This window comes from Tauraco erythrolophus, chromosome 22, assembly GCF_009769465.1.
Source record: "Tauraco erythrolophus isolate bTauEry1 chromosome 22, bTauEry1.pri, whole genome shotgun sequence".
Taxonomy (NCBI): Eukaryota; Metazoa; Chordata; class Aves; order Musophagiformes; family Musophagidae; genus Tauraco; species Tauraco erythrolophus.
The window spans coordinates 830,926-892,441 of NC_141486.1; the positions used below are offsets into that span (position 1 = coordinate 830,926).

A 61,516-nucleotide genomic window follows, 5' to 3' on the forward strand; every position below is an offset into this window, starting at 1 on the left:
CAAGCATACAGTTTCTGGATTACCAAGACATACTATCAAGTTCATTACTATTCAAAGTGCTTAAGCAATTGCTTAAATTTTAAGCAAAATACTGTATAGCATAGTTGAGTTGAAGTGTTCGAATAGTAGGTACCAATATCCATAAAAATAGCATCTTTTCTTAACTTCAGTTTTTAACTCAAAAATGCAACAGTCACTCAAAATGCAGTAACGATATTGTCTTATAAATCCCAAATAACAAGGCTCTTTTCTCTCTGTCTTTCCTTCTGCAGCTTCTCAACAAAGAGTGCAAACGAACAAAGCTGACCTAAGAACAAGACTCGCTAGCTTTTAGAAAATTACCCTTTGTATCGCCCTATGGTAAAACATTTGTGTCTGAGGACCAAAAAAAAAAAAAAAAGTTATTATCTCTTAATAAATAAGAATGGAAGAAAATTGATTTTTCATATCATCTGAATATGGCAGCATAAAAAATAGTCCAAACTATGAAGGAAGGAAACTCATGTTACAGTTTAGAAACTGTTCCTGATGTTTACACATCACTTCAGTTTAAAGAACTGTTTATGATGGGAACATGATGAAAGCTGTTGAGCACGAAGGGAGATATAAACGAAGCCAAAAGGAGCATCTCTGCCAGAACTCTACCAGAAAACAGAATCACAGAGCAAGTTAGTTTGCGAGGGACCTCTGGAGGTTTCAATCCAATCGGCAGCTCAAAGGAATGGCCAACTTCAAAGTTGGAGGAGGTTGCCCAAGGATATTTTAGATGAAAGCACAACATAGTACAATGCCCTGCAAAATCCACGGATAAACAAATCATTGGTGCTAGCTGAATACCCCTTTCATTTACCACTGCTCTGGAAAGATTCAAGTTCTAAGTTGTTTTGAGAAGGAATAATGGCCAGTGGCCATTAAGAACAGCCATGAACTGAAAAGGAAACAAATCTAACCTAAATATCCATTAGTATCAAGGTTTGGGAAACTTAACTTGGTAGAATGCAGACCTGAGGACAGGAGAGTGTCCGAGAGAGCTTGGAAAGTATAATCCTCCCAAGATCCATGTTTTATCTCATGTTGGAAAGGTATGCTGAGTCCTCCTAGGAAAAACCCTAGGCGGTGACAAAAGGCCAGTCTGCAGCAAAACAAACAACACACCCCCTCCCCCAGAAAGTCTGCATTCCACAGCCACGTTCAAAGGGCTGCAGGTTTCTTCTTCTTGTGCAAGAAACGCTCGCAGAGATAAGATCCAGAGAATTTGATAGTATCTGAGTTGCCTTAAACATGGAGGGTCTGGCTCTTTCAGCACGGGCTGCTAACCATCGCCTGGCTCACCCGGCCTCGGACAACGCCAGACCAGTTCAACTTCCACGAAAAGATGCTGCCAGTTCCTACCATCTGCACACTGGCTGCCAGGGATTTGGTGGTTTTTTCAGGAGCTTGGTGGTGCAAGGGTTCCACCTCATACACAAGACCGCTCCTTCCCGGGAGCTACACCACCACTGCCAGGCCTGCTGCCCGCTCCAGGCAGCAAGGATACAACCTTCTTTTTCCCATCGCTGACTGCTAAAGCCTCTCAGGTGGATCTTTTCTTACTCTCTTCTATAACTTGGAGAACTAGAATAGGATCATGCCACATTTTTTAAACGCCAGACAAATTCCTTCTGCTTGAATACACATCATTATTAACTTCTTTTAAAATCACGCCACTGCAAATAATTATATCGGCACTTGAGGTGGGATCTGCTGCGCTGACCTCTGAGAGAGAATTCAGGGAGACTGTGATGACTGCCAGGAGTCTAACACGACCTGGAAGAAACCAAGCTAGAACCAAAGACAGAGATATTGTGCCTGTGCTGCCTCTGGCTGCTTTCAGCCCCCCGAGCCACCAGGTCAGGATGTACTGAAGCAAATCTCCAGAACTAACTCATGACACTACAGGAGTCAGCTGTGTGATAAGGTCCAAGTCAAGGTTATAGTCAAACAATGTAGTGAACTGCTTTATGGATCAGCTCTAAAAGCGCTTCTGAACCCTCACATAGGTATCAAGTAAGCGTTAATACTCAGATAATGTTTTCTCACAAAACCCAGCATAGAAATAATACCAAATTCATGAGCTTCCTGAGAGTAATTCCTCTCCCTTTGGAAAACAGGAGGGGTCCAAGAAAGAAATCCTTCTCTGCAGGGAGGGAGGCAGGAAGGAAGGAAATGTGAATTACATACACCTCTGGGTAAGTGCCCCTTTAAAAAAAAGGAAGGAAATTAGAGTTAACTAAAAAGAGCATGTTTAGCATCACTGCATAAGCTGTGGGGAAAAAAACCTGAGGAAATGCTGGCCAAAGATAAAGCCGCCTCCTCCGGTCCCTGTCGGGCTTTGCACAGTCACTGTGACAAGGAGAGGTGGAAGGTCCATCTTTCACTCTTTCATTTGCAGCATCACTTGGAAATCACCTACAAATCAGAGTCACTATTTGATGGCCACCTCTCCCTATGTCATCCTATGCTTTTTTGTAATAGGGCTGTTAAAAAACATGTGTTTTCACTTTTTTTTTTTTATTAAAAAAGGATAACTCATAACTGAGCAGAGACAAAGGCTCCGTTGATACAACAACATGTGGATTATATCTGAAAGGAGAAAGAAAGCTGTTCTGCTAAACTGACAATCCTGCACAGAAAGCTTGTATCTGAATTGGTGTAATAAATCAGTAGGAAAGATTTCTCTTTGGCTGAAACAACCATTTGTTTAGGCATGGAATAAGAGCATTTTAAAATGGCTCTGGACACTGTACACAAAAGGGTTTCTTCAGTTTTGTTCTTTTTTTACTTTCTTTTGTGCTTTAAGTATATCCCCAAAGTTTTGCATTTGCTTTACTTAAAAATATTTACTTTTTGGCACTTCGACCTATGACAAGTCAGTCAGCCAGCACCACTGGGCTGTTAGCTAAACTGCTTCTACTGAAAAGAAAAAAAGAAAAACAGAAAGAAAAGTTGCTTTCTCCATTTTTATTATTACATTAGACAGAAGACTGACCTAAATTTATGCTTTTCCCCATTATGTTTGTCTCTCATATTTTTATAAACACGTTCTACTTCTTCCCTTAAATTCTATTAGTTGCAGCTTTTTCTCTTCTATTTAAGCAGGAAACACTCTCCAGTTGTTGCTACCTACCCATATCAGACAGCAATTTGTCCCATAATGTCCTCTGAGACCAACACAATAACCTGCCATATCAGAACGTCCACCTGGAGGTAGACTAACAGCAGGGAGTGCTCAAGAAACCACAGTCACCATGTTATCCTCGAAACACTGCCCAGAAACAGGCATTTGCTCTCCAGATCCCAAAAAGACAAGCCACTGCTGATGCACAGAGAAAAATAGAGAGGACTTGGCAGAACATTTTAAATATGACACTGATTGTAACTATGGATGGGACCAAGAACTGTAACTGTCTCTTAATAAAAATCAGATGGTACCTGGAACGGATTTCAGAGCTAAAGCAAAGATGACACCAGCATCTACTAATTACATTTACTCCATCATGCCATGAAGATGGCATTGGCTCACCCATGCAGACATGTCACCACACAACTCCACTTAGTCTTCGAAGAATGACACAGATGAAAATAAAAATGATCATAAAAGTAAACTTTCAGTTCCACAGAAATGTTCCGCGAGAAAATACTTGTAGGAGATGCTGCTCAACATTGGAAGAAAGTATGTCATGCAAGCACGCTGGAGCTCCTCTTCAGCACGTTCTGTAGATGTCACTGGCTGCTAGATTGGTATTTTTTAGAACACCCAAACTGTATGTATGGCAAAACACAGGAGAAGGCATCTGCATATGGGATGGAGAAGAACACTGAGGGGGCAAAGATTTTGGCTGAAGGCTCTGTCATTCAAAATGTCACTCCTGATAACATCTACAGAAGTCACTAGAGCTAAGCACTTCCAAACGATTAAAAAAAACAATTCCCAACCCCACAGATGAAAATGCTTTAAGCTCAGTAACTGTGTTTTTTTTCTACCAGAGGAGTCCTTATTTATGTCTTTCCACCTGAAGTTTCATTTGCCAGTCAGGCAAATAAAAGCTTCCTCAGAAACTACAGCTACTGCAGTCACTCGGATGTCATCCCCAATATCCCAACTGTCCAGCTTGCCTTGCCTGCTGCCCTATTCCCAACTCCCCAAAACAATCCGGGGCCACACAGCAGCCTGAGGGCCAGGTCTGGGCTGCTCACTGCCCCTGACCCACTGCCTTTGCCCCAGAGAACCTGCTGTTGCCACCCCACCATGAGAGGTGGTGGGAAATGGGAAGCCGCTCCTCATAAGTTTTATTTTCCAGCCCCTTGACCAGTTTAGTCGCCCTTCTTTGGACTCGCTCCAGGAGCTCAATATCTCTCTCAAAGCGAGGGGCCCAAAACTGGGCACAATATTCCAGGTGCGGCCTCACCAGTGCCGAGTACAGGGGCAGGATCACTTCCCTGCTCCTGCTGGTCACACTGTTCTTGATACACGCCAGTATCCCATTGGCCTTCTTGGCCACCTGGGCACACTGCTGGCTCATATCAAGCCGGTAGTCAACCAACACCCCCAGGTCCTTCTCCGCCAGGCAGCTCTCCAGCCACTCTTCCCCGAGCCTATAGCGATGCTTGGGGTTTTTACACCCCAAGTGAAGGACTCTGCACTTGGCCTTATTAAAGCTCATGCCATTGGCCTCAGCCCAACGATCCAGTCTGTTCAAATCCCTCTGAAGGGCCTCCCTACCCTCGAGCAGATCGACACAGCCTCCCAGCTTGGTGTCGTCCGCAAATTTACTGAGGGTGTAAAGGAATACTTCCCAGTAAAGAGATGGTCAGTCAGACAGACAGCTGGTTTCTGTTCATAGCCATCACTGCCCTGTTTGTGACCTTATTCAAATCACAACCCCACGCAACGCCTCTGCTCTCACCTGAGGCCCACGAGCACGATGGTGAGTGGCCGCACAGAACCCAGCTACTGGTGTAACACTAACCCAGAAGTGGGAATTTACGGGCTAAGTAGAGCAAAACATGAAAGCTGAGGTTTACACCGTGTAGGCATGGCCCCAGCACACGGAACGTGCACTTCAGTCTTGCCAAGCCTACCCAGTGTGGGTATGATTCAGTGCTAATTGCTCAGAAAAATGTTTCAAGTTACACCGGTTTGGTATGTTTTTTTAAAAGCAAAACAAAGTATGTTTTGGACAAAGTTAAGATTATGTTTATGTTTACAGACAATCTGACTCCTGCATATAAAGAACACTTCTCCTTGGACAAAAAAACTAAAAACATCAAGAAAAGTCAAAAGTAATGCAAATGATCCGGCTCTGCAATCTTGTCAGAACAGAAAAAGCACCAAAGCAGTTCAGCAATAATCATGGTCTTAAACTTGAATTCCCTGACTCCTGCTTTGTTCAATACTTTAATTAAATTTCTAGAAAATTCTAAACCACTTCAGATTTCAAAGCACATTTATATACATTGATTATTTCTCCCAAGGTAAAAATTGTTATCCTCTTTATTACAGGAAGAAAGTGAAAGAAGACACGATAAGCACTTTGTCAAAGCCACAGAAGGAACTGATGTAAGGGCTGGAATTAAAACCCAGGAGTATCTGAAGCATCTTATTGTTTCTAAAGTTGTTTGGGTTTTTTTGAAGAAGATAGCAACTATACAAAAAAAAGCTCTAAATGGATATACATTTAGGATCAAGGCAGTTTACAAAGTAAAGGCTATAAGAAAAGCAAAATTGATGAAACCACAGTGGGAAAATGACAGTGAATTATCCAAGATCATCGCTATGCTCCATACACAGCACGAGCATTAACTCAGCCCGCAATGTTGTCAGTCTTGCCTTGCATCATGAGACAGCAAAGCATGCAGGGTAACCCGTCTCGGGCTTCATACCTTCTGCTCTGGGGTGGCAAATCCCGTTTGCACCGGGACTGTTTCCCTGAAGAGTCGCTGGTGAACGCTGTCTGACAGCTCTCTCCGTGCGTTATCCAGGAGTGCCCTCTAACGAAGCTCCAGCACATTTCGGAACACAGACACAGGAGACTTGAAAACCCAAAATGAGGCTTGCTAGAAATTTCCCATTAAACACCAAGCTTTGTTTCCATTTGAAAGAAAGGGGAAAACAGATTATATACACTAAATGCTCCTGCACAGACGTTGTCTATTTCCTTGCATCATGCCAACCCTGGTTGGCAAACATCTCAGCAGGACTAAAGAGAGAGATGGGAAAATTCACAGCTCTCCCATTCTGAGAGAAGAAAGGATATTGATTCAGATGACGTCCCAGGGCAGTTAATGCAGCACAACTTTTTAAGATAAACTGAGTTCTACACAACCTACTTCATCTGTAAGGAACTGTTGAGTAACTTTTCAACATAGGATGTAGTTAAATCGATCTTTACAAAAATACGGGAATATCGCGAATTAAGTTCACACATCAAAGTGAAATCCTCATAAATCCATTCCCTAATACACTGCTGTACCATAAAATACTGATTATTTAAAAGGATGTCTTCATCTAAGAGTGGTCACACGAACTACAGTAATGAAATAGTATTCGCTACAAGTTTGTACGACTGGTACGTGGTTTATTGTCAAGCTCCCTTTCACCTACCCACACAAACTAATAAAACATCCTTCAAACAAAAGATGTTTGTATTACAGAAACAAGCTTGTTCAGAAACAAGCTCCACACAGAAAAGCCGTGTTTCCTCAGAACAGAAATTAATTTTAATAATCTCTATGTCAAATCGTCAGAATACGATCGTTCCACTTAAAGATCCACCTATAAATACGCAAGGAGGGCACAGCTTCTCGGTGTGGGATCCCAACAGTCACAGCTGCCCTCTCCCTCTCACCTCATCCTGCACCAAGGCACCCCACTCAGCTGTCCCCCAAACACCCAAGCCATGCACATCAGGCGTCAGAGGTTGACAAACTAATCAAAGTTGAAAATGATCCTTTTCTAAGCTCAGACATAGACGAGAAAGGGGCAGGAATTCCTTAAGCAGCACTGCCCCCATCCTGCCAAATGTGGATTTTGTCCCCGTATTGTCAAATGTCTTTGGACACTGGAGTCCAGAGACACAGCCCACTCACCCCGGAGGAGGACGGTGAAGGTGTTATCCGCTGAGCGATGTCTGGGGAATTCGGCTGCCACCACGGAGCTGCAAGGAAGCACAGAGGTCTGTGAACACGCCGAGCGTTTTGTACACTTACCAACACACCCCCGGAGCTCTGCTGAAGCAACCCAAACTCAAGCACTTCGTTAAGTGATGCCTTGGAAAGACGGAGACTCGCAGGCATCAAAGGTGCCTTGGACTGAAGCCTTACATACCTGCCGACGTTTTTACTTCTTGCTCAGCATCTTTACTGTAACATTAAGACCATGTGGCTAAGAGTCACAAACGACCAACAGGAACATCGCATCGACGTCACAAAACGTTCAGAGAACCATTGTCCTCATCCACCCAGGTTATCCACTTTAACAAGCACATCATCGTCAGGAAACCTCCACTCCCATCCATCCGCATGACCCAGTGGCAACCACTGCTTACAAAACAGAAACCAAACAATAATGCTTTCAGCTCCACGGCCAATAAAAACCTGCTCTGCACTGTCCAAAACAGCAGCTATTTATCCTGTAAAGCAAAACTGCACTCCCCTTCCCAAAAAGCCAAACCCATTTCCCTTTAGTTTGTAACAGCGGGAGATTTTAGTCCCTACGGAGTATTTTCCAAAAATCTACAGGCAATTGTACAACCTAAGAAAACCCATGTAGAGCAGTTTTATGCAGCAAGCATTTCCCAAGCAGTGCAAAGCTCCTCCTGCGCTCTCTCTCACATTTGCAAACATTTCTTACAGCACTGCTGTGTTCCAGCCAACCTTTTCCCTGACGTAACAGCTTACTCCTTGAGAAGGTTCAGGCAGAGCTTGACATTAAAAAGACCAGCAGCGGATAGACAGTGTCCTGGATGTTTTGAAAAAAAAGACTTTCAAGAACACGCAACCCAAACAAGGCTCAATGCATTTGTGTGAAAATCAAAAATGACCATAAAGTGCCTTTTGAATCGTAGAGCAGAAAGTTTCAGCACAGAACAAAAAATGCGGAAAAAAGTAAGAGCAAAAAAACCTCTGAAATTAGTAACTGAACCACACAGTTACATACATAGCTGTAGGGGTAATCCCTTGTATTGTAAACTGTTCTGCTTTTTGAAGGCAAGATGAGCAACAGTCAAGAATAAATCACACTGTATGGGTATAACTAGCCATAAAATAGGAAAATACAGCATTATTTTAATCAGAAAAGGCCAGTCTAAACTCACGGTAGTTACACATTTACACTTAACACGTGTGACCATATCCCCAGCAGAGCTGGAAATGTAATAAAAAAGAATTTATTTAAAAGCATTTAAACACATGAAATAAATCATAGAATCACAGAGTGGTTTGGGTTGGAAGGGACCACAAAGATCATCCAGTTCCAACCGCCCTGCCATGGGCAGGGACACCCTCCACTACACCAGGTTGCCCAAAGCCTCATCCAACCTGGCCTTGAATACTTCCAGGGATGGGGCAGCCACAACTTGTCTGGGCAACCTGTGCCAGTGCCTCACCACCCTCAGAGGGAAGAATTTCTTCCTCAGATCTCATGGAAATCTCCCCTCTTTCAGTTTAAAGCCATTGCCCCATGTCCTATCACTACATGCCCTTGTCCAAAGTCCCTCTCCAGCTTTCCTGTAGCCCCTTTAGGTACTGGAAGGCTGCTAGAAGGTCTCCCCGGAGCCTTCTCTTCTCCAGGCTGAACAGCCCCAACTCTCTCAGCCTGTCTCCATAGCAGAGGTGCTCCAGCCCTCGGATCATCTTCATGGCCTCCTCTAGAGGCTCTCCTGCTCTACCTTGATAACGAGCCCAGCAACGCAACTCAGAAAAAAGTCGGATCTCACCTACACTGACACAAATCTGCAGCTATGTACGTGCAGCTTTATACAACATAAATTAGAACTTTCTTTCCTCCACTTAATTGTTCCATTATTTGTATCTACCTTTTCTTCATTAGCGATTTCCTTCTCCTGTCAGATCCACAGTGTTGCCACTTTAAGTCCAGGGAACACACAACTTTGTCCCAGTGGGAAATACTGGTCAGAGAAGAAACAGGACCCTCATGTTTTACAGGTGATGGAACAGAAGTTGAAGGATTTTTAGCTGCTTCTGGTATGATCAGATTCCGAACCACTTAACCTTTCTCTAGCTTCATCTGCCTACCTGTTTCCTGCAGGAGAAACTACAAAGAGGATTCGGTTTTTTTCTTATATAGAAATGCCTTTGACAATAGCAACTGTCTCAAACCTCAAACGGGTCTATTTCTTCTTAGAGCCAACACCAGGGACTATGTCCAAAGCGTCATTCCAAGTGAGTGGCAAAGTTGAGACACAAGAAGTTATTAATTATGTAAGCAGGGTTTTCTTGCTTGATTTTTATCTGCAGACTATAAAGCATTATTTGCCTCAAATCACCCAGCAGGTAGTTAGCACAGCTGGGAAAGTCCTACTCCTGATCTCAAGCAGCTGGACAAGACTCTCACCTTCCAGGGCCAAGTTAATGTCATTTGGTCACGTTGCAACACCAGATCTTCAGGAGAATTCACAAAAGAAACAAGACACTTATTATCTGGGAAAATGGCTTTCCAGGTTTCCCTTCTGATAGAAATCTGACTGGAGTTTCTCTTCAGCCTTCCCTTATCCCACGCATACGCAGTCCCTTCTTTCATTTTTCCTGCAAGAACTTGTCAGACTTTTATCACAGACATCTACCATAGTTTTTCCTACGCTATATTAGTTTATTACATATTAATTCAATTAAAAGATTAAAACATGAAACAGCAAGATGTCCAACACTTAGTGTATCTCCTATTTCTGTTAGTGCAATTCTATTCCTCTGTGGCCATCCCTTCCTCCAACGCATGTGATTACAAAGGGGAGCTGCTTGAGGAGGCTGTCATGGCATCAAGCACCCTCAGAGAACTACAAAAAAAAAAAAAGAATTTTCATTTTAAAGGTACTGGTATGTTATACAAACTTGGTAATTAGCTTTGAAATCAAATTATTAAAACTTGGTTCAGGAGAACACTCTCAATTCCAACAGAACATCTCTATCTAACTGTTTCCTAGCATGGAGGTGCCTGTGCCCCCTGAAGCAACACCACTTCGGACATCAGGGAGTTATTTAATGCAAGTTTGGGTAAAATTATTTATTCACAGGCTCAACTGCTTTGGTTGTTAAAGAGCATAAACGCACAGGCCTGCTCCTCTTGCTGTTCTCACCAGCTGTGAACAGACATGTCCACCTCTGCCTTCAGATCCAAGCGGTAACGTAACAGCTTCCTTGCAGAGCTGAACAGGGAACTCACCGCAGTGAGTGTGTTTACAGAGACCACCACCCACTCCTGCCTCCCCCCGCTCCCCAGGCTGCCTCTGGAGCACAACAGAAATCCCACTTGTTTCAACAAGAACAACTTGGACCAGGTCGCCCAGAGAAGCTGTGGCTGCCCCATCCCTGGAAGTGTTCCAGGCCAGGTTGGATGAGGCTTTGAGCAACCTGGTGTAGTGGAAGGTGTCCCTGCCCACGGCAGGGGGGTTGGAACTGGATGATCTTTGAGGTCCCTTCCAACCCAAACCATTCCATGGTTCTGTGATTCAGCTTTGCCGACTCCTGGTTGCCATGACTTACATTAAAGACCAACACTACTCTGTGTCACAGGAAAATGAACCATTTGAAGTGCCACATTTCAGTCCTTCCGAACGCTGCACGTTTGCCTGGTGCAGTTCCACACACGCCACACGTTCAACTTCCCCAACAGAGAGCCAGGAAAAGTTGGCTGCAACTGCTGAACTGTGAGCACCAACAAAATGTCGTGCAGATGAGCATTAGCGTTTCTTCTCATAGACAGCATTATTGCCTTCCAAACTCCAAACAGAGGGTTGTGTGTTAACATTTAACATGCCAGAACATGCATGTGGCTGGTTCTACTCCACATGCTAAAATTTGATTATTCCTGCTCCACTGGTTGCACATACAGTGAGAAAAAACATGGAACCAGAAGTCATGGCTATTAGTGACACTTGTGCCAAAAAGCCATCACACAGCCACGGGCAGGTGTTGGAAACATCCAACAAGTTTTATATGGAAACATCCTGTTTCCATATAAAACCAGGGAGGCAGCAAGCCCTCAGAGCACACCGAAACACACAGTGCGACACAAGAGGCAGAGATTCACTATTGACAGAAGTACAGGGAGATTGATTTACTCATTTTAATTAAAAAGTCATCACTTCAGAGTGAGTCAACAGATCCTCTCATTGACCCTACCATCCAATACCTTTTTATGAAACCTACTACCTTGAAAGCACTCTAATTCCATCAAAACGATAGATTTAGACAAACAGGTCCCAAAATCCCTTTACAAGAGCGTTATAAGATAAAACCAGTGCCAGTGGAGAGTCCCAGCATGAAAATTATGCTGTTGCTGAGAGTGAAAAACTTGTATGATGCCTTAACACATCAGACTTTGCTGGAATTCCCTTCCTGACCTCAAATCTGGATCAGACTGCAAATATATGGAGAAGATAGAGTAAATGAGGGAGGGGATTCTCTGAACTAATAGAGCACATCTGTCTGCCCAACTCAGCGTCTGCTCCCTGTGGCCAAAATCTGATGATTTAAAGAATGGTGAAGGAAGAAACACACTACCTTAACCTAACTTTCCTCTGTAAGAGCAGCATGTGGAACTCCCCTTTGCGGCAGAGGTTCATCCAAAAGCATAAGATTGCTTAAACCTATCTCAATTTAAAACTACAGACCTTTAAGCAACATAAAAAAAAAAAAAAATAATGCTGCTATTTCTGCAGCCACATACCCTAAGCAGCACAGAGTCCCAGAAGGTGATTCCCTGACCAAGTCACCCATTTCCCCCAAACCACATGGGCGTCCTTGCACCAGCAAGTTGCTTGGCTAAGTCAGGTTTAAGCAACATCTTCAAAATTGTTACCATCCCAGCTTAAGAGCTCCAAACAATGGCAAGCCTTGAACCTCTCCCGTAAACTACTCCTATAATTAACCTCCATCACTGCTAGGAAATTGTGTCATATTTAAAAGAATTTGTGTAGCTTTGACTTTCAGTTACCGTATCTCATTATGTCTTTGTTGGAAAGACTGAAAACACTCAGCTATCCGATAACTTTCCCATAGGCATGGATTTCCACAGATGGCTGAGTCACTTCTTAACCCTCTTCTCTTGGACATGCCTGAATAAACTGAGTTCACTAAGTCCATTACATGTCTTGTTTTCCAGAACCAGAGCATTTTTGTGGCCTCCTCTGAACTCTCCAGTATTTTTGTATCTTACTTGAGAGCCACTGTAACTGGAGATTGTGTTCTAGTAGCTCGTTGTAACACCACCACGTGCACAGACACGATCACTCCAATTTGGTTCTCTTTAAAAAAAGAAAAAAAAAACCACAACAATCAAATCAACTCTTTGCACAACAGTGAAGTTCAAACGGTGTCACTGATGAAACTAAATCCTGCAAGTCACTCTCTGCCACCTCTGTGTTTGTAGTAGAAAGCTATCATGGTTTCTAGACTACACGGTCCTTTCTCATTACACAAAGATCCTTCTCCCACTTGGAGCCATCTAACCAGGAAGGTCAGACCAGGCTACAGCAGTAATATCTTGTCACTGATCAGCTTGTCTGTCACCAGTCAACTTTATCAGAAAAGGTATAAACCTTCTTTTGTGTAATATAAGTCAATACTAGTGTTTGAACAAAGAGTTGGTTAAGCGGAGCAGCTGACTGGAAATAGCCCACTCATTTATGTCTTCCAATTAATGATCAAGATGCAGGATTTGTTCCTAAGCTCATTCTGAAATTTTGCCTTGCTGCCTCACACCACCTTTGCTTCGTTAAATTGTCAGGTCACACTAGAGACAAATTTCTCAGAGAATTTCAGGTATGCGACACCAACCACATCAACAGTTGACTCAACCAGACCCTGAAATCCCCTCTCAAAAGGAACACCAGGGTGGGGGAAAAGCTCTTTTTCAAGCACAAGTTGTTCAGCCTTTAACCTCTACATTCACTGTATTTGTGGTATCTAATTATTTACAAAGTTTTACCTGCCCATTTTATTTTATTCCTCCTACTGATGCCAGCTTAACAAACTTGCTTTTTTTTTTTTTGTTTTCCTAAAACACATTTGATCTTTCCACATGTGCAGACAATATTTGCGGTAACTTCCAAACCCAGCAAATTTTTTTCCTCACTTTCCAAATTTTTAAAATCAGTGTCAGGGACCTCAAACAACTAGTTTAAGACTCAGCTGCTTGAAAACACACCACGTCTGCTGTTGCCTGCAACAGGCCTGCCGTGGATTCCTCTGGCTTCCACTGATAACCTTTAATTACTCCGTAATTACATCCGTGAGCCATGTAATTACGTACGGCAGCGATGCAAAGATCGCAGAGTACGAGATTATTTGTAATCCCGAGCTCGCGATGCGCACTCGCTGTCCTGCCCCATCCCCGCCCTCCGCGGGCCCCCGGCAGCTCCCGCTGCTCCGCGGCGCTGACTCCCGAGGATCGGGAAGCCCGTCGGCTCCGGGCCGGAGCCACCCACCCCGGGCCGGTGCCACCCACCCCGGGCCGGAGCCACCCACCCCGGGCCGGAGCCACCCACCCCGGGCCGGTGCCACCCACCCCGGGCCGGTGCCACCCACCCCGGGCCGGTGCCACCCACCCCGGGCCGGAGCCACCCACCCCGGGCCGGAGCCACTCTCCGCGGGCCGGAGCCACCCACCCCGGGCGGCCCCTCAGGCGCGGGCCCCGCGGCGGCGGGCGGGAAGCGGGCCGGGAGCGGCCCGGGAGCCGCGGCAGGAAGAGGGCGAACGTACCCCCGGCCGAAGCCCAACGCCGGGGCCCGGGGACGCTGCTTCGAACACCGCCATGAGGGTCCGGCCCGCAGCGACCCCTCCCCACAGCCGCCTCCCGCCGCAGCGCGGGGACTACCGTAAATACCGGCGGGTGCGCACCCCGCCGCTACCGTACTGGCGCCACCCAGGGAGGCCGAGAGACGCTTCATGGCTTTATTTCGGCTGCGAAGTGCGTACACCCGGAGCGGCCCCGCCGCCGCCCCCCCGCCCGCCACGCTCGCCGCTTCTCTCAGACTGCCGAGGGTCAAAGTCCGCCGCGCCGCGCCGGGCTCGTCCGCACGGGACCGGGCCGCGCTTCCTCCCACCCCGCTGCGGGGGGAACCGGGGCCTCGGCGGAGCCGCAGCCCGGCCCGGGGCTGCCCCGGTGCGGCCGCCACCTCCTGCCACTCACCTGGCACCAACCCGGAAGCGGCGGCGGGAACTCCGCGGTCCGCCGCTCGGTGCCTTCCCCGCCCCGCGAGGCAAACCCGCCGGAACGCCTGGCGCGCGGCCCCGCGCCCCCACCGGCGCGCTTTTCCGGGGGCGCCGCCGGGCCGCGCCTGCAGGGGGCGCTGTGGTCCGCGGCGAGCCGCGAGGGGCGGGGCCGGAGCAGGAGAGGGGTACCGTATTTACCAGAACGCGGCGGCGCCCCTGCGCTTACCGTATTTACTGTAGTTAACGCGCGCTATCATATGGCTGGGAGCATCTTTTAAAAAAAATAATAATTTTTTTAATTAAAAACCCCACAGAAATCAGCATTATGGGCTGTGCCAGCCCTGGCCACTCACTGCACCGCCACGGGCTTTCTGCAGGTGGCTTTGCAGTTGCCCTTCGCTGCCAGAGGCGCAGCTGCCCCACGTGCCCCCGGTTCCCCGGTCGGTTCATGGCCTCCGACCTCGCCCCTCTCCCCCAGACACGCCGGGCCCGCGGGGTGCCCGCCCGCCTTCCCCAGGGGTCCGTACCCCGGTGGGGCGCGGGGGGCTTCCCCGCCCGGCAGGCCCGGGGGCGGCCGAGGCAGGAGGGGGGCGGCCGGAGGCGGCCGGACTTCCTCGTCCGCCCGCTCCGCTCCCCGCCCAGCGCCGCGCCCGCCGCCGCCCGCCCGGCAGGTGAGGCCCCGCGGGGAGCCGGCCGGGGAGCCGCGGGCCATGGCGTACCGGGAGCTGGTGAGGCGCTGGCACCAGGGCGTGCTGGCGGCCGACGGCGGCGACTGGGACACCGCCCTGGGCATCTTCGGCGGCATCGCGGAGCCGCCGTCCAGGATCTGCTTCAACGTGGGCTGCGTGCAGCTGCTGGCGGGGCGGCCCGAGGAGGCCCTGCGGGTGAGCGGGGCGGGGGGCGGCGGGGGCGCGCTCGGGCCGCGGGACGGGGCCGAGCTGGCTGCACCGGGCTGGGACAGCCACGGAGAGGGGCCGGGGGACACGCTGGAACGGGCGGCACGACTTTCCCGTTTCGGTTTTTGGGGGAATACTGCTGGAACTCAAACTCATTAAAACCCGGCGTTTGTTATCCTGCACGTCCGGCTGCTGGCACGAATGCGAGTGGTGATGGGCACAAACGGGGTGCCCTGCAGCCACCTGCATCCCCGGACAGTCCTGCACGAGCAGTCGAGGCTGCCAAAAAGAAACTGCCATGCTGGAAACCTGCTGCCCTTTGGAAAGGGAGAGCAGCAGCCTGCTCTGGTGCTGGCATGCCAGCACCCCGAGGAAAAGCCTTTTTATTACAGCACCTAGCTCGTCTGCATGTCTGCACACCCATCCGTCTGTCCAACTGTCAGCTGCTCAGTGCGGAGATACATGATAAGTTGGTTCTTAAATAGCATAAAGAAGAGCTCGGGCTGTGCTGGAGGGGCTGGGGCAGAGCTGTGGAGCCCCGGGCAGAGGAATTGCTGTAAGGGCCAACGGTGAGCAGCACAGCCCGGTGGTGCTGGAGAGACACTTTTTAGCCCTGATGAATGGGCATCGACTGGGAAGGAGCTCAGCTACGCTTCCGCGTAGGTCGGTGCTCGGTTGTTTATTTTTTCCCTTTTACAGCACAGTAAAGCAGACTTCAAGCACGGTGTGCTGTTGGAGTCACGGGAGAAGCCAGCCACCACCTTGCCAAGAGGCACAGTTGCTCCCTGACCTCCTTCCTGTGACATTTTCACCCCTGCAACACTATCCCTGTCCAGGCAGTGCCAGGAAAGTCCCCAGTTTCAGGCTTGATTCATTATCTACCTACCATTTCTCTGCCACGATAAGGGAAGGAGCACACCTCCTGGCTTTCTCAGAAAGACACTAAGATGATTTTCCCAGCACAGTGTTACTTTGAACCATCAGCCACGAGCTGCTACCAGCTTTGCTAATACTTGTCTATTAACTGGGAAACGGGACCGGAAACACTGACTCGCAGGTGCATTGCCTGCACTCCTGCACCTTTCTCCCCTGCCCCCTTCACATACTCATGACCGTAGGCTGCTTCAGACAGCCTTCCCTGCTTGGTCCTGCTGCTCCCACTGTCAGGGCAAACTCTGCTCCAGGCAACGGGATCTTCCCGTTACAAGATGCTGGACGGCAAACGTAGCTCGTTTGTTACATCCAGTCCGTTTTACCAAGGAAGGATAAAAACCTGAAGCTCAGCTCATCCAGAGTCAAGACCTGAAGGATGATTCGGAGCTGTCTCCTGCCCCTCAGCCCGGATCGCAGCCCTGAGCTTGTTGGTTCCAGAGGAGCTGGTCCCGCGCCCCGGAACGGCTTCTGCGCTCAGCGCAAGTGCAGCTTGGACGTGGCTGTCTGGGTGCACATACCCAGGCATGGACAGGAGAGATCCTCACTGATCCTCGAGATGTGTCTGTGGTTTTTTCCTTAGGCGTTTGATAAAACCATTGCAAAGGACAACTCCCTGGCCGTTGGCTTCTTTCAGAGAGGGTTTGTCCACCTGCAGCTGGAAATGTAAGTGAGGTTCTTTGTTTCGTTCTTCGGTTTTCTCCTTTTAGTCATGCTTTGTTCCTAAAATTCACTTCTTCCAGCAATCTTCAACAGTTCGTAAGGTCCAGTTTGGCTTTGTAAACCGTGTCACAGGTCAGCAAGTCTCATCTCTGATAAACCAGAGAAGATAGGAGCTGCACAATTCCAGGACCCCTGGAGTGGTTTATACATGACACTACTGCGCCATACACAGAGAGAAAAAAGCTGCTCCTGGATGTGGGACTGCCAGGAGGTTACGTTGCTGTACAGATTTTCTTGGGGAACGAAAAAAATATAATTGCACCGCTTGGTGTATCTTCACATGGTACACACGAGCCTGGCCTTCCTAAAAATGCAGTCTGCCCACAGTCTCTGACTCTCTGCTGACAGTGAATTTTGTGGGCCTGATCTCAATCTCACTGGTGTAATGTTGGGGATGCTCCACTGGTGTCATGGAATGGATTACTCCTTGTTTCCAGGGTTAAATCGCAGTCGCATCCTGCTCCCAGAGGTGGGTGGAGGATTTTACAGGTCCTTTCTTACCTCCAAAGTTCAGTTATTCTCTTTCCTGTTCTTTTTCCAACCTTTTCCAGACCTTAATTTCCAAAAAATGGCTATCTTTATTTCGGGGGGGGGAGTGAAAGTGAGCAGTTCTGCACTCACAGCTGCCCGTCGAGCAGCTACACGCTCTGTGCCTCTGCCAGCAGAGCTGCGGTCGGGGCGGTGGAGCCCCGTCTGGGCTCTGGAGCTGCTCTGCTCTGCTCCCAGCGCTGTGCCACGGCCAGCAGAAGCGGAGCAAGCCCACCCTGAGCACACACACTGTGCAGCAGGTCAGGGCAGCAGAGCGGGCAGACCCACCTCCCACCCAAGGAGGTGATGGCCACCAGCACCTCACGGCTCCTTCCCTCACCATGTGCTGCTCCCACCCACCTGAGCACCTTCCCTTGGCCGTGCTCGCTGGCTCTTGGCTCTTGGTTGGGTGACCACTGCACTGCCCCTCCTGGACCCTTCATTTCACTGCCTGCGGCCTCAGTAGGAACCTGGTTTGCTTTCAGTTGTGTAGCTGGTGTAAATTCAGACTAATTCCCTCCTTATCCTTAGAGTTTCTCTAAATTTCTGCGCACATTGCTCTGGCAGTGCGTGGACACGCATCGTCAGCTGGGGTTTCCAAGCCCCCGCTTCTGCCCTGAGACATCTGCTGGGACAAAACTGCCAGCAGCAAGCTGGGCCAGGAGCTCACAGCATTTGTTAATCTCTGTTCTTTACATTTTCTCCTCCTTGGAACTGCAACTATTTCAGGTATCAAAACCTACTGTTCATCCCAATCAGTACAACCGTGCGGATAACCCCAGACGCACCATTTTCATTTTGTACTAACTACCAAGAAGGAGAGGACTGGGAATTTCTGTGGTCACAAGGTGAAACACATTTCTGGTGCAGCTCTCCCCATCCAGGCTAGAGAAGAACACATGGTTTTTGCTGGCTTGGTTTTTGAACTTATTTAGAGTCTGTCTCTTCTGTCGTCTCTGCACTGTAGGTACGAAGAAGCTCTCTCTGACTATCATATGGCCTTCAGTCACCTAAGAAAAAATCCCTTCATCGATTACAAGCAGCTGGGGCTGAGGCACATCCTCTATGCATGGGAGGTAAGAGTCCCCCTGTCTCAGCAGTCCTTCCCCTCTGTTGGAGGTGTTCATCAGGTGGTCAGCAGCAGCCCTTAGTAACCCAAGAGCTTCTCAAGATGGTACATTAGAACAGTAAAAAATTTCTGCTTGTGGTTTTTTTTTTTAAAGGGACTTAATCATAAAAGTCCTAAAACAATGTAGTCTCTGAGAGTTTAGCAAATTGTGCAGTTTGAAAAGAAACTGTTCAGAGCAGATGCTCAGGAATTTGTATATTGGGCATCTTTAGCTTATCTGTGCATGTAATATTTATGCTTACATGGGTGTAAGTATGTATGTAAGTTTTGTGGACTCCTCAGCTCTAAAAGCTGAAATAGGTCGAAGTATCGACAGATGGGAACAAAACTGATCCATAATGAAGACTTTAAGAAACTTATGTGCACAAAAGCCTGTCTTTCCAACTGTAGCAACTGATCTTAACATCACCTCTGTGTCTAGGCTCCCGCGCTGGGCTGCGGGCTGTTTTGCTTCTGTAACACACCTCTCTGCAGCTCTTACGCTGTTACATGGAGTCAACCTGCCACATCCTGTTCAAAAAGATCTAAGCCTGGATTGATTGTAAATATTTGTGATATTTAGAATGTAAAAGACTCCTGGAAAGTCTACTGCAAGGGTTCATTTTGTCTTCTGTCCTGAGTCCACACGCATAGGCTGAAAGCAGATACAAGGAAGAGTATTTAATTCTCTACTTCCACAAGAGTGAGGAGTCATTGTGTAACTCAAGTCAAGCGTGCCCAGAAACCGGTCACTGAGTCTTGGCCAATTTCCACGAACCTTACACCTGGCAGGAAGAAGCTATCCTTGGCATCCATGGCATTACCCAAACCTCATTGTTTTTAACGGTTTCAGTGCCACAGTGGTGCCTTCTCTGAGCTCACACTTAGAAACAATAGGTTCCCTTTGAAAGGTGCAGGAGTGCCCTGAGGCCATCAGGAGGAGGTTGGTACCTTTTCTGGTGTGAAGACACAGTCTCTTGCTCCATGTGCTCTAGGCATTGCCAGGACATGTGCTCTCACTGTGCTGGCACTCTGGACTCAGGATCTGTGTCCTAATTCAACTGTATCTCGCTCTTGCATCTACCTGCAGCTCATTTTTCAAAATACACACACATAATCCTCCTGCAGAACTGTGCCATCAGCTTTCCCCACGCACAGCCTCTCACACGCTGCATCGGATCTTCTCTAGCAAGAGATGATGTACCCTGTGGTTTGAAAATCCACCCATGTTTGCCTCTTGCAAGGTTGTAGCACTTCTGAGCTGAGCTGAGTGAGAGGTGCTGCCTCGCCTCTCCAAGAAGGAGTATCTCTGAAGTTCCTGTAGGTGTTCGGGATTGCCATTCCCCACCACCCTCAAACGTGATTAGGGAGTGAAGGAAAAGCATCCTATTAACTGCACCTCTCTCCCAAGCTCCACTTGCATCCAGATACCACAAAGGGATTTACAAGCTGATAACCCTGTCATATAAGATAGCAAGATATCTGACAGTGAGTCTCTTAGGCCACACTTCTGCCTTTTTGGCCGGTGACAAGAAGAGATCTCCCACTCTTAATTCAGCACATAGATCAAGACTTCCCAACACCCAGCCTGTCATACTCCCACGCTTTGCCACTTCACCACTGAACATAGTTACATGCTGCTAGAGGGTATCAAGCTACAGCTGACAACTTGCACATTGACAGCCCACTGCAACGTGAAATAGTTTCAGTTATCTTGCAGTGAAAGGGAGGCAGAGTTATTCTGCACAGCAGAAAATATGACCTAGTTGCGTGCAGAAAGAAACCTATGCCACTTGCCAAGAAACCCTTCAGTGGCCTTTCGGATGCAGGAAGGACAAGATTAAAATTTGCGTGGGACCGGAGCCTTCACCTGGTGTTCCCCATGCCTCTCCTCACCTTGAGCAGAGCTAGCAGCTCCAGCACGCCCAGGAGCTAGCCTACCAGAACGGCTTTTGTCTCTTTCTGCTCTGGTGATGGAGTTTTTTCAGCTGTGCTGCTCTGGGTGCTTTTCCCACGGCCCGTGGGGAGTAGGTGGGTGCTGCTGCTGTATCTGGGGTGGTTCAGTGCCTGCTCCCTGTTTCTTGGCTGCGATCAGTAAGTCGCATTGGGTGTCTGCTCCGTCTCAGCCCTCTGAGCTCCGCTCCCCCCGTGCCCACCCCAGGTGCTGTACAGCACGGCAGCGGCGCAGTGCCGGCTGCAGCGGTGGCAGGAGGCCAGAGTCACCCTGGATGAGGCCGTTGTGTGGAGACCTGAGGGAAGGACAGCAGTCCTGGAGCTGGCCCTTGAGCGAGTGCAGGTAAGACCACCTCTGTGAGTTCCTGGGTATGTGTATTGGGCTCAATTAAGAAATACATGATAGGAATGTGCCAACTGTTGTATGTTCAGGCTTTCCTGTCTACCCACCTGCTTGGTCACCCTGTAACAGAGTCTGAGTCATTTGCATATGATGCTCTACCAAAGCAGTGCTTCAGCTAATCAAGTAACTCCATCACCCCCAGGTGCTTCATAGCAGAAACACCATGGTGGAAAATTATGGAATAACATCTCAGGTTGGGGAGGTTACTTTCTAGTCCCTGCTGTCCAGGAGCTTAGTTCTGTTTGTACTTGCACTGTAAAACAAGTTGCCTTGTGCAGGGTTCAAGTGCAGAACGCCTGCAAGTGCAAATTTGGAAAGTCTCACTTTTCATGACGCTGGCTGAGTTTTTTGAATCCCTTTGGCCTCAATGACAATTGGTGGCAGCTCAGATATTAATGACAATCGCATTTAGAGCTTAAGTAGGGTGTAAAAGTGTTTCCAGGGTTGGTTCTAGATACTAGTTTCCTGTTACATTCTTTTATGATCAGGAACAACTTGCAGATCTCTGATTTACTCCTCCTGGAGGGTTCATTATTTTGCTACCTCCATACTTCCTTGTCTTGTTGTATCCTTTCTAAGAGATGATCACTTTTTTTTAATCTGATCATCTCTTCTAGCATCACCTTTGTGCTTTACATCATGTTTGTGCTTTTTTAAGTATTTATGTTTGCTATTAGCATGCTACTCAGTGGTTGAACAGAAGAGAAAAAAGCAATGTTTGAAGTCAATTAGAAAAAAACCACTTAGAGATTTGTTTAATAAACTTGACTCCACTGCCCTCCCTTCCCGTGCCAACAGAGCCAGTCTTTGACTCAACACTGGGTAGTGGCTGCTGAGCTCTTAGTTTGCATGTGCTTGTTAAACCTGAGTGACCTTTTTCAAGTTCACAGCCATAATTTTTGCCCCAATGTCTTCCTGGAGCTGATCTTGCACACGGAGGGAAGCTATACTTCCTTTTCACTGCTGCTATGGTTCGTTTAACATTAATCGATGGCTTTTCCTTCATCTGCTTTCCCTGCCCTAGAACTGCCTGTTTTTAGAGCCTATGCACGTTCCTCTTGGAGAATTTTTCAGACCACGAAAGAAGGAAGTTGAACAGCTGGATTCAAAGGATTTCCTGGGCAAACCCAAGGTAACAGGCATGTGATCATTGAGATTAACAGCATGTAGATTACAATCCCACCTTCTGACATCTCCAGAGGGCATTACTGTTGGCCACTCCACCGATCCCTGCGCTGGTGGAGACCCAAGAGTAGGATTGTCAGGGCTTCCAGCCAGCCCAGGCATCTGGGACACTGAAGCCGAAATCTGTTAGAACTGCCACCTCTTCTATCAAAACTGCACTTCGGTGCTAGAAAAACCTTCCCAGTCTTGGTCACTTTAAACTCTGAAAAAACTGAGCAAGTACTTAGGGAGCCCTGTGGTTGTTCTTTTGCTGATAATGACGTTTTCAAGAGGAGGACGTTCCTCCAGCACGCTCCTGCTCACCGCTGCGTTCCCAGGGGCCGGGCAGGCACTGGGGAGGCAAAAGCTTTGTCACCTCCTGTAACACGAGTCAGCAGAGAACTTCTCTGATCCTTCTGTGACCAGTGCAGTCAGCAGAAGGGCCACAGGCCAGAGAGCTCTCACGTGAATGAAGGGAAGGGAAAGTAATCCATTCACGTATTTCTAAAGAAACCTTGGAAAGACTGTTGTTTTCAACAGAGACACAAAGAGCTGGAGCTGTTTTGGGAATCCCGCTCTGCTTTTTCCACTATGTGCGTGGCTCTACGCCTGACCTTAGGATGTCAGAAGGAAACGAGTCTGAGTAGATAACCTTGCATGAAGTTTGAGAGTCTCTTCATCCAGCCTGGATTCAGTCATTTCTTTGTCCTCTGACAGGTGATCTCGTCCATCATTCCCAATGATGAGTACATCGGCTTCGAGCCTCTCAGGCCTCAGGTGAGTGGGACATGGCTGTGAAAGGAGGAATGGAGCTGTCATGGAGCTCCAGGTAGGGCCTCAGATCCTACCACCACCAGGGTGAGAACATACCATTGAAAAAAACAGTGTGATACCAGACTAGATCCACCGGACCTTTCAAAGGCAGGTGATGGGCTTCAGCGTCGGCTGGGAGGGACTCAGCCATGTGAGTCTCCAGCCCTTTGAAGATGCATTTTTGTCTCTGTCATGTCTAAACAGCAGTGGAGACTTTGCAGGACTCAACACGTGTTCTCCCAGCACTTTAGTAAATTTGTCAGCGTAAGCATGGCTGGCTTGCACTGCAATATGTGTTTCTGAGAACCAAGGGTAGGGGAAAAGATTTTGTTACTCACCTCCTGATGGGAAAAAGAGGGAGGGGGAGAAATAGAAGGTACATCCTGGTAAGGTGTGGAGCTGCAGACTTCTGTCTGGGTGCTGTGGTGTGACAAATGTGGTCAAAAGTAAAGACAAAATACCACAGCGTGGTATTCAGAGGGACAGTAAATAAGGTGGCACTGTTGGTCTATAAGGTGCTGTAATAAATAGATGGTGTTTTTCCCCCACAGAAACAGGGCTTTTATGAACCCAGTGCTGATGCTCTGCGGTAAGTGCTCAGTTCTACCCTGGTCTAACTCTTCCTTCAGTATTTCTGTTCAGAAATTCATGTTTTGTTCTCTGACGTCTTCATCTGAAGACTCTGGGATCCACACCCACTTCTCACCAAGGGTGGAGTGAATGACAAACGTGCAAAGGCTTGTGTGGCTCCAAAAGACACTGCAGTTCAGTAGCACCTCTCATGCCAGAACCTCAGGGCAGTTTGCAGGAGCTGATTTTGTAGTCTTGGGAGACAGGCATGGATCATGCCATGGCTGGGGAATGGAAGCAGAGAGAGGTTGTAGGACCTGCCCAAGTCCATGGCAGAGGATGCTCAGCTGTCCCATCCTAGTTCCCATGACAAGGCCTCCAAATACTCACTCCCAGCCATGCTATGTTGAGCCAGAATCAGCCCTGGTTCAAAAAACATGAAAGTAGTTTGTTGTGGTGATATTGTACCAACAGTACTTCAGGGCTGAGTTTAATAATTGTTTTGATATGGAGGATGTTGAAAGCTGGAGAGGGACTTTTTACAAGGGCGTGGAGTGATAGGACAAGGGGTAATGGATTGAAACTGAAAGAGGGGAGAGTTAGGTTACATCTAAGGAATAAATTCTTCACTATGATGGTGGTGAAGCACTGGAAGCTCAGAGAAGTTGTGGCTGCCCCATCCCTGGCAGTGTTCAAGGCCAGGTTGGATGAGGCTATGGGCAACCTGGTGTAGTGGAGGGTGTCCCTGCCCATGGCAGAGGGGTTGGAACGGGATGATCTTTGAGGTCCCTTCCATCCCAAACCATTCTGTGATTCCATGATTCTGTTTATTAGTATAATGAAAACGGAGCAGTTGCATTTGGGAAATCAGTGTTTTCCAAGCTCCTCTTGTTCCCAGCTGGACCAAAGAGTAACAATGGAACTCATAATTTCCCAACAGCTGAAACTTTTGGCATGTGCGGATTTGGATCGGTGCAGTGTTCTATATCAAAGCCATCCAGCAGCAGAACTCCAGGGTTAGTAAAGATGCTCTCATTCTTTCTTTCCAGAGACAGTGAGTCAGGCTACTATCGAGTTTTGTCCCATTATTACCCTGAGGACTCGGAGCAGTTGGCAGTGAAAGTGGGCAGTCTGGTCTTTGTGCTGGCGAGAGGAGCGGATGGTTGGGCTACAGCCATACACGATGGACAGGTAAGGAAAACAGGGGGGCTTTCCAGCCCATCCCCACCAGCAGAGACCACAGCCCTGCCTGTGAACAGGACCTTGCTGCAACCCTCTCAGCACGTTCCTTGGGGAACATGCAGAGCAGAGGGTGAGTTCAGGAGCTCGTTTCCACAGGCCACTTGTTAACCATAGATTTCTTTGACACTTGGGTCCCACCAGCTTCTGCCATTCACCTCTGTAGCTCCACAGGGGCGTCTTTTTGGGTGCTTGTGATCTTCACCATACAGGATCCTGTGGTGGAATCATGTAGAATAACAGACCTCACCTAGGACCACCACTTAGAGCAGTACCTGTGAGCTGAGGGCTCTAATGGAGCTGAGGAGTCAGGTTGGTCCTTGCCTGGTGTGTAGTGCCTCTTCTAAATTAACTTTGGGAAGGTTTGGGGAGAGTGTCAGCTGTACATGCAGGGTTTCCAAGGGCTCTAGAGAAGACCTGATGAATTAAAGCCCGGCAAATCTGCAGAGACATCTTTCTGCAGAGTAGGGAACTATAGTGTAAACAGATTGAATAGAAACAGGTAAATATGACAACATGGAAAATCTTTTGTAGACAGAAGCTGTTTCTCACATGTCTACGTAAGTTCTTTGAAAGAGCCAGTGCATACCTGGATTGGGTTGAGCCAGTGAATATATTATCTGCCTGTATTTCCAAAAAAAAGTCAAAAGATTCTTCACAAGACCACTAAAAAAAACAGCGAGCTGTTTGAGCAAGAGGGGCAGTGCTCCGAGGACTGATAACAGGTTAAAATACAGAAATAAAGGGTGGGCACAAATGAACTGGGTTTTATTCTTTTTTTTTTAAAGAAAGGATGTCCCCACAGAGAATGTGCTGTGACCGAAGCATTTAGCGTATTCCTAAAGGATGCAGTAGTGAGGATAGTGATAACAGTGCTTCTTAAGGTGACCACATTCCATGATGGACAGTCAAACCATTCAGCATAGCCTGAGGCATGTGCAGCTGACAGTGAACGATTACAGAAGTACTTCAGTGTGCTGGTTGACTGCTCAGTGAAGTGTCAGATGAAATTCAAAGTCAAAAAAAAAGTAAAATAATAGACACTGGGGGGAAAAAAAAAGCACAATTACACACAAGGATCAGTTGAAATGAATAACTCTATAGTGGTGATTGTCAGAAGACACCGAAATGCTGCTGGACTGGTATCCCTCGACATCCTTGCTGCTCTCTCCCCAGGCATCCGTTGTAGGAGCAGGGTGTTGGGGCTTGGTGGGTGTTTGGTCTGTTACGTCGCAGCCGCTCAGTTAGCACCCCTGCTCTCAGCGGAAAAAGGTGCTTTGGGTTTTGTTCCGCAATTTCTGAGCACAAACCACGTGAGCTGCCACACCTGACCCCATGCCCTCCGTGGCACGGTGGCGTTGCGGTGGGGCGAGCGGGCAGCGGTGGTTCGCGAGGGCAGGGGCAGCGCGGTGGGGCTGGGTGGGCTGGGGCTGCGTCTGTCTCACCCTGCTCTGCTTCGTGTCCTGCAGAAGCTGCGCGTTCCGAGCTCTCTCCTGGAGCCTGCCTCAAAGATGGATAAATGGGTGAGCTGACAACCTGGCGACCAGGGCTGAGGAAGGAACCAAGAAATACATTTGGGACATTTGTTTGTAAGATTAGCACAGGGTAGAACAACTGTGGAAGAGAAACATAGAGTGTTTCAGCTCAGACACCTTGAGCGAAGACCAGGTGCTCTTGATCTGGAACATGAGAAGATTTAAGAGCAGGAAAAATGCTGATTTTTATCCTGTCCATCGAATTTCTTTACAGCAAAATCTGGGGGCTCAGACACATGTCCAAGCCGCAGTGACAGGCGTCACGGGCTGATCTCGGGGGTGTTGCCTCTTACTTGCTGTGGGCTGATGGAACACACAAAGATGAGCAGCTGCCACAGCTCTCCGGACCCGCTGTAATTTGTTGAGCCACTGGACACAGTGATGAGTTTGAGGGCGTGAGGCAAGTGCTTGAGGGTCCATCCTGCTCCTGTGACATTTGCAGCCATTAGTTGTGGCACAGGAACGGGTGAGGAGTGCTCACATGTTCTAGTTCACCAGCAGAGCGAGAGCAGGTTAATCTCCTGCAGTGGGATAGTAATATCTTAAACAGGCATCACTTTTTGCCTTGGGACCGTGTGCCTAAGCCCTAAACCCTCACCTTTGGCTTAGGAAAACTTCCTTCATCTCCCATCTCCACCACAGGCATATCCACACATGATCCAAACAATTTTCTGTCTGAACCCAGTGTGGAAAGGTGCAACTCAGACCCCTGTTACCTGTTGAAGCGCATGATTGTTCTGATGTTGCTGTGATTTTTATTTTTTTTTCCCTCTGAATCCCTGGCCATCGCACACACTTGGCCCTTTGATCCGGGGATGTCTCACTGTGAACGAGGTGAGCTGGCAAATGGTGGGGAGAGCCCTCAGCGCAGCGTGAGCAACCTGCCTCTGCGCCAGCACCGAGCCAGCAAGGGGCAGGAGGCCAAGGAAGTGTCCCACCAACCCTCTCCTCACCCCTGCTATGCCCTGGCGCTGCAGAGGCCACTGAGAGCCTGAGCCTCATCTGGCCAGTTAATAAACTGGTCTCCATGTGGTTACACCCAGAAGTTTGTAGCTGGCTGCAGCCTCTGTCATGCACACCAGCCTTGCCCGGTCTCCGGTGTCTTCTGCTCACTCCTTTCTGGTGTTGTTCTCTTGCAGAAGATCAGCAATGGGATTCCCCTCCCTCCTGCCCAGGTGCCTCCCAGCCGACTCCATGTGAAGCAGAAGCCAGGTAGTCCCCGGGCCAGGGACCTCGGGGGGTGTTAGGTGAAGCTGTGCCCAAACCCCGCTGCTTTAGGGGCGCGTGGGGAGGCGGGTTGCCCGTGGCTGCCTGTGTGCTGACGGGTTGCAGAAGAGCTGCCAGGGGCCTCTGCTGACTGCAGGCACTGCTGCTCTGCTCTTGGTTTGTTCTGCAGGATCTTCTGGGGAAGAAAACGCCTCTGCAAATGATGCTGATGCCCAAATGGACTTCAAGGTAAGGTGTCTCACAAGCTGAAGCTTGCACAGCCTTGAGATTCCTGGCCAGATCCTCCAAAATTCCTGAGCTGCCCAGACATTACTGGGAAAAAGCTCTTCTTCTGCCCGTTTTCGCATTCCAAAGGAGAGGCTCCCGTGTGGTCTTTCCTCCACCACTCCCAAGTTTGTGACCGTACAATTTCGTGAGGCAGCCCAAGGTCGAGGCTTACCAGGGCAGTGCCCTTCTGCACCCTCCAAGGCGCCAGGAGCCCCGGACACAGCAACGCTCTGGCACACACTTTACAGCCCGTTTAGCAAGAGAGAGCTCTCTTTGAACTACCTGCTGTCCTGTGTGCCATTTTCTGCCCCTGCCAGTCTGGGTACCACCATTCATTCATGTTTGTGTTCTGGGATGATGTCCTCTGATGCCCCTCCATGTCATTCCCAACCACTCTGTGTGATGGAGCTGGAATCACTCTTGTGTCCACCTGGGGACAGCACCTCTCTGGCAGTGCCAGCTGCAGCTCAGCTCTGCTCCCTTTGTCTTTGCCACCCCCCTTTGGAGTAATTTTTGGTCAGCTGTACTTCAGACAGGAGGCAGCAGAACCTGGGGACTTGGCTGCACCTCTCCAGCTGGCTTTGGGGTTGGGAGGTACCTGTGCCATTGGACCCAGAAACGGGCTTCCTGCGTCATGGGAGGAACATTTGACCCCAGGCTTTGAATTTGTAGTTCCCCCTGTGAAATTCAGGTCTGCGGTTTGATGCTGCGCTGCTGTTACGTGGTGGCACTGAGCCGCGGGGTTGTGCCCACAGCACCTCTCTTGACACGAGAGTCCCGAATCACCAAACTGTCCGTGGTGCCACGTCTCTCAGCAGATCCCACCGACCCGAGGAGAAGCTTCGGACAGACCCGTTGTGCTGAGAGCACGTTGCGAGTGCACCGTGGTGGTGAGGGCAGGCAAGGTGCCAGCTCTGCCCGAGCTGCGGGCACTGCTGCGGGAGCGCTTTGGCTGGCTGGCAGAGCGAGGGGAGCTGAGGTACGCTGCGGACCACCGGGCCGTCCAGTGCATGGGTGTGGGTGACGGGGCGGCAGCAGCCGTTCCCTGAGGATACAGACCTGAGTCTGGTCTCCTGGGAACGTTTAATTGGAGTCAAAGTGCTCCAGGAGAGATGGAGCGAAGATGTGGGCGCACAGCCTGCCTTGCCGGGCTAACCATACCAGGGGTTTTGGTTTTGAGGACAGTGTGTGCTCCTGGTCTTTCCCAAGAAACTGTAGGATGGTCAAGAAATGGGAGAATGGAAGGAAAAGCTGTGTGCAGATGCAGCTGCTGCATGTGGGGTTTTCTCCCGCTCAGCTCAGCCTTTGAGATACACTAAGATCAATGCGGAGCAACGTGGGAGTTGGTCCTGGCGTGAGGTTCTCCCTGACGGTGGCATCCCCGGGACCACACAGTCAGTGTAGTCAGGAGAGTTCAGGCTCTTCCCCTCAAGTAAGTGTGTGAGGAGGTGATGGTGTGACTCCCTGGCAGTGCCATTCGTGCCCACTGAGTGTGCAGGGTGGCCCCATGTCACTGGACGAGGGGGCAAGCTCAGAGCTGGCTTACAAAGGGGACTTTGAAGACTGAAGGTGTTGGAGGGCTAGGCTGGCCTCGAAGTCTGGCTTGAAGTGAGATGGTTTGAGCCGTGCCAATGAACCCTTGCAGCTGCAGGCATTCGGATGGCAGAGAACTGGGTGCAGTTGCAGGAGAGGAGGATCTAGGGAAGATGTGGCAGCAGCTGACCGATGGCCGGCTGACGCTCTGCTGCCAGGTACGTGGGCTGCGACGAGCTTCTCTGCTGTCCTGGACTCTGATCTAGTCTCTGCTTTGCCTTGCAACCCCTGTGCTGACTTTGTCCTGTAGGACTGGGACTCCCACTCGGGCAGAGCCGTGCTCTACCGGATGCTGGCTCAGCACTCCTACCTGGCGCAGGGACCGGGGGACCTGGAGTTCAGCAAGGGAGACGTGCTGGATATTCTCTCTGAAGGTAGCTCTCCAGTCCTGCCTGCAGGCTTGTACTGGGCCAGGCTTTTGGAATCTGCTGCAGGGAGGGGCTGGGGAATAGACGGCCTCCCCAGTGCTGTCTCAGGCTCATGCTCTCAGGAGGTACAGCCTTGCGCTGGGTTTTGCCCAGAGTTAAATTCCAGCCATGAAAACTCTCCCTAACCCCACTCATATGGGCCAGGGCTCATCCTGCTCCTGTGTGTTTTCCCAGTGAACGAGGACTGGCTCGAAGGACGCTGCAATGGCAAGACTGGCATCTTCCCCAAGTGCTTTGCAACCCAGGCCAGTTGTGGTGCTGCCTTCCTGTAGCGGACAGGAGCTTCTTCCTTCCCCACTGCGCTGACCCAGGGCTGGCAGAACCAGTCCCAGCTCGTTTGGGCCACAGCCAGCACAGTCAGGAGCTCTGCTGAACGTGGACAGGGGATGTCCACCACTCACAGATCCCACGGGGTCAGTTCCAGCAGCCCGACAGCATTTCCTGCAGCCTGTTGCCAGGCTCTGTGCTTACACTGCCAAAGGTTTGCCCGTGCGGGGCAGAGGGAGGAGGGAGGGATCTGGAGTTTGGCTGTGGGAAATGTCCATGTGGCAGCTCAGAGCTCAGGGGCTTGGACTGCTGGGTGGAAAGAGATTCCTCTGGACGAAGGTCTTCACCTCCTCTCCCTTGTTGCTCACGTTGGGGCTGGGAAGGCTGAGCCTTGCCCCAGGGATAGTCTGTGAGCAGGAGGCAGAGCCCAGTGCCCCAGGCACTTGGGCCACGTGTCCTCATCTCCACCAGAGAGAGATGCTGCGCTTTGGTAAGGCCTCTGTGACCAGTTTGCAGTGGGCTATGTGGGATAACACCTTGGGTCAGGACCACCATGTAGCATCTTCCACAGCAAATCCCCCATGGATGTGCCTGAGCTGAAGGGCTCTGAGCGTTCCTCAGCCCAGCTGCCTTTGGTTCTTTTCTTAAGCCCTTAAGTCCTGCCTGGGTGTTACTGCTTCACGCCGTGCGGGCAGGGATCTTGCGGCACAGGCGGGAGGTAACTGGAAACAGCCCTGCTCAGGGCAGTCCTGGGCTTGGGCAGAGCCTTGGAGGGGCTGGGGAGAGGGTGGGTGGGCAGCGCGGCGCTGGACGGACAGACACGACTGTCCGGTTCCTGCAGCCGACCCGTGTTGGGCTCTGCTGATCTAAATAAAACACCAGCCTGGAGCTGGAACCTGCTGTGGGTTTGGTGTCTGACAAAGCTGGGCCGTGTAACTTGAATATAAAATAAACCCTGAGCCAGAGCTGGCAGCTCTTCAATCAACTTCCACTTGTATTTTTCTGCTGAGATATGCCAGTAAATATTTTTAAAGACAGCGGACGGTGTCTTTGGGAAGAGATTCTGTCACATACTACAAAAATCTTGCACGTCTTGCACAGGGTGCAGATCAGGTCACCCCTCAGAGGCTGGGTGGCCACCGCCGCTCTCCGTCACCGATTGCCTCCCAGGGCTGGGGGGAGAGCAGCCCAGCAGGGCTGGAGGTGCCGAGGAAGCTGTGCTAGGCTGGCTAGTGACCTTCGTAGTTGAAAAACAAAAAGGATTTTATTTCTAGTTTGAATGTATCTGGCTTCATCTAGCTACCAATACCTGGCTTTTGTCAGCCAGATGAAAGTTTTTTCTGGAATCAGGAGTTTCTCCTTTTGGAGGTACTCAGACCTCAAGACACCTTTGTCATCTTCAGCATCTTTACAGAGATGACCCAGGTAGACCTTCTGAGCCATGGAGATGGGTATAATAATGCCCTCATTCTTCTCCCCCTTCCACCTTCTTTTGCACCGTATCCCTGCCTGGTTCAGTGGGCAGGATGCCTCTAGTCAGGAGGCTGGAGCTACTTGGTTTTCCAGAAATACTGGAGGAAAATGGCCACCAGACCTGCCACTATGGCCAGCACGATGAAGGAGACAACACCTGCCCACACACTGGGCTGGTGCCCCTTGACGTGTTCCAGAGCCTCCGTGGGGATCATGTTGGTGAAGTTCAGCATGAAGCCCAGCGTCCATCCAATGTCCGTGTTTGCTGCCTGAGGTGAGAGAGCAGAGCAGATCATCCAAAAGTGCCTCTCCCAGGCACCAGTAGCTTCAGCGCAAAGGACTGCTGGACACCTCTCCCATAAGCTGCCTCAGCTGCCATTTCACACATGGACCTGGCTTTGATGAACCCCATCTAAACCAGCACCACTTACGCAGAGCGCTTCCTCTCCCCACTTCCCAAAGGCTAAATGGCAGCAGAACATGGATGATCCAGATGTTCCTCTGTGACCTGCACAGGATTGTGGACCTGAGCTTTCATCCTTCCCCTGTGATCCTTCAAATTTGGTCATATTCTGGTTCAAATGGGTCATGGGGCCACCATCACCTCTCTGATGCTCAAGTCAATTCTGCCCAACATCAGTGACCAAAGTGGCCAAATCCTGCTCTGCGCTTCTCTGACCCTCTTAAAATTAGATTGCATTTACACCAGAGTAAGTGAGAAACAAGCTGGTGTCAGAGGTTTGGGGGCAGGTAGGAGTGAAGCTGCGCTGGGATCACTGGGCAGCAGGCATGAGACAAGGACACGTTTCTGGCGCAGGGGATCCCAGGGATGCTGCTCCTGAATGTGTCCTCGGCCAACGGGGAGGATGCGGCCACAGCTCCCTGCCCCGCAGGGCTTTTACCTGCTGGTTGAAGTGGATGCTGCTCCACGTGTGCTCGTTGAACTTGTAGCCATCGAGCAGCAGCGTCAAGATGTAAATCGCCGCGGAGCAGTACGTGTGTAGGTACCCCTTCTCCTGCGGGAAGGTCTCCTCCAGCTGTGGGGCCATTGAGGCACACGGTGCAATGGGGAATGAGACAGATGCTCAGAAACCCTCCCTGGCCCAGGGAACAGCAGGACATGCGCTTCCCGGGCAGAGATTTGGGACAGCACAAGGCTCTCACCTCTGTCCAGTTCTTCTTGCAGAAAGTCTGGACTGTGGAGTTGACATTGCTTAGAGACTGCTGGCTGGTCAAGTTCAGGAAGTGGAAGGTGTAGTAGAACCCAGCAAAGGCCTGGGGGATAAGGGGAGGTGGTAAAAACTGCATCTCCTTCCTCACCCAGTAAAAGGACCCAGGGACTCCTCTTGCCTAGGGACAGTCCTATGTCATTCCCAGGCTTCTGCATCCAGCACCCACTTGATGGTCTACCAGAAAGTCTTGGAGCTGGTGGACAAACCCTGGGGCTGCTGCTCGCACCCTGAGCTAGCTCAGACTTGCTCCCTGGGACAGGATCTTCCTATTTCCCTCAGGGAGGGCTGGGACATGGCAGGAGGCAGAGGCCCCCTCCTAGCATAGGAGAAGAGGTTTGCAGATGGGACCAGCTCTAGGGTCCCCTCCTTCCCCACCCCTTCCCACAACTACTGGCAAAGGGGACTGCCACCCTCTGTCCTCCCCCACCACAGCCGCGGGGACGGAGGCTCCTTACGAAGAACTGTCCCCGCACGGGCGGCTGATAGACCCCGTTGAACCCGCACGTCCCGTTGGCCCCACAGCTGAAGTTGAAGAGTTTCTGGATGGCGGTGCTGCACGCCGCTGGGTCCCCCGTCCCCGTCACCGTGAGGACCTCTGCAGAGCTGGGTGTGCTCGGGGCATGGACACAGGGACTGTCATAGAGGTCTGCCGTGGTGATGTTCTCCTGGTATCCCTTGGGGTAGCAGGGGTGCGATATCTCCTGGGCAGACGGGCTGCTCTGGAGAGAGTGGGAGCCGTTAGCAGGGCTTGGCCTGGGATGCCAGTGAGACCCTACCCCACAGCTCATCCTGCGCTTAGACTTTCCCAAAAAGCAGGATCTAGACCCTAGAAGGATTTGAGGAGAAGCAGGATCCATCCCTTACAAGACTAACCTGCCCAGGGCTTTTGCCCGTCCTGCTGTCGGCCCCACCACCAAGCCGTGCTGGGGTGGCGATGCCACTGCCCGGCTGTGCCTGCCCGCTGGGATGGCAGCCGGCTCCCGCGGGCAGCACGTGCTCTCTGCCTGCACCCGGAGCTCGTTGCCCTTGCCATTCCCTCTGTTCCCACCGCATCTTGCAGGCTCTGGCCAGAAGAAGGGCAAGTGAATGGGGACAGGGAAGAACCTAAGGATACAGCTGGGCTTGGAAAACGATGGAAAAGTGCCATTACCCGTCAACATCTGGGGAGAAGGGAGCCCTGGCAGGGAACCACCACCACCGTCCACCCAAAAGAGAGAATTTTTTGGTGTGGTAGATAAAATCTCCCAGGTTTTGGATTTGTGAAAACTCCCAATTCCCTTTTTCCACAGGCATGCCCAAAATTTCTGGAAGACATTTCTCATGGCAATGGGAAATGGTTGAGCAGATCCTGGTGACCAGTGGCTGCGGTACCTGGTGGAGATCTGCCAGCAGCATCTTCAAGGCCTGCGTCCGCCCATAGCAGAGGTAGCTGTGGGTGTAGAGCGAGTAGTTGCTGCCGTACAGCCTGAAGAAGACAGAGGTGTTCTTGTCCTCAATGGTGACTCCAGGCTGGAAGGTTATTTGTGTGGAGGCGCCTCCAAGGTCCAGAGCTCCCAGAACCTCAGTGTCCTGTGGATGTTCCCATTTCTCTGCAAAGGAAAACTGGCCCCATAAGATGGCAAGTGTTAGTCTGAACTGGAGGGAGTCACAGTGCCTGTCCCTTCACTCAAGGTTTTGTGGGCTCAGAATCACCTGAGGGACCTTCCATATCTTCTTTAACCCCTTCCTGCCTAGGTCCTCCTTGACCCACACAGACCCCCATGTAGCACTGAGGTCTGGCTCCTTGGCTGCTGCACGTCAGCTGGGACCCAGAGGCTTTGAGGATGGAAAGAGTAACACATTCATCGGGGATCTGATATTGCTGCATCCCTGTGATACCAAAATCGATGGATATGGAAGTGGAGAGCACAGGGCCAGGCTGAGCTGGACACAAAGACCCTCGATTCTGTTAATCACATCGGTGGAGTTGAATCTGCGGTTCACAGCCACAGCCTACAGTTATTTGGGTGACAAATACCCTAAACCTACATTTTTCTCTGCTCTGGGAATGAACCTGGGTGTAGCTCAGACAGGGATGTACACACTGCTTACCCTCCCTCTGCCCCCTCCCACAGCCCACACCTTGATGAGGGTCTCCAGCAGGTAGTTGACGGTGATCCAGCCAAAGGAGCCCTCCTCGTTCCCCGTCAGGATCCAAGCCCCACAGAAGTCCACAGGGTACTCGCCAATGGCCTTGGCCACCTCGGCCAAGACCTGCTCGGCCTTGGTGCTGTTCTGCTCCCTGCCCAAGGAAGGAGACAGAGACCGTGTGGGGCAGGAGGTGATGGCTGGGGAGCTCTCGGAGCTGGGCTGACAGCAAGAGGCTGTGTCTTCTGCCATGGAGCAGGGTTGCTCCGAGACGGGCACATCCCCATCCACCACTGCCCTGCCTGCTGTTGGCTCCTGCGAGGTGCCAAATCCCTCGACTGCTGTGTTGGGTCTCCCTGAAAATGCTGCCAGCAGCTCTGCCTGAGCACGTGGGAAGGTTAATGTGAGACTGGCAAGGAGGTTCCTCCACCTCCGGGGCTGGGGCCGGAATGGGCTGGGGGTTCCCCACGGGCACAGCAAGCAGTTCTCTTGGATGCCCCAGTGGATGGCAGACATGGATGCTCTGCCCATCACAATAGCCTGCCTGGGCAGCAGCCCCCCATGTCCTCAGCCCTCTGTGCCCCCCATGCCCCAGCCCCCCATCCCAGCCCCCTGCACTGGCTCTGATGCAGAAACGTGTGGTGGGGAGGGGGCAGGAGGTGGTCGGCTCCAGGCAGTGCCGGTACCTCAGCAGCCGCATGCCCGCTGTGGCCCCCAGGTAGGTGGGGGTCTCCCGCTGCTGCTTCGTCGGGACGATCTTCATGGCCTCATCCAGGCAGGGCTTCAGGCTGGCTCCAGCCCCAGCCGGGTTGTCTGCATAGCTGGAGATGCCGGATCCTGCAAGAGGGCACCCGTGATGGAGCGAGCTCTGTGCCACCCAGGAGGGACAGGGCAGTGGGACACACATCCGCCAGGAGAGCTCCCGGGGTTTTTCCTGGTGGACCCAGGCCAGCTGTGCCTTTGCCAAGGGTGTCCCTGGCAGGGCAGCGCTCAGAGCCAGCCTGCCTGGAGGCAGCACGTGCTGCGACCATGGCTCCGGCTCTGGATGGAGCGGGAGGGCTGCGCTGTGTGTTTTGTGGTGCTGAGCACGTGCTTAACCCCAGGGAGGTGGCACTGCCCGAGCGTGGCCAGCCAGTCCCGCGGGACTCGCTCGACAAACAGAGCAGTTCCTGATTTCCCCGGGGAAGGGGCAGGCTCCCCTTCGTCCTGCTGGGAGGGCGCACGGAGCCGATCCGCGCACACAGAGGTGCCCTCTGCACAGCTTGTTTGAGTTCCTATTTTTAGAGGGTGGCACCAGATCTGAGCACCCAGCATGGTCCTGTGCCGGGCAGGGACAGGCTCTGGGGAGAAATATCACTATTTACCTTCTCCTGGGCTTTGCACACCGTTATTGCCATTAGCCCACGCACCCTCTCTGTTACTCTTTGCCCTCTGCCAGACCTTTGCAGTTAACCAGTAACTGCCATGGCACCGCCACGGAGCCTGGACGTGAGGTTGAGGCGAGCTCTGACTCCCTCACCCCCTGCCCAGGCACCTCTGCCCTGGCCTAGTGGCCTTTGCCAGTCCCAGCCCAGCTCCGTGTGCCATTTAGCTGACCCGACCTGCCCTCGCTAGCCCAGTCCTTTCCTGCAGAGAGACCAGTCCTTGTGCCAAAGCCCGACAGCACCTTTGCAGTAATAAATAATAAAATAATAGCAATAAATGCCTCTTTGCGTATTTCTAAACATCCAATGAATAAACCCCCTTTGGGACATTTACCATTTACCGTGCATGGCATGACCCAGCCAGCTGGCGCCATGGGACAGCCACCCTGGCAAGCACCGCCACCAGCCAGCCCTGGCATCCCCCAGCTGAGCAGGGGCAGGGGAGGGGGACAGCCACCTTCTGCCACACTTACCAGACACGGTGCAGGCCTCCACCTGGGAGACAATGCCGGTGCCGTTCTCCTTGTCCGCGGGCCACCGGTAGATGTAGAGAGACGTGTGCGTGGAGCCGGCGTCAAACACCAGACCGTACTGGGGAGGCAGAGGGGACACGGGGTGTCAGGGGGTGCAAGCCAGCTTCACCTGCCACAGAGCGACTGGAGCTCCAGGAGAGCTGGCAGAGCTCCTGGTGGGCAGAAGAACCTCAAGTGGCCAAACGAAGAGTGTCACCAGAGCAGAGAAAGCCCTGTGGCGTTGGCACTGATGCCAGCTGTGTCGGGGCCAAGGCTCCATCGCAAACCGTTTGAGCTGGCGATGCTCGGTGATGAAAAGGCTGTGTGTGCTGCAGGGCCAGTCACAGGGACCAAACCAGACCCACCTGGGACACCAGCCTGCGCAGGTGTTTGTCCCCATCTCGGTGACAAACGGCACAGTCTGCCTGAAACCTGGGGAAAACCCAGCACCAAGGGGCAGCCAGCACCCAAGCGAGAGCGGGCAGCTGCGCCCCTCCTGAGGGCCCTACCTTGGTGCTGGGAGGCAGAAGCACGTCCGTCACGTTCACGACGCTCAGAATGAGGGCGATGACGCTGAAGACACAAGTGGCTGCCAGGAGACCTGCAATGGCCTTGGCTTTGTAGTCCATTCCTCCTCTGACCTGCAAGAACAGCCCCAACCCCCAGCTCACAGCTCTGCATTTCAAGGCCAGTTTTGAAGTGCAAATCTCGTGGATGGATATGGGACTTGTCAAGATGGGACTTTCCGCTTCCTTAACAAGGGCTTGAAGCCATTCTCCAGTGCACAGCTGCTCTTATGGGAGATTCTTGGCAGTCTCGGGGCTGGGACACCCTGTCCTTCTGAGCACTCCCTCCCTGGAGGATTTCAGCATGGCTTTTTCAGCCCTGTCTTCTCAACTGCAGCCCTTCAGGACTCTCCTGGCATACAGCCTGGACCCCATCCCTCTGCCCTGCTCAAACTACTGGCTGAGTGGTTGGTCTGGTCAGCATCTCCTCTCCCAGCAACATCCCTGGGGCAAGTCTGGCAGTGGCTAACGAGAGTCCCAGACTGGGTGCAGGACCATGCCCTGGCAGGTTCCCAGTGTGGTCACCCCCTCCAGAGATGGATGCAGAGCTGCATCCCACTGGCACCCACATGCCGTCGTACCCTGCACCCTTGCAACACGTGTCCCACGAGACTTGGGACCATCAGGTACCATCTGTTGCCCAACAGTCCCAGACTGCCCTTGAGAGGGTCCTCTCTGCACCAGGCAAGGGAATAGCATCTCCAGCCACGTGTCTCCTGCCTGGCCCAGCTCTCCTCGGCTCTCAGTGATGCCACAGCACCCACGCAGGGATGGTGTCCTTGCCTGCAGGCGGTCTCCAAGCCTCTCCTGCAGTCCCAAGGGCAGGCAGAAGGGCAGAGGCAGAAACACACAGCCCCGTAGCCAAGCTGGCACGCCAACAGTGATAGCATTGCACAGGCAGGCAAGGCCAGTGGGGAACAGGGGAGGTCCTGCACCTCCCGCTCGTCCGGCCGGAGCTCAGCTCCCAGCAGAATCAGCCCTGAGGCATCCGTAAGAAATTGCAGCAGAGCAGCAAAGCCAAAGGGTCTGGTTCCCTGCAAAGGCTTCAGCACACAGCACCTGACACGCCACCTGCTCAGCACCCCATGGCCAGTCCAGGGGTGGTTTTCTACACCTACAGCTCTCCCTCCTCCTCCTGCACCGCCGCACAGGCAGCATCCCTGCAGGGAGCTGGGCTGACCTCCTCCATGGCGTTGAGCTGCAAGCCAGACTCCAGCTGAGCGGTAGATGTCCTGAGAGCCCTGGACACAGCCTAGAGAAGAGATTTAACCCAGCCAGAGCTTTGGGGTGGCGCCTGAATGCTGTCACTTGGCTGTGCAATTCTCCCGTGAGTTCATAAAAACACAGAGGAATTCCCTCGCCCTTTTGTCAGGCCAGGTCAGCAGCTGGAATAGGAGAGGAAAGACCTTTGGCAAGGTCAAAGGAGATGCTGACTCCAAAACAACACGCCGGTGATGAACAAGGGTGATCGATCTCCTGCGTGACATGAGCTGTATAATGATGCACGACGGCTGTTCTTGACCCACGTCATGGGACACGGGACTACAGGAAACCCTTATCAGACCATACCCTCCAGCCAGGAGCCCTCCCCTGTCTGGTGGCTATGGCCAGAAGAGACCATATGGAAGCAGCTGATGAATCCCTGTATTGTCACATCTCCAGTCCTACCAGCCCTGATAGAGTTTGCCCAGATAAAACCATGCCGTTGGGATGTGATCCCCTGCTCCAGGGAATACAGCAATGGCAAAAGTCACAGCCAACATGCTGGGAAATTCTGTCCCAGGTGCCATGTGATGCAACGATAAGAAATGGTGATAAACTGCATTGTCCTGCATGCAGCGGCGGGTGAGAAACGAACCCCACCTCCTCTGGCAGGGCCTGATTTCCAGTTTGACTGGGCAGGAAGGAAATTCTGAAGGCAGCACAGAGCCAGCACGGCCTGGGAAGGGGAGCAGGGCACGAGGAGGGAGCCCAATGGGTGGAAAACAAGGCAAGAGGCAGGTGAGAAGCTGATCCATCTGCCCAGCCTTTCAGGGGCACCTCAGGGCTGGCCCACACTGATACCCGCTACCCTACGTGGCAGGTTCAGCTGAGCAGCAGGGATGCTGCTGTCGGTGGTGATGCCTCCAGAGCTGAAGACAAGGCACGACGCCACAACGAGCAATGCCCGGCCGTTTCCACGTGTGGAAAGTTCACAGCTGCGCACGGGGCTGGGGCCAGTGCTGCACTCGCTTGTGTACGACCAGGCACGACAAAGTGCTCTGCAAACACCCGCGGACATCCCTCACCTTGCAGGGTCCCTCACCTTGCAGGGTCCCTCTCCTTGGAGCGTCCCACGCCAGGAGGGACAGAAAGCCCCTCAACATTCAGAAGGAGAGGCTCAGAGGCATTGCTGGATTGAAACTGTCTGTTGTTCAGGAAAACAGGAAGCCGCCTTCCCCTCCCTGCACTTTTAGGATTTCAAAGTTGAAAGGGTTCTTAAGATTCTAAGAAAGAGGGTGAACGGGAATGCCGGGAGCATCGTTGCCTGGCAGAGCAGTTCCCTGCCTCCCATCTCTCCCACCACTGGGGCTGGCCAGTGCCCTCCGTGCCCGACCTATGCCCCCTCCGTGCCCCGTGCCCCCCGTGGGGCAGCGGGCGGCCGCCCCAGCTCCCCCCCCCGCCGCCCCTCCAGCCCTCGGAGAGTGTTTACCCGCACCCCGGGCCCCGCTGCTGCCCGGGCGCACCTGGTCAGAGCCCCCCCGGCACCCCTCCGAGCACGGCTCCGGCCGGGGGCACCCCGGCCCCCTCCCCTGCCCGCGGCTCACCCCGGCTGCTCCCGCCTGCTGCTCCGGGCACCGCCGCGCTCGCCCCGGTGTCGGCGCGTACCTGGAGCGCGGAGCCCCGTTCCTGGGACAAAGGCTGCCCCGAGTCCCCGGTGCGGCCCTCCCCTTGGCCCCGGACCAGCAACCTGCCCGGGAGGGAGCTTGTCCGGGAGGCAACAGGGCTGAGGCTGGACCGCCGGGGTGGAAATAGCGTCCGGCGTTAACCATTTCGCTGCTGGAGGAGCGGGTCTGCCTGGGAGACCTCCACCGCGGGGGTGTTGGGGTGCCTGCCCCGCTCGGGGAGGGTTCAGCGGGGGGGCAGCTCCCTGGGAAGCTCACGACAAGCCCAGCCCGAGCCTCTGCCCCTCGGGAAGGCTGGGAGCCGGCTGGCCCCGGGACGAAGGCAGCGGTGGAGATCCGGGAGCCCCACGGACATCCCTGCCCCACACCCGCTGCATAGACACACTGCAAGGGGAAGCATGGGCCGAGCCTGCCACGCCGCACCCTGCTGTCACCTGGCTCTGCCGTGCCCCACACCGCCCCACTGCAGGCAGGGCCAGGCTGGCAGAGGAGCCCAGGACAGAAACAGGAGGGACCTGTCCCCATGGCTAGGGACCCATCCCCACAGCCAAGGACCCACTTGTCTCCATGACCAAGGACCTGTCCCCACAGCCAGGGACCCATCCCCATGGCCAGGATCCCATCTCCATTACCAGCATCCCATCTGTCCCCATGGCCAGGGACCCATCCCCATGGCCAGGGTCTTGTCTGTCCTCACAGCCAAGGACTCGTCCCCATTGCCAGGATCCTGTCTGTCAGGGACCTGACCTGACAGCCAAGGACCCACTTGTCTCCATGGCCAGGGACCTGTCCCTACAGCCAAGGACATGTTCGCACAACCAGGGACCCATTGCCATGGCCAGGGTCCCACCTGTCCCCACAGCCAGGGAGCCATTCCCATGGCCAGGGTCCCACCTATCCCCACAACCAGGGACCTGTTCCCATGGCCAGGGTCCCATCTCCGTTACCAGAGTCCCATCTGTCCTCACAGCCAGGGACACATCCCCACATCCAGGGACCCATCCCCACTACCAGAGACCCATCTGTCCTCACAGCCAGGAACCCATCCCCATGGCCAGGGACCCACCTGTCCCCACGGCCAGGGACTTGATACCCGAAAAGTTGATGCAATTGAACTCTCCAAGACTCGTTTTGGAGTTTTGGAAAACAGATATTATTTATTATTTATTATGCTATATTTGTAATTTAGCAGCAGCCTTTCTATTCAGACTTATCTGTCCCCACGGCCAGGGACCCGTTCCCACGGCCACGTTCCCGCCCCCCTGCGCTGGTGCAGGCGGAGGTACCGCCGCGCCCCCCCGCGCCCCCCCGCGCCCCGCTCCCGGGACGGAACCCGGACATCCGCGGCCGGCCCGGGCCGCGCTTTCGCTTTGCGTCGCGGCGCCGGGCTGGGGGCGGGCAGGGCGGGCGGGGCTGCCCGGAGGCCGTGCCCGGGGCGGGGGGGTTGCGGGGGCAGCAGCGGTGCCCGGCTCGGTGCACCCACGCCCGAGGAAGCCGGGGTGCTCCCGGCACAGGTACGGCGGGGGCTGGCCGGGACCGCGGGCACCCCCTCCCCGAGGGCCGGGCGGGAGGGAGGCTGTCCCGGGAAGGGCTTTCCCTGCCCCGTTCGCGGGAGCGGAGCTGCCGGCTCGGCTGGGCCCCGCTCGGCCCGGGATGTTGCTCCGGTGCCGGTCCAGGGGCGGCTCGCGGTGTCGCAGGGCTTCATGCCGGGGATGCGCGGCTCCCGAGCGGCCGGGAGAAGGGGACCCCGGGGGAAGGCGGAGAGCTGGGGCAGGGGCGGGTGGGTCAGGGCTGCCCATGCCAAGCGTGTCCCTCCCCACAGCCCGGTGCTGGGATGCGGCCGTGCCTGCTCGGGGCCGTGGGCTGGAGCTCGGCGGTCTTGCTGGGAGTGCTGGGGGTGGCCGTCTTCCTCCTCGTCCTCACCCCGCTGAAGGATGCCGCCCTTCCTACGAGGAGCAAAGTAGGTGCCAGTGAGGCCTGGGGGAGCCGGGGAATGACCACCAGCCCCTTCCCACCTCTCATCCTTCCACCAGCCCTGCCTTCCTCTCGGCTTGCAAGTCTTCCTATAACCAGCTTAGCTTTTCTGGGCTTAACCTAACAGAGGTAGGACTGGGCAGATCAACCACCCCCCTAAACCACAGTCCTGGCTCTTTGCTAAGGATGGAAGAGAGAAGAGCAGCCTTAGTCCCGGGGCTGCTCCATCGTGTGTCCCCCCAGCACTTTCCTCTTTGCTTTCAGACATCCCAAGCATGTGGTGGGTTTTCATCTCTCTCTCCTGTTGCTCTCCGATGGCTTTTGCAAGCTGTTATAAAAGAGTCCGAGTTTGTGAGATTTGCCGCTCCTGAAGGTCTGGGAGCAGCTTTGGCAGCCTGAGCCTGGTGGGACGTGCCTGGTGCCTCCCTGCTCTGCAGAGCACCCTGCTCACCCGCTCGCCTGCCCCTCCTGCGCAGAATCGGGGGGATAGAGATTGAGCGGGGCTGCTAAAGCGGGGTTGGACGTGCAAACCTCACATTCACACATGGGAAATGGGAGCCGATGCTCCCAGAACGCCCCGTGGCACGTGGTGCAGCCCCAAACGTGCCGTGACCCCGTGTCCCCTCTGCCTCCCCAGTATGGTCTGGTGTTTGACGCCGGCTCCACGCACACGGCTCTCTACATCTACCGGTGGCCCGCAGACAAGGAGAACGGCACCGGCATCGTCTCCCAGGTGGAGGCCTGCACCGTGTCCGGTGAGTGCGGCAGGACGTGGCCATCCCCCTCACCCAGCCTCTGGGTCACTGTCCCCGGCTCCCACAGCATCGTCGGTGGTCTGAGTCAGCCCATGCTGGGCCAAAGGGAGATGGCCTGGTGGAAGAGCCAGAGGACATTGATGGGAGGGAAGGTTTGCACCTTAGGGAGCCCTACAGTAATTTGGGGATCCAGGGGTGGGTAAGGAATTTGAGACCCACTTAACGTGGTTCCTGGAGCCAGTCCAGTCTTGCAGCTGGTGGTTCTGCATCAACTCACAGTTCAGGATGCTGGGTGTGCCGAGTTTGCAACTGTTTCCTTGGCGCTTGTTCCCACAACAGGTCTTCACAGCTTCTTTCCTAACATGTTCCCACAAGTGCTCCTAAAACCTCTGCAGAAGCCCCTGAACATTACAGGGTGGTTTTTTGTATGCGGCTCCTGACTGCGCTTTGGGTCGGCAGTTGCCTTTTGGGTACCTGTATGGCACCAAACTCACCAGTTTTGGGCTGTGACTGGGACATCTGGGTATTGCCAAGGAGGTCCAGAGTGCTCCCTGGGCCTGGGGAACGGGTGAATGTGTCCCACTGCCCTGTCCCTCCTGGGTGGCACTGAGCTCACTCCATCACGGGTGCCCTCTTGCAGGACCCGGCATCTCCAGCTACTCAGACAACCCAGCTGGGGCTGGAGCCAGCCTGAAGCCCTGCCTGGATGAGGCCATGAAGATCGTCCCAGCAGAACAGCAGCGGGAGACCCCCACCTACCTGGGGGCCACAGCGGGCATGCGGCTGCTGAGGTACCAGAGCTGACCACCTCCTGCCCCCTCCCTACCACACGTTTCTGCATCAGAGCCAGTGCAGGGGGCTGGGATGGGGGGCTGGGGGCACGGGGGTACAGGGGGGACAGGGGGCTGAGGACATGGGGGGCTGCTGCCCAGGCAGGGCCATGGTGATGGGCCATGTCTGCCATCCACTGGGGCGTCCAAGAGAACTGCTTGCTCTGTGGCAGACGACGCAGCCTCTTGCTGTCAGCCCGGCTCTGAGAGCTCCCCAGCCATCACCTCCTGCCCCACACGGTCTCTGTCTCCTTCCCTGGGCAGGGAGCAGAACAGCACCAAGGCTGAGCAGGTCTTGGCCGAGGTGGCCAAGGCCATTGGCAAGTACCCTGTGGACTTCCGCGGAGCTCGGATCCTGACGGGAATGAGGAGGGCTCCTTTGGCTGGATCACCGTCAACTACCTGCTGGAGACCCTCATCAAGGTGTGGGCTGTGGGAGGGGGCAGGGGGGGTCTGCCCTCTCTGCTGTGCTGCGGTCTGGGCTGGGAAGCCGATATCCCTGTGGTCACCCTGTGCCAGGTCCCTGTGGGTGACTCCTGGTGCTGGGCAGTGCTCCTTCACAGGCAAATGGACCCATCCACTGGCAGAGGATGTGGTCGGAGCTCTGGACCTTGGTGGGGCTTCAACCCAGATCACGTTCCTTCCCGGGACCGCCATAGATGACAGCAGCACAAGAGCCCGTCTCAGGTTGTATGGGACCAACTACTCCATTTACACCCACAGTTACCTCTGCTACGGGCAGAAGCAAGCCCTGAAGATGCTGATGGCATCCTTACACCAGGTAACCACCTCCAGCCTTGTGCTTCTCCACTGGAGACTGAGCCCCGACCACACTGAGCTGGGCAGGCAGCATCCACTGGGTGTGATGGCCCCTGGGCTCCCTGTGCCTTTGTGCAAACCCTGGTGAGGAGGGTGGACACAACAGGGCCACCATGGCAGGAGCCATCCCAGGGGTGTTCCAAGAGAGCTGAGGTGGACACCCCAAAACAGGATGCCTGACTGCAGATGTTGCTGGGATGGTGGATGTCTGGGGCCTCTGTCCCAGGGCCATCCTGCCCACCGGATCTCCATCGCTGTCCTGATGGAGGGGATGTGTCAGCCCAGCCTCAGTCACAGGGGGCTGGAAGGACCCAGTCCTGGAGGAGGGAACCTGCTGGGTGCTGGGAGGTTGGGGAAGACCCAGCAAGATTTTTTAGCACTGGTGTGATAATGAATAAGTTGGTTTTATGGGAAGAAATCTGAAGAGGCTGGTCTTCAGCAGTAGGCTTTGGGCATGGGAGAGGCAAGGCAGGTGGTGTTGCTGCACAGGAGACCCTCATGTCCATAGCTTGGCTGTGGGTGAGGGCTGAACACCATCTCATGCTGGCAAAAGATCATGTCCAGAGCATGTTGCAGAGAGAAATCAGCATCCGTTTTGATTTTGCTTAAATGGCTTTTTAGCCTTGGCTCTCCCCAAGTCTGGTGACCCTACGAAGGAGGGGTGGGGACAAAATGGGTCTGCACTCAGCACAGGGTCCAAAGCCCTGAGGCTCTGGGCATGTGACTGTCGCTGTAGCTGATCCCTGACCAGAGCGTGGTCGTGCCGTGCTTGTCCCCATGATTCTGTGCCTGCTCCTCATGGAAGAGATCCCCTGGGTGGGGGGGCTACCATGCTAGCGTCCTGCCTCTGGGTGTGGGAACAGGCGCTGTCTGTGGGCTGTTTCTCTCCTTTCCATCTTCATCCTCAGCACCAAGGCAATGCTAACAGCTCTTGCTCTCTCCAGAGCAGCCCGTCTGCCCAGGAGATATCGCACCCCTGCTACCCCAAGGGATACCAGGAGAACATCACCACGGCAGACCTCTATGACAGTCCCTGTGTCCATGCCCCGAGCACACCCAGCTCTGCAGAGGTCCTCACGGTGACGGGGACGGGGGACCCAGCGGCGTGCAGCACCGCCATCCAGAAACTCTTCAACTTCAGCTGTGGGGCCAACGGGACGTGCGGGTTCAACGGGGTCTATCAGCCGCCCGTGCGGGGACAGTTCTTCGTAAGGAGCCTCCGTCCCCGCGGCTGTGGGTGGGGCTGTGGGGTTTCGGGACACCAGAGGCTGACCAAGACCCCAGAAAAAACTGCTGTAGAAGAGTCTGACTAGTGCCAGCCCTGAAAGCTGGGACGTGCCGGATGCACGGAGACGTGCAGGGTGCTCGCCGGCGTGCCAGGCAGACCCTGACCCCTGTTGTCACAGCACCAGTCTCTTTTGGTGTGGGGAGCAGCCCCGGGGCTCCCTCCCAGGAGGTCAGGGGTGGGGGGTGGCAGGGGCCCGGCTGCTCCACTGACCTGCTGCCTTTGCTGTTAAACACCCGCAGGCCTTTTCGGGGTTTTATCACAGCCTTCACTTTCTGAACCTGACCGGAGGACAGTCGCTGAGCTCCGTCAATGCCACCATCGGGCAGTTCTGCACCAGCAGCTGGGAGAAGGTGAGATCCTGCCTAGGACATGCCAGCCCCTGCCATGTTCCCCCTGGCTGCTGGGCAGCCCAAGGGCTCAGCTGGAGCCCGTCCTCTGCTGTGCAGATGGCAGCTGGAGAGAGCTGGGGGAGGATGAAGATCTCTGGACAGGGAGCGGTGGGAGAGCAGCCCGCAGCCTCCCACGTCCTCCTTGCTCCCCGAGCCCAGGCACTGCTGGCTCTTTGCTCCCAGCCGCGCTGCGGGGCTCTTCCCCGCAGGGTGGGTGCACCGAGCACTGCTCCGTGCTGGCAGCCCCCCGGCTCTTCCACCTCTGCAGGTGCAGAAGGAGTTCCCCGCCGTGAACAGGACCCACCTCCGCGACGCCTGTGCAGCCAGCTCCTACGCCCTCACCCTTCTCCTGCACGGCTACAAGTTCAACGACACAACGTGGCTTCACATCCACTTCGTCCGGCAGGTAGGGAAGCGCCCGGCAGCCCCCAGCTCCCAGCTTTGTGCAGTGAAATGGTTCGTGCCCACCTTGCCCTGCCCCTGCCCAGCCTGAGTGGGGGAGCAGGGGGTAACCGGGCAGCGTGGTCCAGGGCAGCGAGATGAAGCAACCCTCGAGTTAACCCTTTCAGGCCCTTGCTGGGACATCTGGCCTGGGCCGTTTGTGCCTCCCCCAGCTTGTCTCAGCAGCGGGGTGTCTGCAGCCCACGGTGTGCACAGACATGGTGGCTGTGGAGCAGGAGCAGGGGGTGCAGCAGCAAAGGTCTCCTCTAGCTCTCCAGCTTGCCTGGTGCTTCGCAGCCTTTCACATCCCTCTTCCTCCTCTGTCTGCACAGGTCGCTGGCGTAGATGCGGGCTGGACTCTGGGCTACATGCTCAATCTCACCAACATGATTCCCTCAGAGACTCCCCAGAGAGTTGAAGGGCTCCGGAAAAGCAACTGGATAGTAGCCACGGTTTTACTGGCCATCATGCTCATCCTCATCTTCTGCCTGCTCACAGTCTTCTGCTGCCAGAAGAACTCCTCCGGTTATGAGAGTCTCTAGCAGCACTGGCTCCAGAGGCTGCTGAGGCCACTTACTCCTGTGGCCACACTTGTCTGAGGAGCTGCAGACTGGAGAATCACCCCAACATGTCCAGGAGCTGTGAACTTGTAATGTGGGGCACCTGTGTCCTGGCCTGGTGAGCTGGAACCAGCCCAGGCTTTGAAAAAATCCTCTTTGTAGCTCTGTGCTGTCTGGTTTTCCTGTCCCTCACTGCTGGTTGGAGATGCTCTAGGAGGGAGGGCATGGCCGTGTGGGGCATGGGCTCAGCGCTGGGGGTGTGGGGACCATGGTGATGTGGGGCAGCTGGAGATGGTGGGTCAGGAAAGAGAGATGGGGTGTCTGGCAGCAACAGGGTCATCACGAGGCTGCTAACAGCCTACAGCAGATACCCCATGTGGGGCAGATGGATCCTACTGCAGCCTGAGGCAAGGGTCTGCACAGCCCATGGCCACCGAGAGGGTAGTCAAACACTGGAACAGGCTTCCTAGAGAGGTGGACAATGCCCCAGGCCTGGCAGTGTTTAAGAGGCATTTGGACAATGCCCTTAACAACATGCTTTAACTTTTGGTCAGCCTTGAAGTGGTCAAGCAGTTGGACTAGATGGTCACTGTAGGTCTCTTCCAACTGAAAATGTACTATTCTATTCTATTCCATTCCATTCCATTCCAGCCAGAGGGGCAGTGGCATTGGAGCTATGGGGGGAAGCCAGCTCGGTACATGGGACTCAGGCTGTGCCCAGGACTGAGAAGCCCTGTGAGGTGGGGGATGGCAGCAGCCCTCTGCTCTCCTGCACAAGGTTCCTCTCCAGTCCGGCTGTGCCCCGTGCCTGTGCCCAGCAGACATCTCACCCTCCCTTTTCAGCACACAGGGCTATTTGGGAAGGCTGCAGGAACATGTCGGGGCCAGCTCCCAGGGTCCCTCTTACATTTTTGGGGTGTCCCACTGGCAGCCAGTGGATGGGTGAGGTGAGATACTCTGGCTCTCAGAAGGAAAAGGCCTGTTCTTGTGCCTGCTGGCTCCTCTCCGAGGTCTGGCAGACACTGCAAGATCTCCAGAGGCATCTCCCGTGGCACTGAGCAATGTTGATTCTCCCCTGAGTCCCCATCGTCATCACCAGCCCTTACCTGCGAGGTGGAAACAATAAACTGGTAACTGTTCAGGGGCAAAGTAACAGGCATTTCCTCATTCTCCGCCTTTTACAATGTTTATTTGGATGAGGAGAGCTGCGAGACACCTGCCTTTCTGCAGAGACACCAAAGGTCAGCTCCCTGCTGCCGGGAGGCAAATAACGGATGACTCATCGTGGGGCAGATAACGAAGGAGCAGAACCAAAGGCAAAGGCAAGGGCACGGTCATGGGCAGGACCTGGCTCAGGCGCATGTGCAGGGCCAGGGCAGGAATTGCAGCCCGCTGGAGTCTCAGCCTGATGCCCCTGGTGTCCCAGCCTTCTGCTAGTGGGACAACATTGTCTCCAGGAAGACACTCAGGAACACTGATCGCTTATCCCGGAAGAAAAGGGAAATGAGATGAGATGAGATCATAGATTGATAGAGTCATAGAACAGTTTGGGTTGGAAGGGACCTTAAAGATCATCTAGTTCCAACCCCCCTGCCATGGGCAGGGACACCTTCCACTACACCAGGTTGCCCAAAGCCTCATCCAGCCTGGCCTTGAACACTTCCAGGGAAGTTGTGGCTGCCATGGCAGGGGGGTTGGAACTGGATGATCTTTGAGGTCCCTTCCAACCCAAACCATTCTGTGATTCTTTGATTCTATGGGGCATCCACAGCTTCTCTGGGCAACCTGCTCCAGTGCCTCACCACCCTCGGAGGGAAGAATTTCTTCCTTCCATCTAATCTAAATCTTCCCTCTTTCAGTTTAAATCCATTGCTCCTTGTCCTGTCACTACGCACCCTTGTCCAAAGCCCCTCTCCAGCTTTCTTGTAGCCCCTTTAGGTACTGGAAGGCTGCTAGAAGATCTCCCCAGAGACTTCTCTTCTCCAGGATGAACAACCCCAACTCTCTCAGCCTGTCTTCATAACAGTGCTCCAGCCCTTGCATCATCTTCGTGGTCCTGATGATCGTGGCCAAGATGAGATGGACACTCTGGAGAGGCATGGACCATTCTGGCTTTGGATGCTCAGTTTGCTTTCTATCTCCAAGACCATCAGACAAGGCCAAACAGTACACCCTCAGGAGAGCCTTGCAAGCCCTCATGCTGGTTGACCCGGCAGAGACCTGCCTGGCTGTTGGTGACTGTGTACAGATGCAGCATTGCACAAAGCACCCTGTCACCAAATGTCTGCAACCGTGCACTACCAGTCTGGCACTCTGGGAGCAATTCCACGGCCAGGCTGGCTCTCCATGGCTCCACGTGCCATCTGGTGGGATGGAGGCCAGATCTGTAACAGGCATAGCAGTGTAAGGAGGCACAGGGCACAGCTGGGGTTTCTGTGGGGTGTAGGCTGATCCCAGCAGGTCTCCACGGGAGTGGAGCTCCTCTGGAAACCTCACGTGGTGCCTATCTGCATGTCAGGGGTAGTCCCATGGGAGGCCAGCCCTCAGTTCTTCAGTGCTATAGAGGTTAACGTGCTCAGCATTGTTGAACCAGCCTGGGGCTGGCAGTCCTGCTGGCAGAGGCACGGGGCACTGCACTGCAGACAGCCCCCCATCCCCGACACGCTCTTGCTAGGCTCCGAAATGCAGCTGGGCTCCTACACCCACAAGAGCAGAAGCAGGGCAGCAAGCCCCAAGACAAGGGTGAGGATGATGAAGGTGATGGCCGCAGCCCACAGGGAAGGAACGTGCCCCTTCATCTGTGCTGGAGCCTCCGCCGGGATCATGTTGGTGAGGTTCAGCATGTAGCCCAGCGTCCAGCCGACGTTGGCGCTCCCTGCCTGCCCGAGGACAGAGGGGACCATAAGTTAGCCCTGCAGAAAGCCACATCGACAATGCAGGGCCATCTACTCCTGCACCGCTCAATCTAGGGGCAGCAGCTGGCCCCACATCCAGTGCCACGCTGGGATGTGGGGCAGGCAGGGCTTTCTGGACCATGGCTCTCATGGCACCCTGACGTGGGAAGCTGGCTCTTCTCTCCAGTGCTGCCTCCACTCCTGCCCACAGGCTGGGTTTACTGCCTACCTTCATCTGGAAGATGATGTTGTTCCAGCTGGTCTCGTTGAACTTGTAGGCGTCGAGGAGGAGTGTGAGGATGTAGTTGGCGTTGGCGCAGTATTTAGGCAGTCGCTCAGGGTTCTCTTCAGGGTAGCTAGAAGACAGCTGGGGTGGGAACATGTTTGGGGAGGAAGGGGAGTTATTTGCAGGCAATTTCCATGCAGGGACAATGCCCTGATCACTTCTCTACGAGGGGCAATGGCTCCCCAGCCACCAGCATTCAGAAAAAGACTCCTGGACCAGGCAGGTGTTTCAGACCTGTCCACACAAGTCTGTCCTGTAGGTATTTTAGATCCATCCTCCTCCTTTGAGGAGGATTTACTCTCCACATGGAAACAGAGAGACATATTGGCGCTCCTCTTGCCCCAGATTTTCCCATATCAGCTTCCTCTTGCAAGAGGCTCCTGCTCTCTGTCCTGTGGTAGTCCTAGCACTTCTCCTGGCATCATCCATCCCCGTTTGATTCCTCTCCAGAACAGTGCCAGCAGCTGGCCCCCCTCTCGCCATCCTCCAGGGCTCCCACTCCACCTCTATCCCCATCTCCTGTGCTGGTGAGATTTTGCTGCCTTCACTTGCCCTAGTTACCCCTTTCCCAATGTTGCATGAGCAAGGAGGCTCCCCAGGGGTGGTACAGGGCTGTCCTGCTCTCTCGCAGAGCTCAGAGATGGCCCCACTGCATAGGGGCGACCAGGGAGCCTTGCCCTGGGGGAGCTCCTGCCCCTTTTCCCCCACCCCAGGATGCCTTTGCTCATGAGCCTTCCCCACAGCCTCCCGTTGTGAGGAACGTACATCTTCCCAGCTCCTTGTGCAGAAATGCTGGATGGTCTCCCTGATGGTGGCCAATGACTGCCCCTCGGTCAGGTTGAGAAACTTGAAGTTATAATAGAAGGCAGAGAAGGCCTGAAAGGCAAGAAGCAGAAATGCCGTTGGGTTCCAACGGGGAACTCCCTCAGGCAGCTGCCCCCCACCTCCCTTGAAGCAGGAGATGGGGTTTGTCCTTCACCAGGTTTGTCCCACCCTTGCATAGTCCCAGGGCATCACTGTCCACGTCCCAGCAGAGATGGTGGGCTGGGGTGTAGGTGCCTGTGGCCTTGCCTGAAGGCTGCTGGTGAAGCTTATTTTTATTTTTTAACTGAAAATTGGGGGTTTGACTAAGCACCTGTTTTATTAACATGGTCCCATTTGGAGGGTTGGCTGGAACACCAGACGTCAGCAGTCCCTGGTGTGCCCTGGGACACTGGTAATTTGGGTGCTTCTTGCCCCCATTCCGCTGCGGGGAGGTGACGGTGCCGTGGGGCACGCAGGGACCCCCCAGCACCCGGGGACACGCTGTGCTGGTGGGGTGGGAGGACGGGCTTTGCCTTACGATGAACTGCCCGCTGACTGGGGGCTGGTAGACACCGTCGAAGGTGCAGTCCTGGCGTTGGCCACACGCCGAGAAGTTGAACAGCTTCTTGAGGGCAGCCTGGCAGCCACTGGCATTGCCCCTGCCCTCCAGGGTCACCTTCCCATCACCGAGGGTCAGTCGTGTGTCAGTCCAGTTCGTGCAGGGGCTGGTGTGGAAGGAAGACAGCGAGATGGTTTCATTGTAGTCTTTTGGGTAGCAAGGGTGATGGACTCGCGTGCTGGAGGGCGACTCCTGGGAACAGCAAAACGGCAGGCTGCAGCCTCCTTCAGCCTCTCCCAACGGGCACGCCGGGCAGCAGGCTTCACCCAGCGCTCCCACCCAAATCCGCGTGCACGGGCATCTCCCACCGCCTCAGCACGGAACGCCCCTCGTGCTGTTTAACCCCGGTCTCGTCGGCCGTTGGCAGTCCCAGCCTGGGCTCCACACTGACTCTCGCTCTGCTGTGTCTCATTCCCTCTCCCATGGGGATAGACCGATTTTGGGGACCCAGCATGTCTCTCCCCTGGCCAGGATCGTGGTCTGGGTCACGCAAAGCCCTCTCCACCCCAGCTCCAGCCCCAGACAGGGACACCACCTGGCACCTTGCTGACTGTGCATCATGAGCAAACTCTTCTGGCTTGCCAAGGCTGCTTGTCCTGACAAGATGCAGCTCCATGAAGACCCTCTTCCCCTCTGACCTTCCAAAAAATGGCCTGAGAAAGAACTCAGGTTTACTTTTCTCAGGTCTGTGCATTCATAGAGTAAGTGAGGTTCGTGGGGAGTTATAGGGGTACCTGCGCCAATTCCTTCCTTAAAACATGACCAACTAACTAGATCAGGTTGCCCAGCACCTTGTCCTGTCAAGTTCTGGGTGTCTCCAGGGATGGTGACTCCACAGCATTTCTGGGCCCTATTCCAATATTTGACCAGCCTTACTGGGAAAAAGTTTTCTCCTGCATCTGGCCAGAAACGCGCATGTTCCACACGTTGCCTCTTGTCCTGTCACTTGGCATCTCCAAGAAGAGCCTGGTCCTGCCTTTTCTAAACCCTCCCATGAGGCAGCTGCCTACAGCCACGAGATCTCTCCTGAGCCACCTCTTCTGACGCTTCCCATGCTCCTCTCCACGTCTGCCTGCCCATGCTCCAGGGAGCCTGTACTCGCTCTCAGTCCCTGCTGATGCCTTTCCAGAAGAGCATTGCCTGTTCTTAATTAATGCATTAACAAGTTTCTGGTTGGTATCATGAGAGCAGAGTCCAATTACCCCCCGGTTCCCCTCTCACCACAATCAATTCCTTTGCCAGTCGCTTCAGCATCTCGTTCTGCCCGTAGCAGAGGTAGCTGTGTGTGTAGATGCTGTAGTTATACCCATACAGCGTCAACTTGGAGGCTCCGTTCTGCTTTATCCCTGAACCTTCAGGCATAAAGCTGATTTGAGTAGATGCTCCTCCAAGATCCAGCGCCCCAAAAATGTTGGCCACCTCTGGATGAACCCACATGTGTGCTTTGGGGGAGTACTGCCAAAGGGAGACAGGAGAGGAAGAGGAGTAGTACATGGCTGGTCTTACTCACCCTGAGCAAAACTCTCATCCCATTGCAGTCGATAGGGTTTTGTTACTAAATTCAGTGGGTATTTAATTCAATTATTTCCCCACGTGAGACCCCACTGCCTTCCCTGCCCAACCAGCCCGGGCATTGGCCAGAGCCAGAAAAACCAGAGATTGAACCGTCTGATGGCCAAGATGTGCCAACGTGGTGTGGGCTCACTGAGTCACCGGTTCCCAGACCAAAGTGCTGGTGGGGATGTGGCCTGGGGGGGCTGCCCTTCCTGAAGAGAGGAAATCTGTGAGATTGTGAAATCTGTGGCTCGCTGTGAGCTGGGCAGGTCTGGGACACAGGGTGGCAGGAAAGACGTTTGGTTCAAGCTTCCTTCAGACTGGCACGTTGAACCAGAACTAGGGCCTCCCAGCACTGCACAGAGCCGGACCTTCCCAGGGCAGCGAGGCAAAACCTGGCACGAGCAAACTGGGCTGCACGGCCGACCTCACTGTCCCCAAGAGCCCCTGTGTCCACATGGTGCGGAGGTGTGCCCTTAGCTCTTAACAGGGACACCCCCATTCCTGACTTCTCCCTCCTCTGCCACTGCAGGCAAGCCAGAGGATCACCGGCTGCTTCCCCTAGGTCGTTCCGAGAGCCGTTATCCCAGACCTTTCCTTCTGTGCTAAGCAAGCTTAAGAAAAACCAGAAAAACTGTATTAGCAAAGAAGGATGGGGGTTTCACCCTCCTCCCACCTTAGTGAAGGAGTCCAGCAGGTAGTTGATGGTGATCCAGCCATAAGCCCCCTCCTCCTCTCCTGTAAGGATTCGAGCCCCTTTGAAAGCCACGGGGTATCCTTGCATGGTTTTAGCGACCTCGGCCAGGACTTGGTCTGCGGCTGAGCTGTTCTGTTCCCTAAGAAGGACTCAAAGGTCAGGACACAAACCCAGCGACATCAGTGCCGCAGAGGAAACACAAGGAAACAGTCTGGTTTTTCCCAGTTCCACAGACTCCAGGGTTTTTTTCAATCAGCAGTTTGTGTGAAATGATGTTTCCTGCTACAGACCTTGCCAATGCCGCTCGTACAGCGCAAATTTCAGCTGCCTAGTCTTGGCGTCGCAAACCTAGGAGCAACAGCAATCTCCTCCCTCCCGTGCAGCTCCATCTCAGTCACACAAAGGTTTTCGAGACCACCCTCCCCTACCCAAGTATCTTCACAGGTCTGGAGACCAGAGGGGATTGTGCTGCAAACCCAAGGTTAGAACAGCACCCCTGACCACACCAAAGCAAGGGCTGGGCTGCTGAGCTCCAGTGGGTCTTTTGGGAAGGTGCCAGCCTGGTTTCAGACCTCTGAGTGGGGGGAAGATGTCTCGGGGCTGCTGGCAAGTACTCGCTCTCTGAAGCGAGTAACCTTCAGGCTGTGACCTGGCTCCTTCCCAGGGAAAGGGTCTGATTGCCCGGGCACAGAAATAGCGTTCAATATCTGCAACCATAAAACCAAGAACCATGAAACGAAGGTTGACATTTTCAAAGAGCTAATAGGGGCTGGTAAAAGGTAAGGGCAGGTCCCACAGCACCCCGTTGCCTCCTACCTCTGCCCCGCTCCCCCACCAGCACCCATCCATCTGGGCAGATGGCATGTCCCCTGGTGATGTCTCAACTCCCTTGTGTTTAAGGGATAATGAAGAGCAAACAAAGAGCTCTGAGAAGCATTTCTTGCTTGGAACTGGGCATGTAGCACTGTCCTGGGATGTGGGGACCCAGGGTGCCAATGGACACCTCTGAGCAGCCTCTCTGCCCCAAGGCCAATCGCTCAGGACAGCTCAGCCACCCGTGTGTCCCCATCGGGCTGCCTTCTCCCCGCTCCCAGTCACTTGCTCAAGACAACATGAGAGCTGGGAGCTCCTGGCAGCCTGGCCCCGGGCAGGACGCAGTGTCCTGGCAGTGGCCACTCACAGCTCCGCCGCTGCTCTGTCACCCCGCGCCCCACAGCGATACCTCAGTAGCCTCATGCCTGCCGTTGCTCCAAGATACGCTGGGGCATCCCTCTGTTTTGCAGCCGGAATGACCTTCAGGGCTTCATCCAGGCACTCTCTGAGGGAATCGCCAGCTTTTGGAGGATCGTTGGCATAGCTTGATATGCCTTGCCCTGGGAGAGAGTCGGGCTGGGACTAGCTGACGGGAATGGCTGGGGACAGGGATGTGTGAGCAAGAGGACATGAAGCAGCGGGGTCCATCACCTCTTAGCAACGACTGGTGCTTTGCCAGGGTCCCCTGGCTCCCTGAGACCTTACTGACCCACGCTTATGTTCCTCTCCTATGGCTTCCCCACGTCTCCCAGGCTTTCAGCAGTGCCCCCAGCTCTAGGGGTGAGACCTTCCCAAGCCAGGACAGCAGCTTGGGCAGCTGGGGGCACTCCGAGGTGGAGGAATGAAAATCCAGAGCATCACCAAGGTGCTTCAGTCCCACCAAGCGTGTGGGCACTACACGGTGCTGAGGGCCCTCTAACCATGGAGTGAGGCCAGTGGGGGTCAGGGACTGCTATGCCTGCAGGCAGGGCTCCCCACCGTGCCGGCGGTGACACCCAGATGAACAGAGCTGCCCAGCGGGGACAGGCCAACAAGAGGGAGGCCAGGTCATCCCACCACCACACTAAGGGCAGCACCGAGCTCACGGCAGGGGAATACTGACCGTGGACATCACAGGACAAGGTCTGGCTAACCACACCCGTGTCGTTCTCCTTGTCTGAATCCCACTCGTAGACGAACAGAGAGGTGTGGGATGAGCCAGCATCAAACACCATCCCGTACTGGAAGAAAAAAAACAAGACATCATCATGCTGGCAGGAGGAGCAGCAGCCTGCCCCCGGTCCCCCATGGCGGTGGGCCAGAGGATGCTCTGAAGAACTCCTCTCTAAGGCACAGCCATCCGCACCACGGCAGAGCGGTGACAGCTGTGGCCTCAGCACGGGCATTTCTCACGGCAACTCCCCAGGTCGGTGCAGCAACATCAACTCACACAGACGTTTTCTCGGTTGTTTCCTCATACTTGTTCATTTTCTTTCTTGGTTAAGTACCTCTTGTGCCTACACTGGCCCCACCTTGGGGCCAGCAACTCCCCCACCCCCAGTGCTCTCTGCTACCCCCATGGCTGCACCCAGCCTGGGCATGGACTGGCAGGGCCACACCAGCCCCAGTCCATGAGCACCCAGCCCTGTGCCTCTCCCCAGTAAAGCCCTCCACCTCACCCTGACACTGTGTCAACCCTCTTCCAGCAGCCAGGGTGGGATGCCAAGCTGCAGGGGAGGGACAGGGAGGAGCTGCGATGCCCGTGCTGTGGTGTGAGCGGGTCAGGACAGGCTGGTGGGAGCTGGCAGGAGCAAAGGCCATGTGAAGTGTATCGCCCGGCGCTGCGGTGCCCTGGGAGGGCAGAGGGAGCGGGGCAGGGCTTTGCCCTACCCTCCTGCCCCAAGGTCATCTCCTTGAGACACATCAAACACGTAGCATGGTGACTAGTTTCAGAGGAGGCGTCTCTTCCCGACTTTGAGGTGGCCAGGCTGTTATTTCTTCTGCCTGCATCTTGAGATGGGAAGGAAACACCCACCCAGCTACAAGGCAGGTCCTACTGACCCTCCCCCGCCACCTCCTAACCCCAAAGATGAGCCGTTGTCTCTGAGCACCTGCCCAAGGTGACTGATCTCTGCAGTGGTGCTCAGGGACCCTCTTTTGGGCTCACCTTGACCGTGGGTGGCAGGGTGACATCTTCAGTCTTCACCAGGCTGAGAACAAGGGCGATGACGGAGAGTGCTACCAGCACCCCGACGATGGCGGTGGTGAAGTGCTTCTTGTTAGCAGACATCATGGTGAAAGCTCCTGCAAACCCAAACCCAGGAGAAAGGTGGATGGACACAGTGAGCTGGGAACAACACAGTCAGTGAGAGCCGCAAGGAGATGAGCTCCCAGAACTGTCCCCAGGCTGACACTATCTCAGGCTGCGTAACTCAGCAATCCTGGTGGATAATCAGATCTTTCCCTGGGAAAAGTGATATCAGGATAAAATAAAGAGGGCTGGTGACGGGATCACAACAGTCCTCCAGGTCCCGTACACACTCCTGCTCGGCTCACTGCTACTGGGAAGGATCAGGTCCAGGAGGAGTGAAAAGAAACACTGCACAAAACAGAGGAGGGCATAGGAAAAGGGAAAAAAAAACCTCAACGTGAGATACTGTAGGAGGGGAAGGTGATTTTATTTTAAAAGATGTAGGCAAGGTCAGCTCACCTGCTGGCACGTCCAGATCCCTGCACCCAGCAGCACCCAGCCGCGGGTGCCCAGGTGGGATGGTGCCTAGGTGGGATCACTCGGAGCTGGCTTAGGAGTCCTTGCTGTGGCTGTGGGCTCCTCCGCTGCCGGCAGCAAACCCAGCCTGGACTTGCCCCTTACGTCCTTTGGAAGTGAATACTGCTTGAAAATCGTTATTTTATCTCATACCTCATCAGGCTGAGGCAAAACTCTTGAATATCTGCTCCCTTGTTGGTCTTACAGGTTTATTTATGGCTCACTTGGGCATCTTCCCCACACTTTATCTTCAGCCAATTAGCTCCTCCTCCTCATTTGAATGAAATCACACATAGGAGCCCGGCAGCAATTAGTATACACCTCTCCTTTTAACCCTTGTCTCCCTCTTTTTTGTGCTTTTACACACACACTCACATGTTTCTCTTCTCTCTTTGCTCTCACCAGTCTTAACATTTCCATTATGAGTCTCTACAAGGTCTCTACGAGCTGAGAGTGATGCTTCCAGCATCCAGTGCCCTGAAATCACACACAGAGCGGTAGTGCCTTCATAATAAGTTTTATTACAGTGAGAAGGAAATGCCATCAGAGGAGGAGGACTGCCCTGCCGAGGGTCTCAGCAACGCTCGCTGAGCTTTGCCAGGGGAGACACGAGAAGCCAGGAGGGCTGGGATGTCTTCATGGCCCAGCTGGGACTGCAGCCACCCCTTCCCCGTGTGTGACCCAGCCTCGAGCTGCTCCTGGGCTGAGGGTCCCTGCAGACATGGGGACCCCAAGGAGAGCCGGGGCAGTGGGGAGGGCTCAGGCCCCCGCAGCCCCCAGCTCCGCCAGTGGCCTTCCATCACTCCGGGCACACGTTCGAGGCTCAACGGCACAGGCAGGGTCTGACAGCCGGCCGCAGAGCCCCAGCACCCCTGCCCCGGTGGACATGGGGACCTGCTCCCTATGGCGAAGCTGCTTCCTGCTGATTCTCCTCCCTGATAAGAGGCTGCCAGGGCGATCACAAGGGCGATCTCGAGGGAAAGCTTCAGTTCCCAGCTGCTTTATCTCAGCTGAGCCAAACACAGCAATGCCAGAGGGGAAATGTGTGCTGGGAGCCCTCATTGCATGTGACCGTCCCAGAGCTCCTTATCCTGCAGCTGGAGGGACGGTGGTTTCAGAAGTCCTGCTGTGCCCACTGAAAGGACCACCCTGTGAAACCGGGGGTGCAGCAGTCTGGGGGCTCTCTGTCTCAGGTCACATCTATCTGCAGCTTGTACCCAGCTGGGTGCCTGTGCCGTACTCGGCTGCTGGCCAGCTGGGGCTCAGACCTCAACGCCTGTCCCTCTTCCCATGGCAATCTCCTTTGCCCAGGCTCGTGTGCTGGTGGGGTAGAGGCATGGGAATCAGAGGGTGCCACCACTCCTGCACTCCCACCTCCACACAACACATAACCTTTGGACTCACATGGCTTCACTGGAAGGGGGTGAATGAGCGTCTCCTACCTTCCCAGGTCTGGAGATCCCCCGCTGACTGCACAGGGCCTGGGCCAGGGTTGTCCTGAGTGAGGGGGACCCGTCCCCACGCAGGACAGAGAGGCACTGACTGGTCCTGGTCCCTCCTGGAGATGTGGCACTGTGCGGTGGCTGTGTGCATCCAGAGCTGACCAAACCCTCTGGCTCCTGCCCCCAAACCCAGGCTGAGCAACTCTTCAGTTTACTTTTCCTGATCTTTCTGTAGTAAAGAAATAGTTCCAGAGGTTGTGTGATTGTTAATATCTTAATTGCCTCTCCTGCCGGACGACAGGTAATGATTTCCCTGCTGGGAGGGAGCTGTGATTTCCCTCGGCTTGCGGTGACTCCATCCGCTCATCCCGGGCAGTGGCACTGTCTGAGCTGCTGTTCCTGTCTCCGTTCCCAGGAATCTGGGTCTCTTTGCCAGGCTCAGCCCGTTGGCAAACCTGCCTCCATCACCCTGCGGCAAGCCCAGCTGGAACGGCCCTGGTCCCCGTGAGCACACGGGCGGTGATGGACAGACCTTGCTGGGACTGAGCTGACACAGCAGCGACTGGCCCTGGTGCATGGTAGGGTCTCCTGGGCTGCCGAAAGAAGGAATGGATGGGAGTGCCCCAGGTCTGCATCCAGCCTGGAGCTCATCCCAGTAGGGAACTGGGGTGCAGCTGGGGCCACACACCAAATGCAAGCTTTGCAATGCTTCCAGGTCCACCACCGCAGCTTCCGAGAGCCATGGACCCCTCATGAACGTGGTGAGTGGGACAATGCACTCAGGGAGGTGGGGACGTGTGCCATCACAGGGACACACAGCCCCATGATCCCACCCATCATCTGTGGCACCACCTCAGGGATCCGGTCCCTCGAGGAGCTGTGTTCACTCCTTGGAGCAGCCCCAGCGCTCTGGAGCTGCAGGAGTCCTCAGCCACCCATCTTCCATGGACCTTGTCCTAGCAAGGATGGCAGGACCAGACTCAGCCCTGCTCCCAAGATGGGCACAGCCCAAAGGAGTGGAGATTGGGGCTGAGCTGGTGAGAGCGCCCATGGACACCACTGAGCAGAGCATGGGCAACCGCATCTGCAGAGCTTTGCTCACGAGAAAGCAGCTTTTGTGGTGCACTGGTTCATTTTAACGTGGGCAGATGTGTCCGTCAGCACGGGTCCTGGGTGCTGACGGGGCACAGCCCTGTTTGCCTTCAGGGCTGTGCTCTGCTGAGAGCTAAACGTGCCATCTGCTCATAGCTGAAAAACGGACCAAAACGCCTCATTCTTCCGACTGCAGGTGGACAAATCTGCCATGGAGAAGTCCGGCTCGAGCACACATGCATGCCTGTTCGATCTGCTTCCGATACATATTTCTTTGTCTGTGGCCCTTGAAATGACTCTTGGAGACCCAGAAGAAGTTGCCAGGCTGGCGTGGGCACTCTGCAGGGTTCGAGCTCAGTCACCTGCCAGTCACCGAGATGACTGGTGTTTGTGAAATGAGATCATCTCCATGGCTAACATCTTCCCTGCGTCTTCCGAAAGGAAAACACCCTGAGTCAGGGTCAAAAGAGAGTCTGTCATTTCCCCACTAATTTCTGCACCACGAGGTCACCCCAGCTCTGGCCGTGGGAGATGCAGGCAGTGGCTCTGTGAAGGTCCCATGACTCCAGGTGAGCTGCACCGCGTGCTCCTGACTCCTGTTCCTTTTCCCCAGGTCTTGCTATGACTTGTCCCAGCAAGGACCAGCTCCAGCCCTCCCTTCCAGTCTAATTCCAGCAAGACTGGTGGAATTGAGGCCATTTAAAGCTGCCTTTGGGATGCCCACACCTGCTGTTCCCAGCTGGCAAATAGCACACCAGACCTTTCCTCCTCCCTACTGGCTTTCTCAGAGTGTGTCATTATTAAACATGACCCAGTTGCCCCAACTTCGACTGTCTTGGGGCCACCTCTCAGCTGTGGGTGCTCTGGGTCAGGGACACGTGCCTGGAGCTGTCCACAGACACCCTGGTCCGTTCCCCTTCCCTGTGCACAACACAGCCATTGGTGTTGGCCTTGGGGCAGCTCCACCTCCCATGGTGTTTGGGTAGGATGAACCACGACACCTGCATCCTCCTGAGATCCACGAGATTAATGATATCAATAAAAATGTCACTATTTTGGTATTGACAGCGGAGCCAGCTGAGCCCCGCGAGGCAGGGTGCCTGCGGAATGGGCACCAGCTCCCTGCTGCGAGGGGGATGTGCTGCCCAATGCTGCGGTGATGGGCTCTGTCTGTGCTGGGATGGAGGGACGTGGCGGAGCGATGCTCCAGGAGGTTGAGG

General features: G+C 54.0%; 5 protein-coding genes across 6 annotated transcripts in view; 2 read left to right on the top strand and 3 right to left on the bottom strand.

The window, feature by feature from the left end:
* The window catches only part of EXD3 (exonuclease 3'-5' domain containing 3), a 331,172-nt gene extending 316,724 nt beyond the window's left edge, over window positions 1-14,448 (bottom strand). Inside the window, exons 1-2 of the mRNA XM_086625151.1 lie at window positions 14,408-14,448; window positions 7,129-7,196 (exon numbers count right to left, since the gene is read on the bottom strand). The gene's annotated coding sequence lies outside the window, so the exon portion shown is untranslated. The remainder of the gene's footprint in view (window positions 1-7,128; window positions 7,197-14,407) is intronic.
* Window positions 14,449-15,140: 692 nt separating this feature from the next.
* On the top strand, window positions 15,141-30,079 carry NOXA1 (NADPH oxidase activator 1). The gene is made up of 15 exons (XM_086625294.1): window positions 15,141-15,314; window positions 16,840-16,922; window positions 18,475-18,583; window positions 20,777-20,911; window positions 21,996-22,103; window positions 22,853-22,912; window positions 23,500-23,537; window positions 24,568-24,709; window positions 26,227-26,280; window positions 27,432-27,504; window positions 27,689-27,747; window positions 28,602-28,765; window positions 29,432-29,537; window positions 29,630-29,753; window positions 29,982-30,079. The coding sequence occupies exons 1-15, from the start codon at window positions 15,141-15,143 to the stop codon at window positions 30,077-30,079; spliced, it is 1,527 nt and encodes a 508-aa protein (XP_086481420.1).
* Window positions 30,080-31,624: 1,545 nt separating this feature from the next.
* ENTPD8 (ectonucleoside triphosphate diphosphohydrolase 8) lies at window positions 31,625-37,471 on the bottom strand. Of its 2 annotated transcripts, none has more exons than XM_086625139.1 (9): window positions 37,352-37,471; window positions 36,804-36,921; window positions 35,593-35,743; window positions 34,901-35,060; window positions 34,151-34,381; window positions 33,235-33,498; window positions 32,712-32,822; window positions 32,450-32,584; window positions 31,625-31,816 (listed from the first exon to the last, which is right to left on the bottom strand). In XM_086625139.1, exons 1-9 carry the CDS (start codon window positions 37,469-37,471, stop codon window positions 31,625-31,627), a joined length of 1,482 nt encoding a protein of 493 aa, XP_086481265.1. The 2 variants fall into 2 exon arrangements, with proteins under 2 accessions (XP_086481265.1, XP_086481266.1); XM_086625140.1 differs by having other exon boundaries at window positions 33,235-33,480; window positions 34,136-34,381.
* A 4,656-nt stretch (window positions 37,472-42,127) lies between these two features.
* Window positions 42,128-47,331, top strand: LOC147527198 (ectonucleoside triphosphate diphosphohydrolase 8-like). The gene is given in 10 exon segments (XM_086625440.1): window positions 42,128-42,253; window positions 42,905-43,022; window positions 43,663-43,813; window positions 44,117-44,208; window positions 44,211-44,275; window positions 44,403-44,633; window positions 45,616-45,879; window positions 46,199-46,309; window positions 46,617-46,754; window positions 47,122-47,331. Coding segments are annotated over 10 exon segments (1,506 nt in total).
* A 2,714-nt stretch (window positions 47,332-50,045) lies between these two features.
* Window positions 50,046-57,291, bottom strand: LOC104373952 (ectonucleoside triphosphate diphosphohydrolase 8). The gene is made up of 9 exons (XM_009979949.2): window positions 57,163-57,291; window positions 56,119-56,236; window positions 55,426-55,576; window positions 54,183-54,342; window positions 53,174-53,407; window positions 51,872-52,144; window positions 51,295-51,405; window positions 50,473-50,610; window positions 50,046-50,228 (listed from the first exon to the last, which is right to left on the bottom strand). Exons 1-9 carry the CDS (start codon window positions 57,286-57,288, stop codon window positions 50,046-50,048), a joined length of 1,494 nt encoding a protein of 497 aa, XP_009978251.1. The 5' UTR covers window positions 57,289-57,291.
* Window positions 57,292-61,516: the final 4,225 nt, after the last annotated feature.

Excerpts from the sequence above, each read along its gene's own strand:
- LOC104373952 (XM_009979949.2), bottom strand. The coding sequence starts at position 57,288 with ATGATGTCTGCTAACAAGAAGCACTTCACCACCGCCATCGTCGGGGTG. Across the intron at positions 53,408-54,182 it reads TGCTGGACTCCTTCACTAAG|TACTCCCCCAAAGCACACAT; the intron begins GTGGGAGGAGGG and ends TCCCTTTGGCAG. Across the intron at positions 50,229-50,472 it reads ACATCATCTTCCAGATGAAG|GCAGGGAGCGCCAACGTCGG; the intron begins GTAGGCAGTAAA and ends GTCCTCGGGCAG.
- NOXA1 (XM_086625294.1), top strand. The coding sequence starts at position 15,141 with ATGGCGTACCGGGAGCTGGTGAGGCGCTGGCACCAGGGCGTGCTGGCG. Across the intron at positions 22,104-22,852 it reads ATTTCCTGGGCAAACCCAAG|GTGATCTCGTCCATCATTCC; the intron begins GTAACAGGCATG and ends GTCCTCTGACAG. Across the intron at positions 24,710-26,226 it reads CAGCCATACACGATGGACAG|AAGCTGCGCGTTCCGAGCTC; the intron begins GTAAGGAAAACA and ends CGTGTCCTGCAG.
- ENTPD8 (XM_086625139.1), bottom strand. The coding sequence starts at position 37,471 with ATGGACTACAAAGCCAAGGCCATTGCAGGTCTCCTGGCAGCCACTTGT. Across the intron at positions 35,061-35,592 it reads GCGGGCATGCGGCTGCTGAG|GGAGCAGAACAGCACCAAGG; the intron begins GTACCGGCACTG and ends TTCCTTGGGCAG. Across the intron at positions 33,499-34,150 it reads TGCTGGCAGATCTCCACCAG|AGCAGCCCGTCTGCCCAGGA; the intron begins GTACCGCAGCCA and ends CACTCTCTCCAG.